A 72,089-nucleotide genomic window follows, 5' to 3' on the forward strand; every position below is an offset into this window, starting at 1 on the left:
TATTCTGCAGGCTACCAGTTTGGAAAAGAAAAATAATAACTTTTGGAGGAAAAAAAAAGAGAGGGAGACACTGGAAAAAATTGGAGCATACAATCGCTTTATTGAGAAATAGCATCATCCTTCCATTCCATCTCCCCAGTTTGAGCACTGGTTCAAGAAGTTTGTTCCCATTTCATGCTGTTTCATGTTAGAGTGTCACTGACAGTGGAGTGTTGTGAGCAGTTACTCATGGGAGCAGTTCCACTTATGTCAGTGAGTAGGTGATCACAAACATGAGTTAAGGGCTCCACAATCTGGCCCTTATTATCCAAACACATTCACTTGCATAGGGTCACATGTTCTTGATTTCTTCAACAGGTGTTCAGTTAAACAAACATCATTGCTCGGAAGAATCCCTTAGGATTGAGTAGATTAAACAAACTCCAACAAGTTTCCATTTTTGGATATAAAAAAGCTTCAGCTTTTCATACATTTCCACTTAGTAGAACAAAGAATTCTATAAGGCTTATTGAAGCAGAAACATGCTACATCTGAAGTGGGCAAGATTTAGAGGTGAAAGATGATAAATGATGCTCTATAATCTCAGAGATATGGATGTCCTGTTACGGCTCCTATGTTTGAAAATAATAATACATAGCATTTCTATGCATTTTCGAAGTACTCTCCAAACATTAAATGATTAATACTCATAATACCCCTGTCAGGTAGGTAAGTATTGGTATATTACAGGGAAAATGAGCCAGACAGAGGTTAAGGCCAACACTATGAGACTTGGGTGCCTAAAGACAGGCATCTACACCCATAATTAGGCAGCTAATGAGAGTTTAGAGTGGCCTCTGGCTGTGAGATGGTCAGCCAGCTGGTGAACAGGTCTCCTCTGATGGAGGGTGGATTGGTCATTTGGGGATTGAGATCCCATTTGGTTCTTGAGGTGTACATTTCTCCCCTGAATGTTGATGAGCTCCCTTAGCTTGGGGTGGGGGGGACCCAGGGGATGGGTCTCCCTGGCTAGGATGAGGGGACAAGGAGGAACGGGTTTCCCCTGTATTGTCATAGGGGTTTGGAATGCAAAGGGGCAAAGGGTTCTTCCAGGTTGTCTGCCATCAACAACAATTTAAGCTGCAAGTGGCACCAACAAGAGAGGGAGAAAGACTGCCAGACTCACATGCAGTGCTGAGGCAGTTTGGCCCCAGCATCTGTTCCTTTCCTCCTTATGCACTGCTGGAGTGGCCAGAAAGCATGTAGGAGTGACTGTCTGGTGCATTTAGGTTTGAACTCTTAGTGGCACTGGTAGGGGTCCCAGAAGTGGCATTCTTCTTGGAGAAGCAGCATGGCCATAACAGTGAACCTGTGGTGTGGTAGCTTCCTGAATGATTAGCAACTGTCTCTTTGGTAGTCTTAGGAAGAGCTAAAAATGTTAAGTGGTAGGGTTGGCCTTAGAATGCCTAGGAAACGAGTTTTTGCCACCACTCACTCCTGTCTGCCATTACCACAGCACTCTGCATCAAGCTGGCCTCGAAATTAGCAGGAGGACTAGCAAGATGGTTCTGGGATCCCCCCAAAACTTTAATGACTCCTTTTACATAAAAATGTGTGACCCAGGGACCTCTTTGTGCCAACTGGCAGAGGGCACAAAGATACACGGGAGTCCATTGGTCTGGTATCTACATACTAGTCCACCAAAGAATGTCAAGTCAGGTCTCTAAAGAAAGCCTGTGTCAGATCTTGGTGGTAGTAGCAAACATTCAAATGAGAACTTTGAAGACCGAAGTGGAGAAGGGTTCCATGTGAACAGCAGTTGAACATGGGGTCTGTTGGTCCTAAGAGATAGGCGAGCACCATTCCAAAGGCGGCAATGAAATCTGCAAGGGCTACGCCACGATGAGTAGGAGTGCTGCTGCGGAGCGCCTTGAAGCCTAGGGCACGAACCCGGGTGGAGCCGCCGCAGGTGCAGATCTTGGTCGTAGCAGCAAATGTGTCACATTGGTCACTATTTTCATTGTGATATGTATGTGCAGATAATATGTAAGGAGCTATGTATGTATGTCATGTCATGTCATGACATATATATATGGCCTTAAGAACTATAAGGCTTTAAAAACATAATTTCCTATATGTTTCAAGGCAGCTCACTCAAAGGCAGCACGCCCTGAAACAAACTTCTCCACTTATCTCCCTAGCTAATAGTTGTGTACTGTGTGTCTCCCAATGGAAGTCTATTAGCGTACTATGTAAAACACTAAAGAGCTTGCAGAGACGTCACAAGAAAAGGAGGTAAACAGTGATGGTGGGAGGGATCCTGTTCTCAGGTGAAGGATTTGGGGAAAGATACCCTGTTGGAGACGGGGAATGTCTTGTGATCTAGAAAGCAAGTTATGATTTTATTTTATATGTAACCATATATTTCCAATATTCTTATTCAGTATCATTTGAATCTCTGTTCTTTGATAACAAATTTATTCTTGTTTTCACAATAAATATATCTAACGGCTGTGTGTTAAGCAGGGTGGTGATCCTGAGGTAAAACTAGTAAGCAGGTATGCAGGTGGCAGGCCAGTCCTTTCACAGGCCTTGGGTGGCAGGCCAGTCCTCGCCCACAGACAACCTGCCAACCTGAAACATATTCTCACCAGTAACTGCACACCGCGCCATAGTAACTCTAGCTCAGGAACCAATCCATGCAACAAACCTCGATGCCAACTCTGCCCACATATCTACACCAGCGACACCATCACAGGATCTAACCAGATTAGCCACACCATCACCGGTTCATTCACCTGCATGTCCACCAATGTAATATACGCCATCATATGCCAGCAATGCCCCTCTGGTTTGTACATCGGCCAAACTGGACAGTCTCTACGGAAAAGCATAAATGGACACAAATCAGATATTAGGAATGGCAATATACAAAAACTTGTAGGAGAACACTTCAACCTCCCTGGCCACACAATAGCAGATCTTAAGGTGTCCATCCTGCAGCAAAAAAACTTCAGGACCAGACTTCAAAGAGAAACTGCTGAGCTTCAGTTCATCTGCAAATTAGACACTCTCAGCTCAGGATTAAACAAAGACTGTGAATGGCTTGCCAACTACAAAACCAGTTTCTCCTCCCTTGGTTTTCACACCTCAACTGCTAGAAGAGGGCCTCATCCTCCCTGATTGAACTAACCTCGTTATATCTAGCTTGCTTCTTGCTTGCATATATATACCTGCCCTTGGAAATTTCCACTACATGCATCCGACGAAATGGGTATTCACCCACGAAAGCGCATGCTGCAAAACGTCTGTTAGTCTATAAGGTGCCACAGGATTCTTTGCTGCTTTTACAGATCCAGACTAACACGGCTACCCCTCTGATACTATACTATACAAACTTCACAGAGGAGACCAGGGTTTCTCAAATTGGGGGTCCTGACCCAAAAGGGAATTCAAGGAGGGTCGCAAGATTATTTTTGGGGGGTTGTAGTATTGCCATCCTTATTTCTGCACTGCCTTCAGAGTTGGGTGGCCAGAGAGCGGTGGCTGTTGTCCGGGTGCCCAGCTCTGAAGGCAGCACCCCACAAGCAGCAGGGTAGCAGTAAGGATGGCATGGTGTAGTATTGCCACCCTTACTTCTGCGCTGCTGCCTTCAGAGCTGGGCAGCTGGAGAATGGCGGCTACTGACTGTGGGCCCAGCTCTGCAGGCAGCAGTGCAGAAGTAAGGGTGATAATACCCAGGGCAGGCTCCAGGGTTTTTGCCACCCGAAGTGGCAGGGGGGAAAAAAAAAAGCCATGATCCCGATTGGCGGCACTTCGGCGGCAGCTCCACCGTGCCGCTTCATTCTTCAGCGCAATTCGGCGGCAGGTCCTTCCCTCCGAGAAGGAATGAGGGACCAGCCACTGAAGAGCCAGATGTGCCGCCCCTCTCCGTTGGTTGCCCCAAGCACCTGCTTGTTGTGCTGGTGCCTGGAGTCGGCCCTGGCAATACCATACCATGCCACCTTACTTCTGTGCTGTTGCTGGTGGGGTGCCGCCTTCAGAGCTGAGCACCTGGCCAACAGCTGCCACTCTCCAGCTGCCAGCTCTGAATGCAGCGCTGCTACCAGCAGCAGTGCAGAAGCAAGGGTAGCTGTACCGCAACCCCCACACAATAACCTTGTGACCACCCCCACACAACTCCTTTTTAGATCAAGAAGCCTACAGTTACAACACCATGAAATTTCAGATTTAAATAGCTGAAATCATGAAATCTGTGATTTTTTAAAATCCCATGACCGTGAAATTGACCAAAATTAGCATGAATTTGGTAGGGCCCTAATTATGCTCCATGATGTTTAACAGTGGAGGCTGGTAGCCTCTGAAAATGGAAAGGCAAACGTGTCATGCCTCCTCTCAGATAGTCTAGTGGAAAGCTCCCATAGAAATATAGATGAAGTTTATCTCCCATCTGCTTTCAATAGTACTGTTTTCTCTTGGGGTGAGCCCCTCTCTTTGGCAATCCAATCAGATTAGATTCTGCCTAGCCAACTTGCCCTGTCCAAGATGCCTTTGTGGTTTATTTGTTTGTTTTTAGCTAGAACTGTGCAAAAGGTTCACAAGAAAATCTGAAACTTGCTTGATTTTGTCTTTCATTGGAACTTGCCAGGGAAAAGGTCATTAACATTTATGGACTTTTCAGGTGAACGTGGATCCAGCCAGAGTATTCCTTGGCTGGCTTATGGTTTTGCATAGTAATTTGCAATCAAAATACAGAGTTTCACATGACTTTGACTTGAGAATTTACAAAACTCAATGATCTGGCAAAATTTTGCTTTGAGATTTTGTGTTTATTTAAAATGTAGGGGTGCAGATGCAAAGCAACATTGAAAGAAATGTTGCTTGATGTCAGGAATAAAGCACTGTACCTGCACCTGCACAGTCTCCTATCAGCCTAATGAGCACAGCTGAGCTGCATCAACCAGATCCTGATGGAATGCCCCATCTCATTAGCTGACCAGGTTAGCAGGTTTGCTCTTAAACCCAGCACCAGTTTGTCCATAAATTATTTGTCCACTGATGTGATAGTGTCTGTATCTGCTCACTGAATCCCAGACCTTCTCCAGGTAATCTGGTTCTGATTCTGGGCTCTAATTCCTGATTTCTACTCAGCCTTGGCTGTGGTATCTGGCCTTTGACTCTGGTTCTGATGCTGGGTTTCTATTCCTGGCTACTGCTCTAATGACTAGGCATATCTATCCACTTATGAAATTGTTGACAACTCTAGTTTTATCCACTTAATTGCTGTTGAAGGGCCTGATCTCAAGTCTGTTGAAGCCACTGAAAAGATTCCTCCTGATTTCAGTAGATTTTTTTTATTCTTTTGGATCAGGCTGTATGATACAAAGTACATAGGGACAGCATTGCAGTGATGTTTTGCATTATGTAGTTGGTGTATTTCTGTTGATAATCATATTCCTATGCAATGTTGGTACTTTTTTAAAAAAAAACCCATTGTCATAGCTACAGTGGCAGAAGAGAAGCTCCAGTAGAACACAGAAATGTAGAGTGGAAACAAGAAAAAGTGAGCGTGGTCTGTGTCTGTCTGATATGAGCAACTGTGTGTAGATACAAACAATGCATTTATATATCCTAACAGTAAAGGAGAAACTTTGCCTCTCCTGCTGCATTCTCCCCCAGGAAGATCCTGGCTCCAACAGTACTAATGCAGATTCACTGTTTGGAGGGGGTTGGAGGAGAAGACTTTAGGATCCTGCAGAGGGGCTTTCTCTGTACTGGCTTGCAGTGTTGAGGGATAGCAGAGGAGCTGAGTTAAGGCTAGGGGATCTGTAATTATGCAGACCCCCATATGCACACACAAAGCAGGTGTACAGGAACTGTGGGTACAACTGTAGCCTCAAAACTGCAGTAGAAGGTGCAAAGCAGCTCCATGAGCTGGTGCAGAGGATTCTTTTCTTCTCAGACCCAAAGATCTCTCCTGATGCAGGCTGGCTGTTTGAGCTGTGCACTAGTGATCAGATTGGAATCTTATTCAATACAGTTGCTTTGTTCCAGAGAAAATGGACAAGGAATACATTATCAAGCTGTGATTATTATTTTTTTAGAGTGATACAGAAAGAAAAGCTAAAAGTCTAATTACAAACCAGCAGGGTTATCCTGCTTATCAGTTTCTTAGCTTGTTCTGGGGAAGTCACTAACAGGTGGCCCCTCGCTCAACATGCTGTCGGCTGGTGGCTCTTCCTTGATGATGTAAAACATGATCCTTATGAGACTTTTGTGAAGCATTAATTCTAAGCAGTTCACAATCACATCCTAGCTCCAGGAAAGCATCTTCATTGTATTACAGTTGTATCATTTGTGAAGCAAAAGAGCAGAAAGCCATATAGCTTGGAAATGTTTAATATCAGAGCGACTGGGATGGACAGCTATACTAAGAATTTGGATCCTAATTGGAGATTGCATCATCTCAGGCAAGGAGCGTGTCACAAAAGATTTTTGTCGTAATGCTCATGGCTGGTCTTTTGAGGCAGGTTTATATACAGACAGTACGTCTCATGTCTCCTTTGGTTAGTAAAAATGCAGACCTTTGATTCTAACTATCAATTAATTTGTATGTTTAGGAGATGATACTCTGCAAACATTTAGCCATTCCTTTCTCGGGTAGATATCATCTTCACCCAACACTGAAAATAAAAAATCTCCTCCATTTCTCAAAAGATGCTCCTGTTTATGCCATTGGATTCCTAATTCCCTGCTATACCACAGCAATATCTGATCATTTTCAGGGTCAAGTGACCCATCAACTCAGTCCAAGTTCTTTCTCCTTGTGTAGAAAAAGGGGAATAAAGACAACCCAGGGAATTATAGACCAGTCATCTTAACTCTGGTACCTGGAAAGATAATAGAGCAAATAAACTATCAATTTGTAAGTGCCTAGAAAATAAGGTGATAAGTAACAGCCAACATGGACGTTTTAAGAACAAATCATGTCAAAGCAATCTAATATCCCACTTTAACAGGGTCACAAGCCTTGTGGATAAGGAGGAAACAAATGTTATGTTTCTGTCTTCCGGTCTCATTGTGACAGTTACTAGGGACACATAGCGCATTCAAAGACTACTGTATCAACTTTATAAATGTTATATGTATTGTTATGGAATACAGATTGTATTCCTGACTCAATGGGGGAATTACAGGGTTTCCTGCAGGAACTAAAATGACTGGGGTGGAGGGAGGTAATTAATGCAAATCCCTAGGCAGTAACAAGTTTGGAGAAGTCCCATGGGAAACTGCATATCATGATTTGACCAGGTTCAAGAGGACTGACAAAACTGAAAACTATATAAAGTGATCTCCTAGACCAAGGGGGAAAGCGGGTATTTTCACCAGAACAAAAACTGACCTGAGACTGAGACAGGCCCTGTAGTACTCTGAAGCCAGCCTGGACTCCACGGTGATCCTTGGTAAGCCAGACATGCATAGAAGCTGTTTATTTTCAAGATACTGTCCTCTTTAATGTTTTTGTTTTGAATAAATAATACTTTGTTTTACGAAGGCTGGCTGGGCACTTATTAATCCTGTCACTACAGCATGTGGGTGCTGAACCAGACTTGCTGAGATAATCGCAGTGAACTGCAGGAATCTGCAGCCTAAATCCTCACTGTGCAGGAAATGAATTGTGGAATCCTCCCATCTGCTCCCCAAGAAAGGTGACAGCTACAGGCCTCAGACCTGAGGGTGGGGGGCTGTCCTTAAAGAGACTAGAAAGGGGTGAAAGGTGAAATTTCCTGAGGAACTTTGATAATATAATTTGTCCTGTCACCCCACAACACCCACACTTTGCCATGCAATCAGCTTTCCTCTACCACTTGTCTTCCATCTCTTTAAAGCGTAGTTTCATAACATAGAATCAGAATTACTAAGGTGAGATGACATTGTCCAAAAAGGGGAGTGCAAACTTTAATGAAGCTGGACCCATTAAACAGCAGCACCTACCTCTCCTAGAGCTGGCAACAAGTAGCACCACCTCTCCAAAGGACACTTTTTCACTTACCATTCTTCTGTTTTTTGTCAAACTAAACCTATCTGTAACCCAACTAGTGGGGGAGGGGGAGTCCATTACCATAGGCTTTGAACACTGTTATAGCACAGTGTGACCTTATCAATATACGATCTAGCCAAAACCAAGCATTCTGAAAGTGTGGCCTACAAAAACCATGACATTGGCTTAAAACAAATGATTTTCAAAAATAATATATTTGGGGTCTCTATCTGTTTTCTGGGTTTTGAGCCTTTAGAGTTTGTTTTCCAGCTTTTCTCTGGTACTATGAAGACTGGAAATTTTTTTTTCCACATGACATGACTCCAGGAACTGGGACTTTAAGAAGAAAACACTGCATTGATATCAGTCAGCTGAATTGTATTAGGAATCAGTCTGGCTGCAAACAATTGGTGTTTAAACACGATGGAAAAGCCAAAGGGCTTGTCTACAAAGGGAAATTGACCAGAATCTCTTTACTATAATTATATGACCCCATCACCTTAGTATCTGAGAACCTCACAATCTTTAGGGTTTATCTTCACAACATCCCTATGAGGTGAATTTACTGGCATTTTACAGGCGGGGCACAGAAAGGCTACATGACTTGCCCAAAAGCACAGGGATAGTCTATGGCAGAGTAGGGAATGGAATCTAGAGCTCTCTTATCCCAGACTAGTGCCCTAACCAATGGACCGCGTGCCTCAGGAATAAGCTATTCTGCAATAGCTATTCCATGGTATTTTGCCATGTGGATACTATTCTGGAATAAAAATCACTTTATTCTGGAATAATTAGTACATTGTCTGTCTGTGCAATAGAAAAACAATAGAAAGATAGCAAGTGCCATACTGGCTCAGATCCACGGTTCATTTCATCCAGTATCCTGTCCCTGACCAGATATTTCATAGGAAAGTGCAAGAAAGCTCCTAATCCCAGTTGGAGAGGGTTAAACCCTGAGGCATGTGGTCTAATATCCTTTGCAAAACTTTTGTTAGCATTAGCTATTTAACTGTGGATGTTAATGTTATCCACAAAAATGTCATCGCTTTTTGAATCTTGCTAGGTTTTTGGTTTCAACAACATCCTGTGACAGAGTTCTACATTTTAGTTAAACTTTATGTGAAAAAGTATTTCCTTGTATCAACTTTGAATTCACAGTCTTTTAATGTTATTGAATGTCCCTTTGTTCTGGTGTTTGTGAGAAAGAAGCTTCCAAACTACCCTCTCTTTTCTATTCACTATTTTACACACTTTTATCCTGTACCCAGAGATGAAAGTGGGCTGATACAGTGTACCGGTAAGAAAGTGGCTGCCACAGCAGCGCTTTAAGATCTGTACGGGCCAGGTTGCTGACCGAAGGGGAGGGGCAGCTACCCTAGAGCCTGGCAATTTAAAAAGCTCCGGGCTCCCAGCAGTGGCCCTTTAAATCGCCACCAGAACCCCAAGGGGCACAGGCCAGGCAGCACTGAAAAGCTGGCTGGGGAAGTCTAGCCCTAGCCCTAGCCCAGCCCAGCCCCTTCTGCCCAAGGGCCCCTACCCTTTTTGTGGGCCCAGAGCCGCCCCCTTCCCCTCTCATTGCCCAGGAGCCTACCTGCCCTGTGTACTGGTAAATCCTTTAAATTACTTTCACCCCTGCCTGTCCCATCTCATTCGTCTCTTACCTTAGATATGCTATCCCTAAAGTTTGACATTTTGTGAAACAATTTCATTTAAAAATTCACCACCTGTCTCTAGTGATGTCTAATCTAATTGATTTGTCTCATTCCTTTACTTCTATTTATTCCGTAATCTCCATCGGTTTTGCTGTTGAATTCAGTGTTGCCAGCTCTGATTTTATACAAATTGTGATTTTTAGTGTGTTAAAGCCACAGCTCCTCCAGTCATGTTATTGTGTGAGAATCTCTGCCTTCTCTGTGGAAAAAAGTAAATTCCCGGTCTACGTGGTTATGCAGAAATGTTAGTAACAGTGATCTCCGTGTAGCCCGAAGGTTCAAAACCCAGAAGATAAATTAAAAAGAAGCTAAAACGAATTAACAACTCCCGTTAATCAAAGCTCATGACTTTTTTGTGTCCTTTTTGTGAAGGCTGGGGCCTGGGGCTTGCCAACCAACCCTGCTCATCAGTCGCTTTTGGATCAGGGGATGCCAAGGCAGCCTGCACAGGAACTGCAGCAGCACGAGCGCGCCTTGCGAACGCAGCGCACGGCACTAACCACTTCCCTTCGCAGCAGCCCTCTTGTTTTGCCGTAACACAAGATGGCCGCTCCCTGTCCTAATCCAAGATGGCGCCCCGAAACATTCTGTACGGACAGTCTCAGTCGCCATCCCATATCTTGTCATCAACGGGAACGTCGAAACTGACGTAAAGGACCCCTAGTCCCTCATCTTGCTCCCTCCTCAAGACAGCACGGGCCCCTCCCTCTTACTCCAGCCATGTTTACAGATTCCGCCCCTTACCGGAAGTTATTGTTACCTCATAGGTCATCACAAGACTCCAATTCCCAGCAAGCCCCGCGCTTTGAGCTTCTATTGGCTGGGAGAGGCAGGAAGTGACGGATTAACGGAAGGTGAGAAATCAAAGGGGACGGCAGTCGCCAGTCGCCAGCAGGAGTTGAAGCGAAGGGGGTGCTGGCTGAAGTCTGATGGGGATGGGTATCCCGCTCCCTTCCTAAGGTGTGGGGCGGGGCTCCGGCCGTGTCTCTCACCCAGGGTCTCTGGGGATGCTCTCTTGGGGCGGGGAGACCTAGGCTTGGGGCGAGTGAGGGGGATGCTGAGCTGGGGTGAGTCGAGGGGGGGCGAGTGAACCTGGAGGTACTGAGGGGGCGAAGTGGGCGGTATGCTGATCTGGGGGTGTTTGGGGGATAGCATGTGGGGGAATGCTGAGCTGGGGGTACCTCGGGCTCGGGGTGGGCTAGTGGGAGGAATCCTGACCTGGTGGTGCCTGGGGTTTTGAGGAGGAAGATAAGTGTGGGGCTTTTGGACCAGTGGGTCTCTGGGACCGTATGATGGGGAAGATAGAGAAGCGAGACTGGGTGAGGGATGCTGTGTAAAATGGCACGGGAGAATGGGTGGGGAAACCTGGCTTCGGTGGAGCCGTATGTGGCGATGCTGTCTAGACTAGGGGCTTGGCAGGCGTCCAGGGAGATGGTGATGCTGTGAGAGAGGAGGGGTGAGTGACTCCTGCATGTTCAAGGGAGTTGTTGCAATGCAGCGATGAGCTAGGGCCCACTCTGTCAACGCTTTACCTGTGGGAGTAGTCATATAGAATCCAGTGGTGAGCACTCCTGTGAGTAAAGTTGTTCACATGTGTAAGTGCTCACAAGATTGAGTTGAACAAGTGAAAGTCACTTAAATACTGTGCTTCAGTTCCTTGTCTGTAAAATGGGATAACTGTTTACCTCAGAGATTGGCAATGTGAGGGTAAACTATAAAGTATATGAAGTACTTTGAAATCTTGTGACTGAAAGTGCTGTGTACTGTAAGTGCTGAGGATTATTATTTCTCCCTTATTTTCAAAAGCTTAACCCTTCAAGAGATCCCAGGATGGAAGAGACTGAAAAATCCAGTCCACCAGAAGAATTGCTCCGTGGCTTAAAGCTTTCTGATCAGAAGTCATCGGAGAGCACTGGTCCTTTGACAGCTGGTTCCAAAGATGCACATCATCCACGAAGCCTGGACCGGGGAGATCCTCATTCCTCTGCCCAAGAGCCTAGAGCAGCTGACGAATGTTTTCATGACTGTAATGACTCCTTTGAGGTAAAGGAACCAGGAATGGAACAGGAGAGAGACAACAGAGAGGATCCTGCAGGGAAGCAGACCGAATTAGATGAAGAATACTTATTAGAACTGGAAAAAAATATGCCAGAGGAAGAAAAACAGGTAACTTTTTATTGAGATTACATTAGAATTGTTTAACTTGTTAATATCTATTTTAAATATATTTGCTCTTTTTGAATTTTTTTTAAATACATTTAATCCAGTGAAGTTTATGGACACTACCTTTTAATGCTACTAAACTTTTTAAAAGAAACTAGCAAGTTTAAATTCACTTAACTTCTTTTTTAAATTTGGATTACTAAGAATACTCTAAAGGAATGATGTCAAACTCCCCCCTCCTCTTCTCTTCTCCCTGCCTTGCCCCGTCTCCCCCCCATCAGATGTCTTGTGTGCATTTTTTACCTACTTTTGGTATAAGTAACAACTTTAGATAATTCTAAGTGAAAGACTGCAGGCGGGAGAGGGGGAATCTGTTCTGGGGTTTTTGTTTTGTTTTTCATTTTACTTTGTTCATTTGACAGCACTTTCACTGTTTTCCCCTGTTTAGACAGTTACGTCCTGATCAGCGATAGGGTGGAGAAAAGCACAATGCGAAATAAAGCGTGGTTATAAAACTAAAATGTGGCATAGGGATTCAGGACAGTTTTAGTACCTTCTAGCAAATTTCCTAAAGCAAGTTGTCAGTTAGATTTAAAAATTGACTGTATCCCTTCAAATTATTAAAATTAGGTTGGGGGGTGGGGATGACAACGACACTCTACACCATTTATGCTGCTTGCTTACGTGCACTTTATTCAGCTTGGACAATGGAAATAGTACCTAGTACCATACAGCAGCAGATTGAATAGCTTTTTCGTCTGGGCAATTTTTAATTTAAAAATAAATAATCCAGTGAATACACTTCTATTAATATTAACTTGAAAAATCTTTGTTTTTAAAAGTTAGGGTTCAACTAACAATCTTCACTTCAGTAATGTGATGAGATTTTTGCTAAAAATGATGCTGCTGTAAGAGTTTTTTTAAATATTTTAAAAGGATTTAGGTGTCAGGTTACTTAATATATTTTAATAATTTCATGAGTCCATTTTTCCAAACAGCGAAAAAAGTAAGACTGAAAAAAATAAAAATCCGGGTTCCAAATCTTATAAAATTGCTTTATGAGCACTCTGGTTCTCTGGTTTTGATGTGTTAGGACATATAGCCTTTCTTTCTGTTAGCTTATTAGGTAGCCTGGTTTCACGATTCCAGAATTTGATGGATTCATAGGCCTACTGTAAAATAGCTCAAATGTCCTCAAAGTACTGATTTATGCTTTTCAAATCTGATTAGACTGTCCAGTTCAGAAACTAATTTTAATAGAGCTTCTCAGCAATGTCTCAGTTTTTCTGTACAGTAATCCGCTATTTAAAACTTGAGAAGGGCATGATTCTGATTCATTTTAACTTGTGTGAAAAGGCTCCTTCAGCAGACTTATTTTTACAACTTTCTAGGTATATGCAGCATTCTTACAGATGTAAGAAGACGCTGTTCTTTGTCCAAAGTTTGTTTACAATCTAAATTACAGTTAACATGCTGAATAACAGATCATGGTTAATGTCAGAGTTGCTCAATGAGGAGGCACAACAGACGACAATAGAAGGGACTATTGCTGTTGAGAGAGCATTATTTCACAGGGGAAGGAGGCTGTGTAACTTTTTTTTCATGGAGAGAGATCAATGTAAGTGATCGGGTACAAGAGTGGAGAAAAGAAATATGTAGGGTGGAACAGAAAACCAAAAGTAAAGTTTGAGAAGGGGTTTGAAGGAGGAGAATGAGATAGTTTGGCATGCAACAGGAAGGCGTGGAGTTGTGTGAAACTGCGAGGGAAGGATGTACATTAGTACTATGTTGTATAACAGCATCCACATCATAATCTAGACAACATTCAAAGTTGATCCTACAGATAAATATTGGAGGGTTTTTTAATGGAATATATATATATAAAATTTTTAGCAGCAAGCTGTTTCTTTCTTATTTGGCACCACAGGTTTTGATCTATGCCTGGCCCTATCTTCATTTCAGAACTAAATTGAATACCAATGTGTGCCCCCCAAAAAAACTGGTGGTGGGGCGAGGGAATGGTCTTGCTAGAATCTTTGTTTATTATAGTAAGTGGAAAATGATAGGGAGAAATATGTATAGTAAGTGGAAAATGATAGGGAGAAATACGTATAGTTGAGGGGAACTGAACACAGAGCTGAGTGAGCAGCCAAGTCGGTGTTAGTTCATTTTTTGGTGACATTTTACTGATATAATCAAAATATGGCAAAATGTAATAAATCCCCTTATTCTTAATTTGCCTTCATGTTGTACGTGTGTCACTACATGAGCTTCTTGGGGCAGGGAGACCTCTCTGGTGGATAGAACACTGTAATGAGACTCAGTAGACCTGGATTCTGTTTCCCACCTCTGCCACTGGCCTGCTGGATGACTTTGCACGAGTCTTCCATCAGTTTTCCAATTTGTAAAATGCGGATGACAATACCTGTCTTTTTTGTAAAACACTTTGAGATCTACTTGTGAGAAGTGCAAGATCTAGGCAGTGGTGGTACATTTTTATTAGGGCTGTCAAGTGATTAAAAAATGTATTGCTATAATCGCACTGTTAATAGAATAGCATTTATTTAAATATTTTGAATGTTTTCTATGTTTTCAAATATGTTGATTTCAATTACAAACAGAATACAAAGTGTACAGTGCTCACTTCATATTTATATTTTATTAGAAGGATTTGCACTGTATTAAAACAAAAGAAATAGTATTTTTCAATTCACCTCATACAAGTACTGTAGTTCAATCTCGATCATGAAAGTTGAACTTAAATGTAGAATTATGTACCAAAAAAACTGCATTCAAAAGCAAAACAATGTAAAATTTTAGAGCCAGCAAGTCCACTCAGTCCTACTTCTTATTCAGCCACTCGCTCAGACAAACAAGTTTGTTTACATTTGCAGAAGATTAATGCTGCCCACTTCTTGTTTAAAATGTCACCTGAAAGTGCTATGAGAACGCCTGTTCTCATTGTTGTAGCCAATGTCACAAGATATTTACGTGCCCCTTTATGCTTCAACCACCATTCTAGGGGACATGCGTCCATGCTAATGATGGGTTCTGCTCAATAAAAATCCAAAGCAGTGTGGACCAACACATGTTCAGTTTCATTATCTGAGTCAGATGTCAACAGCAGAAAGTTGATTTTCCTTTTTTGGTGGTTCAGGGTCTGTAGTTTCCACATCGAGGTGTTAGCTTTTTTTAAGACATCTGAAAGCATGTTCCACACCTCATCCCTCTCAGATTTTGGAAGGCACTTCAGAATCTTAAACCTTGGGTCGAGTGCAGTTTTTGGACAGAAGTATTACAAAATATGCTGTTGCTTTGGTCAAATGGGGAAAATATTGATCACAGAAGTCCACAACTCAAATAGACTTGCCCTATAGCTAGACAAAGAAACCCACTTGTCACTTTGTTTATTTGAGAGCACCTGTGCTGCTATTTCTCCAGAGAGCTGATCTTGGCACAGGGCTGGGTTTTCTAATTTAGGTGCCTAACTGCCATTTGTGCCTTAGAAAATCTACCCTTAAGTGTGGAAGAAATATAAATTGTATTAATACTATTTTGTCAGTGCTAAGTCATTACAATACAGCCCATATCAGGCTACTGTCATACTTTGTTGTTGTTGTTGTTGTTGTTTTTTCAGCATTCCTAGCTGACTTATTTAGTCTTACTTTTCAGTTTTTTTTTCACTTCTCTGGAAAGTACAGTTTCTACCTGCACACAAAAGTAAGAAACTTCGTCTATAACTCTTGTATGCTGATGTGAAGTGGCTACTGTGCTCCCATTTGAAAATCTACTTTACAGCTCTGTGATTTTGCTTCATCACCCCTGCATTTCACACTAACTGGCACTCCGATTGTCTCTGTCAACAGAGAAGCCAAGGATTTAATGGGCATGATGGAGACGGAGCTCATCCTCTCATGCTTGAATTGTGAGCAGCACATCCAGGAGATGACCAGTGATAGGGCTGTCAGAAGATACTTAATGTATCTGTTCTGTTAATAAACAGAGGGAACATGCCTCCAGAGTTGTCAGCGTAACAATTCTTATTGCTGATAACTGCAGTAAGTCTTGGGATTGACCTGAGTACCATACTCTTAAGGTGAAACTCAGATGCTTGGATTCATGATGTAGCAATGACTTTATAAGACTGCAGGAGGAAGCAGACAACTGCTGAATGCTGATTTACAATCAGGAAATGGAATTTGAGGCTGAGAAATTTGTTTCCTTAACGACATAAGTGACTTTGTTATGCACCCTTTGATGATAGAACCTCATTCAGTGTAAGCAGTTGCTACTTAGGGTACGTCTACACTACGGGATTATTCCGGTTTTATAAAACAGATTGTATAAAGTCGAGTGCACGTGGCCACACTAAGCACATTAATTAGGCGGTGTGCGTCCATGGTCCAAGGCTAATGTCTATTTCCGGAGTGTTGCACTGTAGGTAGCTATTCCATAGCTATCTCATAGTTCCCGCAGTCTCCCCTGCCCCTTAGAATTCTGGGTTGAGAGCCCAGTGGCTGATGGGGCAAAAATCATTGTTGCGGGTGGTTCTGGGTAAATGTCATCAGTCATTCCTTCCTCTGGGAAAGCAACAGCGGACAATCATTTTGCGCCCTTTTTCCCTGGATTGCCCTGGCAGACGCCATAGCATGGCAACCATGGAGCCCGTTCAGCTTCTTTTTTTTTTTACAGTCACCGTATGTGTACTGGATGCCGCGGACAGAGGCAATACTCCAGCGCTACACAGCAGCATTCATTTGCTTTTGCATGATAGCAGAGACGGTTATCAGTTGTTCTGTACCGTCTGCTGCCGGTGTAAATTGGCAATGAGATGACAGTTATCTGTCCTTCTGTACTGTCTGCTGCTATCATGGGTGCCCCTGCTGAGATTGGCCAGGGGCGCAAAGGCAAAACTGGGAATGACCCCCCGAGTCAATCCCTCCTTTACAGTTTCTAAAAATAGTCAGTCCTGCCTAGAATATGGGGCAAGTGTACTAGAGAACCAATGTATCAGAGAGCACAGCTGCTCCGTGTCAGATCCCGCAGAAATGATGAGCTACATGCCATTCACGGGGGGGTGCCCCTGCAACAACCCCACCCGTTGCTTCCACCCAGGGGCCCCCGGCCAGCCTCACCTGAAGCCAGTCAGGAGCACTCACGGGTTGATAACAAGGACGGCTGCCAGTCCTACTGCATAGTCTGCCACCGGGCAGGGGAGAGGAGTGGATACTGCTCTTCACTGCTGCAGCATCGTGTCTACCAGCAGCATTCAGTAGACATAGGATGACATTGAAAGAAGTCAAGAAACCATTTTTCCCTTTTCTTTCACGTGGGGGTGGGAGTAAATTGACAGGCTATTCCCTGAACCGCGCCGGACAATGTGTTTGAACCTACAGGCATTGGGAGCTCAGCCAAGAATGCAAATACTTTTCGGAGACTGCTGGGACTGTGGGATAGCTGGAGTCCTCAGTACCCCCTCTCTCCCTCCACGAGCGTCCATTTGAGTCTCTGGCTTCCCGTTATGTTTGTCACGCAGCACTGTGTAGCCTGTAGATTTTTTTTTTTCAAACGCTTTGCCATTTCGTCTTCTGTAACGGAGCTTTGATAGAACAGATTTGTCTCCCCATACAGCGATCAGATCCAGTATCTCCCGTACGGTCCATGCTGAAGCTCTTTTTGGATTTGGGACTGCATTGACACCCATGCTGATCAGAGCTCCACGCTGGGCAAACAGGAAATGAAAATCAAAATTTCGCGGGGCTTTTCCTGTTTACCTGGCCACTGCATCCAAGTTGAGATTGCTGTCCAGAGCGGTCACAGTGGTGCACTGTGGGATATCGCCTGGAGGCCAATACCGTCGATTTGTGGCCACACTAACCCTAATCCGATATGGTAATACCGATTCTAGCGCTATTCCTCTCGTCGGGGAGGAGTATAGAAACCGATTTAAAGAGCCCTTTATCGATATAAAGGGCCTCGTAGTGTGGACGGGTACAGCGTTAAATCGGTTTAAACGTGTAGTGTAGACCAGGCCTAAGTGACCTTACCAGAGAGTGTGTAAGACCCAGAGATGCATTTTCACATTGTACAAATAGCCTCAGAGAAGAAGAGGAAGAGCCTTTGGCAAAAATGGATCCAAGTAAAGTACACCATTAAGGCTAAATCAATCCATCAAATAAAATCTATAAGAGAAAGCCAGAGGAGTTTGTGGGGGTGAGGGAGGAGTGTTGCTGAATGGGGAGTATTGTAGGCTAGCAGTGCAGGTGTCTGTTTAACTGTGACAGCTGAAGGATGAATGTAGGGATTTAGCTTCTCATGCATTTTTATAAAGCTGATCACTTGCAGAATAAAGAGGAGTAAAGAAGCTTAAGTTGTTTTCTTTCAATAGCAAACGAGCTTACTTTGCCTTCACTTTTAACTTTTGATTTTTTTTTTCTTTGCAAAGTAGCTGAGTTCATATGATTGTACGTGATGGTTTTTCTCTTGGGCTTATACCCTATTGTCAGGAGGCCAAGATGACTTTTTTCCCCCATTACTCTGGGTTAGTCTTTAATCATCAGTCTGACTTGCTGATTGCCAGACCGATTTAACCCGTGATTCTAATTCCTTAATATTTTCACTAGGCTTTTTCTTTAAAATTTCAGTCAGTTCATGCATCCAAAAAGCAAAGTCCTGACACTGGTGTATTATTATTCTGGCACATAACTTCCCTCTTTCTAGGCTTTTACACTGCAGAAAATGGACCTTTGGATTTCTCTTATGAATAGCACCATATAATGAAGTGTAAGTCAGAACAGTTATACTTGATTCAGTGAACATATTAACAATGCCTAAGGGAAAACAAGGTGTCAAGATTAATTTCTCTCACCCTTCCCCCTTCCCAACAGAGCATTCTGAAAGTCCATTCTGACCCACTTCTGTCACTGATTGAAGAGCGGGCAATCTGCCCTGCAGCTACTTAAATCTCACTCTGAAAATAAGGCAGTGGGGTGACATTCTGCAAAATTTGTCCCAAGGACAAGTCACTTACAATTTTTTCCACTTATAATGGAAGTAAAATTGGTGGGTCACAAAACAGTTCTGATATAAGCACAGTGGAGTGATGACCCCAGTCGCTTTGCAGTTATTACTCATCTGAGCTGGAAGTACAGTGTAAAAAGCAGGAAGCTTACAGCTTCATGTTTTCCAGCAGGGTCATCGCCTCCGAACAGTGAGGTTTAGAGGCAAACACTGCTGGCTTGTTACATACTGGTACCTGAATATTTTGTTCACTGTTGTCAAATCTATTTGTTTTTGTTTTGTTTTTTTTCTCCTCAAGAAGCATGTACCAGTAGAGAATATACATTTCCCTTCTATGCAACATCCATACGTCAGGAAGTGACCTTGCAGGTGCTGCTGTTCCATTAGCATTCCCTTAAGACTGGGCTCAGCCTTCAAATGTAGCTGTCTAAATAGGCCAGCCAACCCCTGAATGTAGAAAAGGCATTTATACACTTATGTGCACCAACTTACTCACTTTATTTAAGTGCCCAAATGTTCTCTTTCCCTTCATGCTGGAGTGCTGCATAAGGCCTTATGTATAACTGGCTTTTCTCCATTATGGACCTTTGAAAGACAATAGAGTTGTTTGCTAATAATCCAATGCCTATAGTATCTCACCATTCGTGAGGTTTGTAAATGGTAGAGTAGCACGCTGTGGAGCACATTTCATCCAATGACGAGTGGATGAGTTGTGGCTTGGAGTTTTTTTTTTTTTTGTGGTATGGGAGCATGTATCCAAAGGATCAGAACAAGATCATTGAGTGTGAACTTATTTGTGATGTGAAAATTGGATGGTGTTCCCTGAAGTCTGCTCTGTGAAAACTATTGTGGTTTCTGGATTATCATTGTGGTGTGTCTGGTTGGGAGAACTATTTTCCCAGGGCAAAACAGACAGTAGAAAGAACCCTTCTCTTTGTATTGGGTTTAATTCTGCTTCTTGTCACAACTGTGAAACAATGCAGCTTTCCACACAAACTACTATATTTAGCTGTTTCCAAGGAGATATTCTGTGTAATATTGATAATTGCATTAATCCTTGATTTACACAATCTGCAGAGAAGGAAACTGCTCCTTTCCCCAGTGTTGGCTTTTTAATCGCTCAATGAGCTATAATTTATAAGCTTTAAATTTGAACACTCTGTGCGCGCGCACACATGAGTGAGAAATCAATGGTCAAAATGATCACTCGCCACAAAAATAAGGAGCTGCACTTTGTCTCTTGAATCTCAGGTCTCTTGTACTCTTACCCTGTGACATTTTGTTCTTATTTCTATGAGCTATATTTGTGTGCCAAGTATTCCTTAGTGATCATTTGGAGATGGCTTGATGACAGCCTTCTGTATTTGCAGTGTTAGCTAAAGGCATTCATGCCAACATCAGTTATGCCAGCAGTGCTGTTAAGATATCTGTGGTTGAAAACACACCCCTGCAATTTTCACTATCTAATGGAACCTTCTCCCAGCCTTTGGGTTTGATGGGTGGTTGTTTAGTCATCTGTGAGCAATGCTAAGAGATACAGCAAGGAGAAAATGTGTATTTCTTCCCTTAGTAAGCCCATTTATTTGTGCCAGTGACCCGTTTTTCAGCCTCTAGCTGCTTGTAGTGCCTGACATCTACATTAATTTCGCTGGAGAAAAAAGAATGTTCTGTTAACCAATCCTTCTGTATAATAAATCTATTCAAAGACGACAATGTCACGTGTGGACTAGTCCGTCTCTGCTGCATTGGAAGTACTTTTTGCATCCCATCAATATTAGAGCCTCCTCATCAGGGTTCACAGCCAGCTGATTATAAACTTCTTGGACAGGATGTCTCAAATAATAACTTGCAGAACTTCACTGACTAGACTGATCTTATGTAGCCAGTTTGAATGGCACTGGAAAGATACTATTGTCCCAAAAGAAGCAAACAGTAAATGCCAAAATGCAAACATTTAAAAAAAAAAAATAGTTTTTTTAAACATCCCTTTTATATATTTATAAATTGGAGCCCTTTATGCCCCTATCCAGTGTGATGATACATCCAATATGTATAATAGTAAATTAACTGTTTACAGACACCTTTGTAGCTAGCATTCTCCTGGTTACTTTTCATTCAGATTTTCTTTCATAGTAATGCAGAACTGTAGCTGACCTACTTGTTCATTTCAGTTAAATCCTGCCAGACACTGAAATTCTCTGTTCTCTTGCAGAAAAGAAGAAAGGAGAGCACAAAGTTAAAGGAGAAAGGAAACGAGCAGTTCAAGAAAGGAGGTGGGTTAATGTTCTTTCAACATAATAAATTCTGAAAATAGTTAATACTTAGATCAGCAATTAGATACTGTGGCAAACCTTAAGACAGATAGATATATTTTCCGTCACCCTTGGGTCTCTTTTCCCCTCCCACAAAACCATCAGCAACCAAAGGGGAAGAGGAGGATCTAATCGACAACAATAAATGCTAGAGACCAAGTGCTAAAAAGTATCATTAATATACTACTTAGAGTAATGATCCCACAGAAATGGATGCTTTCCAACAATTAGATGGTGGTTTGCTTCCAAGACGGCTCACTAGAGAGAGCTTTCTGTAATGGATGATTTGAAACTTTGATATAATGTGTAAGGAAAACTTATTGCTGGAATACACAGGATGGGGGGGAAAATCAACCTGCTGTGTCCTTTACTTTTTGAAAATCTGACAGTGATTAATAACGAGTATCTCCTTCCTTCGCTTGCCCTTTGCTGTATTAAGCTTGGATATGGGTGTATCTTCAAGGCAGGATCTAGAGGAAAAACTGTTCTTTAAAGAGATTTAGCATCTCTCATCATGTCAGGATTCCTCCCTAGGTTCTGAGAGGAGGTACTGATGTCATGTCATGATTTTTCAGATCAGTGATGGCCTGGCTTCAACTAAAGAAAAACATTTGTTTTTATTTTGAGACTTTGCTGCAGTTTTTAACTTCAAAGAAAGTGCAAAGTTTGGAAGTGAGGCATATGAATTAAGATCTGCACAGCAGTGGCTCAAGTCTGGAGACTGTAGTGCTGGGTCCAGGTCTTAGCATTTTAACATAGCTAGTATCCTAATAGAGGTGCTGGTTTAAAATGACAAAACTATTGTCGTTGGGATGTATGCTAATTCAGCAGGGCACTTTTTCTGAGAGCAGCTGACTGGATGTCTATACTACGAAATCAGGTTGAATTTATGGAAATTAATTTTATACAGTCGATTGTGTGTGTCCCCACTTAAGATCATTAACTCAGCGGAGTGCATCCACAGTACCGAGGCTAGCATCGACTTCCAGAGCGTTGCACTGTGGGTAGCTATCCCACAGTTCCCCCAGTCTCCGCCGCCCACTGGAATTCTGGGTTGAAATCCCAATGCCTGGTGGGTCAAAAACATTGTCGTGGATGGTTCTGGGTACATGTCATCATCCTCCCTACCCTGCTCCCCCGGTGAAACCAACGGCAAACAATCATTTCTCGCCTTTTTTCCCTGGGTTACCCGTGCAGACTCCATACAACGGTAAGCATGGAGCCCACTCAGCTCACCGTACATCTCCTGGTTGCTGGCAGACGTGGGACTGCATTGCTACACAGCAGAAGCTCATTGCCTTTTGGCAGCAGACAGTGCATTATGATTGGTAGCCGCCGTCGTTTTCTGGGTGCTCTTTTAGCCGACCTCGGTGAGGTCGGTCGGGGTGCCTGGGCAGACATGGGTGCTCCTGGCAGACCTCGGTGAGGTCTGTCGGGGCGCCTGGACATAAATGGGAGTGACTCCAGGTCATTCTCTTTTTAAGTTTCATCTCCTGAAGATTCAGTCCTGCCTGCAGTCATACTGCACTGTCTTCTGGCGAACAGCCAGGAGACGAGGATGGCTAGCAATCGTACTGCACCGTCTGCTGCCAGCCTAAGATGTATAAGTGAGATGGAGTGGATCAAAACAAGAAAGAGACCAGATTTGTTTTGTATTCATTTGCTCCCCCGTCTCTCTCTCCATGAAATTAGCGACAGTTGTTTCGGTGAGGTCTGTCGGTGGCACCTTGAAAAGTTTAATGGAGACTCAGTCCTGCCTGGAATAGTGTGGGGCGGGATAGCTCAGTGGTTTGAGCATTGGCCTGCTAAACCCAGGGTTTTGAGTTCTGTCCTTGAGGGGGCCATTCTGTGTGATAGTTGTGTGTGTTTCTCCTTGATGCAAACCCACCCCCTTTTGTTGATTTTAATTCCCTGTAAGCCAACCTTGTAAGCCATGTCATCAGTCAACACTCCCTCGGCACTGCTGCAGTTCCCTGTTATAGCTTCTATCCTTCATGCCCTTGGAGATATTTTTCAAATGTTTGGGCATTTTGTCTTTTGGAACGGAGTTCTGATAGCATGGATTTGTCTGCCCATACAGTGATCAGATCCCATACCTCCCATTTGGTCCATGCTGGAGCTCTTTTGCGATTCTGGAACTCTGCAATCATGGTCACCTCTGCTGATGAGATCTGCACTCACCTGCAGATTGCCACGCTGGCCAAACAGGAAATGAGATTCAAAAGTTCGCAGGCCTTTTCCTGTCTACCTGGCCAGTTCATCTTAGCTGAGAGTGCTGTCCAGAGTGGTCACAATGGAGCACTCTGGGATAGCTCCCAGAGGCCAATACCGTCAAAGTGCGACTGCACTACTCCACACTACCCCAGTTTGACCCGGCAAAGTCGATTTCAACGCTAATCTCCTCATCGGGGGAGGAGTACAGAAATTTTAAGAGCTCTTTAAGTTGAAAAAACGGCTTCGTCGTGTGGACCGGTGCAGGGTTAAATCGATGAAACGCTGCTAAATTCAACCTAAACTCGTAGTGTAGACCAGGGATGAGTCTTGCTTTTGGTATAAAACTGATGTTGCTTTAAATATTGAGGAATATGTTTCCAGAGAGTTTAAGCTATGTGGGTCTCACTAATTCGTCTGGCAAATGAAATGAATGATTTTTTTTTTTCCTCTTCAATCTTCAGAATATGGGGGAGCAGAAGACTCCTATACAAAAGCTGTAAAGGTTTGCCCAGCCTGCTACCAGAAAGACAGGTCTGTTCTGTTTTCAAACAGAGCTGCTGCAAGAATGAAACAGGTGAATGTACTTTCTGAGTATTGTGAATATACAAGAGTCAAAGAATGAGCTTGAAGGAATTAAGCCATAGTTTCCAGGTTTTATTATTAACTGACTTCTATTTTTTTATTGTTGTTCATCTCAATTGAAATACTAGTGGAGATTTAGGGCAGGTGTGGGGGCGGGGGGAGGAAACTGATTTGAAAAATGCAGTTGATCCCAGTGGTTGGAGCTGAGTCTTCTGTAGGCACTTCTGTCCATGCTAGAACTCTTAACTGAGTTCATAACCCGTTGTCGGCATGGCTGTCTCTACACATGGCTGGTGTCTCGACACCACCTGGTTAATTCTTGTTTAGTAACTTCGGCAGGTCAGTGTTTTGGTCCTGCTAGAGGCCTAAATTGTCATATGATTGTCTTCCAGTAACTAGTTCAGTGCATTATGACATGGGCAAGACTTCCTAACTATATATTTAGCAACCAGTCTGGCTGATCCTCTTTTGTCTCTGCTGTCTGTGTGGTAGGACAGACTAGAGCACATTGCCTCATATGCTACTGCTTCTGGTTTTTGTGTATGTCCTCTCTCCCAGTGGTTTTTAGCCAGGGGTACATGTATCCCTGGCTGTATGCAGAGGTATTCCAGGGGTAGGTACATCAACTCATTTAGATATTTGCCTGGTTTTACAACTAGCTACATAAAAAGGACTAAGGAAGTCAGTACAAACTAAAATTTTTCATACAGGCTATGACTTGTTTATACTGCTACATTTCAGCATATAGTACAGCGGTTCTCAACCTGCTGGCCACATGCAGCCCAATTAGCACACAGCTGTGGCGGGTGAGGGTCTAGGAGCTGCCCTGCCGGCAGCCCCCCACTCAGTCCTCCGCTCCTGGACCCACTCTGTGGAGGGGTCTCCGGGTGTGAGGCACTTGAGTTGGGGAGGGTGGGGCGAGAGCATGCTATGGTTCTCAACCTGCGGCCCAAGTAATACATTGCAAAGAGGTTGAGAACCACTGGTATAGTATATAGAAGTACAATATTTATATTGATTTATTTTATGATTATATGCTAGCTTTCTTATTTTTAGCAGTCTTTTTAGTAACGGTATGCTGTGACACTTGTGTATTTATATCTGATTTTTGTGAGCAAGTCCTTTTTAAGTGAGTCTAAACATGGGAGTACACAAGACAAATGAGACTCTTGAAAAGGGTACAGTAGTCTGGAAAGGTCGAGAGCCATTGCTCTGTCGCTTGCTTAGTCACTATGGGGTAGCTGTCCAGATATTACCAGAATACACTGATACACCGTTAAGCAGCTTGGTAGCTGTGGAGACACAAACATAGCTGTTGGCAGAAAATCAGTTGTGGGGAACCACATCAACTGTATAACTTGTAACCAGTCAAGGGAACTGTGCCTCTATCCAGGTGTTTTTTTTTTTTTTAAATCAGTTAAAAGTTGTGGTGGGGTATGATGGTCTTCATCACAATAAATGTGCCACCAAAATTGCTGCAGAACTGTGATGAAAAAGAGGTTAATGGAGATGAGTGAGGAGCCAGCCAGGACAACTTCTTAGTACCTTATCTGGATCCCATTTAGGCCTCAGAATTATGCCATTGACCTCAGTGGGAACTGGAGCTGAATGTAACAGTGAGCATTCAGCAGTACTTCCCTGCTTCACAGGGAAGTTGTGGATCTAAATTAATTGTCTAAGGCACTCGAATACCATGTGTCAAGCTTATACAATTTTCAACGCTGTTTTTATACAGGCCACATGTATGTCGATAAATAACCTCTGCCTACTTAAGAGGCAGAATCAAGAATTTAGGAGTAAGAAGCAATTTCTCCTTCTGTTGCTTTTAAATCTATTCTGAATAGACACACATTTTTCTCCCTCCTTCCTCTCCACCCCTTCATCAGTTATTTACAATACCTGAAGAAAACTTGCATGACTATCCAACGTGCAGGGATAGAAAACATTGTGACAGTCTCTAATACGTATTAGCGTACTCTGTCATATAGTTGATATTAAGTGCCGGAAAGTCAACTGAGCATTTTTGCTCAAGTAGAACTACCTAGACTTCTTCTATACTACCAGACTATTAGAGCAGAGAATAAAATGAGATTCTCTCTAGCAGCTGCTGCAATAGCATTCATGTTGGAGAAGCTATCTGAGCATATTTATAAACAGCAAAATATCCTCACAATCCAGATGTTAAAAATCTATGTCACTGGAGAACTAATCCAGTAATTGCCAAAGTGTACAATGGGAATAAATGAGTTGGAGATAAACCAATTAGTATGTCTCCTTATTAGGGTTGCCAACTTTCTAATGGCACCAAACACCCCTGCCCCACCCCTTCTCTGAGGCCTCGTCCCTGCTCGCTCCATTCCCCCCTTCTGTCGCTCACTTTTCCCCCAATCTCACCCACTTTAACTGGGCTGGGGCAGAGAGTTGGGGTGCGGAAGGGGGGGTGAAGGCGCTAGGGTAAGGCTGGGGATGAGAGGGTTGAGGTGCAGGAGGGGGCCCTGGGCTGGGGTAGGGGGTTGGGGTGCAGGGTCCCTGCAGCCCCTAGGCACATGGGTGGCCAGGGAGCCTCCACATGCCGCCCTCACGCCCGCAGACGCTACCCCCACAGCTCCATAAGTCGCAGTTCCCAGCCAATGGGCCCTGTGGAGCCAGCACTTGAGGCGACGGCAGCGCCTAGAGCCTCCCTGGCCGCCCATGCGCCTAGGGACCTCAGGGACTTGGCAGCTGCTTCCTGGAGCCATGCAGAGCTAGGACAGGCAGGGAGCCTGCCTTAGCCCTGGGCTTCTGCTGACTGGACTTTTAACAGTATGGTTGGCAGTGCTGCCCGGTGCCGCCAGGGTCCCTTTTCACCTGGGCATTCCGGTTGAAAACCAGATGCCTGGCAACTCTACTTCTAATAGAATAATGTTTTTTGGTTAGGCTAACACCATGTCCTTGTTTTAATGGGCTTCCACAATAACTTGTCAGTCTTTTTAATTTATGCCTGCTACAGATATGTTTACTCAGCACTACAATAGCTATTTTAATCAGACATTTCTTGAAAGACCAGCTGGCGCCTTATGGAAAAAACACTGGTTAGAAGCAGTCCTTCTCCTGCATTGTATATCTCTTTCTCAGACTTTGTTCTCTGTTACTCCAATTGTTTTGGATGAAAACAAAATGTTTATTTCTTAGACCTTTTATCTGCCTTCATTCCAATACAGCCAGAAACCCTCTCATCTTCCATTGCAGGTTAAGACAGAGCACATGTGCACTAAAATCAGGGGTGAAAGTAACTTAAAGGACTTACCGGAACTCCAGAGTCCTGCGGAGGGGGAGGGGCCTCAACCGGAAGAGGTGGGGGCTTTAAATCCTGGGACTTTTAAATCAGGATTTAAAGGGCTCAGGGATTCGGCTGAAGCTAGGAGCCAGGCCCTTTAAATTAACCCCGGAGCTACCAGCTGCAGAGGCTGCTGGGAACCCTGGGGTTTGGGCAGGGGTGAAAGTAATTTACATTTCTTACCCATATGGTCCAATTGCAAGTAACCCACCCACCTCTCCTACGTACTTCATGGATCCCTCCCATTGCATGACATAGATACTTCCAGTACTGTCTGTAATAAAACTTTACTATTGGAATAAGCCTGAAAAAGTGAAAACTCATTCACATTTTTCTCTGTCTTCCCTCCTCCTCCTCCAGCCAGGCTGCCGATGCTAGGCTCTGTGCTTTCTCCCTGCCTGGCACTCAGCAGCTGTTGCAGAGGCTTCCCTTTAGCTTTGCAGCAGGGAGACTGCCTCCTGCATAAGAACAGTTTAAACTCCGTTGTTCCCTGATGGTTCAGCCCCCACGGTTAAGAGAGGTTTCTGGCATCTTTGTTAATTTCACTTCCAGTTGTTGGGGGGGAGAGGGGGAAGCTGTGTGTGACCATGGCAGAGGCAGTTCTTTTCTGCTCCCTGGATGAGGGGATCTCCAATACTACTAAAATACAGTAGTAGGGGCCGGTTGCTGAGGTCAGGGCAGTCGGCAGCAGGCTGCAGCTGCATTGTTTGTGACACACACATTCATACATACACATCCATACTGTATGTGTGTGTATGAATGTGTCACAAACAATGCAGCTGCAGCATGCCACCGACCAGCAGCGACCCCAGCAACCGGCCCCTGTGGGCTGCTGCCTGCAGAGAGCCAGCAGGTGCTGCTGGGCTGGGTCTGCCAAGGAGTAAGTAACCAAGGCTAAAACCACAGCCAGGGAGGGAGCCAGGGGTGTAGGGGGAGGAGGAGAGGAAGGGAAATGCAGGGGTTAATGAAGGACAACTGGAATAGCCTTCATGAAATATACAAGATATTTAAAGAAAGTTTTATCAATTTCAGCCTCTGCAGGCAGGGCAAAACAAAGAGATCTGAGATTGCACCCGCTGTCCTAAGGACATTTCGGGTGTTTAAATCAATATAGAAAGAGGGTGGATTGGAATGAAAACTACTATTTCTTTCAAAGGAGGCACAATAATTTTGCTGAATATTCAGTTTTCCCCTCCAATCCCTTTGTGGTTTTGTCTATGGGGGCTTTCTTTCCCTTTAAATTTTTAGTTGCTTTAGCAAAATTGCTTTGCCCGAAATAAACCCTAATCATCATGACACATCTTTCCATCATGTTCTCCATGTTTTTTTGTGTTTTAAACAGTAACATTTCAAAGAGGATCTGCAAGCAGATTGGACATCACAACAATGATCCTCTGCTAGGGAGGGAATGGGATAGATTTGAACTTGAAAATAGTTCCTGATTTTGACTGTGTTTAGGAGGTCCCCTCATCCAGGGGGCAGAAAAAAACTGCCCCTGCCATGGTCACACACACCCAACAACAACTGGGAGTGAAATTAACAAGGATGCCAGAAACAGCTCCTAACTCTAGGCACTGAACTGCACAGGGAACAGCTGAGTTTTAAACTGTTCTTCTGCAGGCAGAAATAGCAGGCATCTCAGCCAGTCTACTGCAAGCTAGAGCCTAGAGGAAAACCCCTGCTGGGGGGAATGGGGAGGAGTTCAGAGCTTTGTCTGCAGCCTGGCTGGAGGAGGAGGGAGGAGACAAGAAACCAATGTGACAGTGAGTTTTCCCCTTCCACCTGCTTTTATTAGCTCAGGATTTAAGCTGTGCAGCCAAATGCTTGTATTGGTTGTGTATATTAGTAGGAGAGATCTCTTCATCCCTGAGGGCAGACAGGGACTGCCCCTGCCATGGTCAAACACACCATGCCCTCGACCCCCTTCCCCCAGCTACTGTGAGTGAACTTAACAAGAAGGCCAAAAACCTAGCCCTGGGGGCTGAACCACCAGGGAACAGCTGAGTTTAAACTATTCTTATGCAGGGAGCAGGCTTCTCTTTCCCTCCCTCAGTCAGTCTCCTTTTCTTACCGTTTACCTCTGACTAAAAACTAGTCCCTTCCACTGCAAGGTTTCTCCTGCATTGCTCTTTGTTAAAGACTGCAATCTGTTGTCAGGTGGATCAGCACACATGGACAGGGACTGAGTTGTGAGTATGGAGGAAGTTTTGGCCTATGGCTTCAGCACTAACCCCTCAAGCAACTGGACCAGATCCCAGTAGGTGGAGAGAAGTGCGGTAGACACTTCAGCGGAGTAGACGCTTGCATGAGTGACTCAGCCTTTTGCACACTGCCTTGTGTGAGCTGCTGATTGCAAATTAGATGTGTGTAGTCACATGACTCTGACACCAGCTGTTGTCATGGAAAGCTGGCCTCTTTCTGGCTTAGACATCTCTAGCATATTGCTAATGTAAGTTAAGGCTTTTAATAGGTCTCTGCAAATGTATTAGTTCCCAACTGGCACTTATAAGTATGTATTCAGTTATATCACTAGAAATGGGGTAAACAAACCTAACATTATTGATTTGGTTTTAGGACAAGACAGAAGCTGCGCTAAGTGACTGCAGCAAAGGTATGATCCTTTTTCCTGATTCTGAATGTGCTGCTGTTGCGCAATGTCATTGGTGCAGAAATCATGCCACTCAGTAGGGCTGCAATTTTTGGAAAGGCAAATTTATTTTCATTTTTATTTTTTTAGAACTCAAAGGGAAGTCATGGTTATAAGGGCACATATCTTGGATTAACTTTATAAAATGGCTGTCAGGCTTTTACTACCTGAAATATCTTATTTCTCCATTGCAAATAAGAATGGTGTTTGCAGTGTGATAGTAGCAAAATCTTTTACAGAAGCTGCCCTTTCTCCTGCACCTACTCTTGTAAACCCAACCCCAGCTCTCTAAATCTTAAGAGTTTTAACCTTGAGTGCAAGAAATTATGTGGTTCCTTGGAATGAAAGGCACTAAATCCCTTTGTCTGAGTCTTTTACGTTATTGCTGACCTCATGCTCTCTGATTCCCGTGCTGCCTAGTTTTTATCTCTGCGACTCTTGATGAAATCTGTTCAACTATGTACTGTTGCATCCACCAACTCACCCACATGAAAATCCCCAGATGTCTGGTCTTGGATGTCTGTTATACTCTTTGTCCCAGCTGTTATACTCTTTTTATAACAGCTGGACAAAAGTCCAGCCTACCAAATGGAGAACTAATTCAGTGGCTGAGTGCCATCACTGCTTATACAGTAAGCGTTTTTTGTAAGTGTTACTAGTATTCTTGCCTTTTTGAAAGTAGCAACATTTAACTGGCTTGTACCACTTTGCTTTCTTCTTCCTGTTTTTTGAAAATGCTTCTGCTAATTTTGTGCTAGCTGAAAGGAAATCAATCAGCTGTGCAGCGCTAGAAGATTTAAACTTTACCATCATTTGACAGTCTCTAAGGGCTTGGCTCACAAGCTGCAATGCAACACTTAGAGCACAGGAATGCAATTTACACCGACCTGCATCTTGCTGACTGCAGCATTGTCCTTGTCCCTCTAAAAAGAATAAACATGCTATGTTTGGCTAGAATATTTTGGGCTGCATTGCTTGCATTAAGAATTTTTTTAGTTTTTTGGGGGGTGGGTTGTGTGGTGGGTTTTTTGTTTTTTTTTTTTTTTAAAAGGTGCTTTTTCCTGTATTGAAAACTGAGTGGAGAAATGTCTTGAGAGCTTGTTTATTAGCAGGTTACTGTTGTACAGAAGCAAACTGTTTAGCATTCTGTTCCAGCTGCACCAGTAATCATGGTTGTGTCTGTCAAGAGAATAGGGAAATGAAAAAGCATACATTGAACCAACATGCTTCTTTCAGAGTGGTAGCTGTGTTAGTCTGTATCAGCAAAAACAACAAGGAGTCCTTGGGCACCTTAGAAACTAACAAATTGATTTGGGCCTAAGCTTTTGTGGGCTAGAACCCACTTCATAAGCTTTTGTGAGCTAGAATATCTAATGCCCAAGTAAATTTGTTAGTCTCTAAGGTGCCACAAGTGCTTTTTTCGTAATTTCTGGAAACAGTCTAACCATTCATATATGGGTACTGAACCAGATTTAATCTGTTATCAGTGTAGATTCAGAAGCACTTCTGTGGAGTTACTTTTGACTTACACCCTTAGATGAAGATAAATTCAATCTCTGCATCTGTCTGTCTAAAAGTGATATCCCTTTATTTTCTAGATCCTGTATTTGTACTATATTGGCTTTATGGCACTCTGCAAATTATATCTGAAGTGTCCAGAATAATTACTATGTGTAATATAAATAATACCTCAAGTCCTGGTCCCTTCTTCTGACTACTTCTGCTATGTGCAGTTAGAAAAGTTCCAGGATGCATGGAGCACAGCAGTGAGGCAAAGCATCATGGGATACCTGCCCAGAATTCTACACACTTACTTTGGATAAAGTTCATGAGGCCGTGTAGACACATTTAGTCTGTACTGAATCTGAAAACAGTTCGCCATATGTATGCAGTTATTGCATGCTATCCAGTACCAGTTAGTGTGCAAAAACTCTTGAATTAAACCACTTCCTCCATTAAGATATATCTTATATTAAACCGGTACGATGCTTGATTTTAATAAATAAATTAACTACAAGATATATGTATTCACTTAACCATTGATTTGAGGGGGTGTAGAAACATTCCATAAAAACATACCACTTTGTTTAATTTTCCAGCAATCGAACTAGATCCTAACTATATCAGGGCTTTGCTGAGGAGAGCAGAACTATATGAAAAAACAGAAAAACTAGACGAAGCTCTGGAGGATTATAAAACAGTCCTAGAAAAAGATCCATCGGTACATCACGCGAGAGAAGCCTGCATGGTAAGCATTTACACCATACTTAGGACTGACCATAAAATTTACATACGCAATGCATTGATACTGCTTATTCAAGCGGCTTCACTCATTGAGCCCACCTTAACTCTCACTAGTGATGCAAGCAGGCTTAAATATCAGATCATGTTATTCACGATAACCAGATATATATCCTTGTTCGCTCAGGGATCTCAACTGTTCAGTTGCCGAATGTTGGTATTAATAGTAAAGTTGCAACTAAATTTTGTCTTTGTGTCTCTGAAAATTGATTGAGTTGCTCTCATCCTGCCTTCTCACACCCTTCCTTCCCTTCTCCCATGACATTATATTAAACAAAAAAAAAAGTAATACAGAATTGTAACAATTTTATATCTATATAGTATGGAACTGTTTAACCTTTATAAATGGGTGAAAGTAAACATGGGTGTTCCTGCCTGCAGGTGCTTGGCCTATAATAATCACGTGTAAGTATGCTTTACTTGTTAAACAGCCACCCCACCCAGTTTATCACTCATACACTATAGTCCTTTATTATCTTTGTTCTGTTTGTTTGATGTTTATTCTTTCCCTGAAATGAGCAATAATTTATAATGTTCCTGTGAGGAACCATGGCAGAATAACATTGAGACTTATGTTAATTGTCAGAAATGAAGCTGAAAGTGAATGTTCATACATGCTTCTACAATCAGATTCCCGTCAACATATGCTCTGTAGAATATAATATTCAGATAAATAGCTAAAAAATCTTGATTCAAATTCTGACTTGTTGTTACACCTATATATGTGCCAAGCAAGTGTTCAGGGGTGGAGCATGTGTAGTATGCACCATGCACTTGAGCCCCTGGCCCTGGAATGGAAATCGCATCCCACAACACCTCTGCACTCTTGCAGAAGTAATGTGCAAAGGCATCTGGGATGGGACAAATTGGTAGATCAGAAAAAAGGCGCACAATAGCACTGCTTTTGCTAGTTCTTCAGTGGGCTGGAATTTATGAAAAGCACTATACTGTAAGACCTAGGTAGCATTATACTGTAAGACATCAGTATTATAATGCAATCATTCTTCTGAATAGTGACTCTGGACAAACATCTCTACAACACACTTTTCTTTTTTCTGAAGGAGCTGGACGTAAATAACTGAAATTCAAATAATTTCACTTTTGTCTTGATCATGTAATTTTTGAGGACACTAGAAAGTGGGCTTGTAGCTAAACTGATAACTCTGAGGCAGACCTAAAAGATCGTTCAAAATCTTGAGTGGTTTGTTTCTGAAAACTTTTGAGTTATTTTTGCTAGTAGCAGTTTAAGCTTGCTATTTACATCCAAGGATATATCCTCTCATTTTAGTGGAGTGTAATCTTGTGGTCATAAACAGAAGCACCTCCTGATCTAGCTGCTTTCTTCATTAGTGAGCAAAATGAGGTGTGCAGCTTAATACTAAATCCCATGTCCTCTTCAGTTAATGTTACAAATAGCTGTGGGATTTAAGGTACCTTGTAAGAATCTTTTGTCATATCCAAATATGTAAATAAGTACTCAGAATGTATTTTTGGTTTTTGGACAGTATGGCTTGGAAGAATAAAGGTAAACCCTTAAAACTCCCTGGAACCCAAATCTGGCCTGTATACAGTCCCTAGTCGATGGCGATTTAGTCACTGCCGTGGACTGTTGATTCCAGGTTTTAAGCAGCTATTTGTGTGAAATGCCAGCGGAATTGCTTTTCTGATGGTATTTGGCACTTTAATTCTTAGTCTGAAAAGTGGTGGTGGATTTGATAGATTAGAAAGAGTCCCTACAATGTCCAAGGAGGCAGGAAGGGATAGGTACTCTGACTGCTCCTCTCAGAGACTGCTTGTATTTTCCGCTGTGTAACATTCCCCAGAGCAGTCCAGACCAGTGAGGGGCTGTCACCCCTGCCGTGCAACGTTGGGGGGCCTTGCAATGCTTTGCTATTGTAGCTTCCAACTTGGGTTGCTCACAAACAGCCTGCCAGCATGCAGGTCACACCCAGTATGTCTGTGTACAGTTCCAGTCCTGGTCCAGCAGTTATGACCGCAGCAGCCTGTCAGCACAGCCTGCTGCTTCCACCAGCCTTGGTTATTGCTTGCAGGGTGACCCCAAAACGTTCCTAATCCTGAATATTTTCCACAAAAATGAGTGTTTTTGCACTGTCCAGCCCTCTCCTTGGCAGTCCAGATATTAGGTCTGTTGCCCTTGTAAAGGGATCAAGATACAATAGTTTGCCACTTTGAATGGAGTTACCCACACAGTTCACCACACTAGATTAGTTTTGATTAAAGAATAAAACAAATTTAACTACAAGGAGAGGTTTTAAGCAAGTACAAGTACTGAGGCATTGAAGCTGCAAGAGAAATGCAGATAAAATGCTTTCTAAACTTAACAAACTAGACTTGGTTCAAAGTGGAGCTCTGACCTCAAGTTTCCAGTAGCATTGCTGGCCAAGTTTCAGGTGAGGATCTGCTCCCAAGATCTAATGGCCTTTGTCCTTTTGTCCTCTGAGGTGAAAGAGATGGAGAGAGAACTTGGGGTGTTTTTACCCCCTCACTTTTCTAGGCCAGTCTCACTTTGAGATGCATTTTCCTGAAGGTTACCACTCAAAGCAAAGTGTATTAAAACAGTAAAGAAGACAACATGATGACTGGTAGTGAACAAAGTTCCATGATGTTTCTTATTACCAGTTTGCTGGAATACGGCTTATCTTTATCTCCTGCCTTCCCCCATCGCTGTCTGAGGATTCTGTTTACAACTTGTGTTTACCTCAATTTACATATACATTCCTTTTGAGACCTGCGTAAGCAGTTCTGCCTAATTGAGGCTATGTGAGTTTGAACATGTGCCACCAGCATCATTCAGGGAGAATTCATAACTTTACAGGTAATTTATACATTCCACCATTATATTATTAACCATTATTGTGAGGTATCAAATAATACCTTACAAGGCATATTTTGTACAAAGATTATAATAATAGTGTGTAGGGTGTGACTACAGGGGTGCATTCCATCGCACACTGGCTCTTCAGGTGAAAGTTAGTTCATGCTTCTGTCAAGGCTATGTGAAGGGACAGTAGAGCCCTTAAGGGAGCATGCTGCCAGGGGAAGGTAGCTCTCAAAAACCGCTCAGAGATGATTGCCCTCTACGCAATTGGGGCTGTTTTTGTTTTTGAATTCTGGGTTCTGGAGGCTCTTTGCTCATACTCAGAAGCAGCTGTCCATTTCTAAGAGGAGCACTGGGTGGTATTTTTAAAAGTACCTCTTCATCATTGCATAATTTTTTTCATTGCAGCATGTTATCTAGCCCTTGAGGTTGTGGTTTATGGGTTTAGGTTTTTGTGTAAGTGGGAATGCTGATTCATTTATATCGCTTCTGAGTTCTAGTATTGGTTTTGATCTGCTTATAAAATGATACGCACGTTCCTGTGACTGTTATGAACAGCATGGGTGTATGGGTTGAAACTACGTTTGATTACTGATTTAAGGAGAATGGACAAAATGCCTAAAATTGAACATCTAAAGCCCTATTTAGGTACCTAAATTTAAGTAACCATATTTTAAGTTGAGATGATCAGCTATAGCTTCAATTAATTGCAGTGGAAGCTGGCTGCAAGTGCTCTACCCCACTAAAAATTCAGCTACTTCAATACTTCAAATAAAACTGTGGTTAATATGGATGTAAACCAAAAAGAGCACCCAGTCTCTAGTCTGGCCTGAGGTATTTTCCATGGGCATTATCCATGTTCTCTTCAATATGCTTTTCTCTTATATAATACTTTTTTTTTAATGTTGGTTATTTGCACTTCTCAAACGTTCCTTCTTTTCCTCTTGCTGGATGTACTTGATTCTATTTCATATGCATTGTTTACTGAAGTTACCTTTTGATATGTTGTGGAGAATGTGGGACATTTCTGTAGTTTTATTAAAAAGTATGTGACTCAGTTTCCCCATACATATTGCTTGTTGTGAAGAGTAAAAGTGATTTGGGTGTGTCACATAGACAGACATATCGGGATTGGTATGAATGGACTATCAAGAACAGCTTCATTCACATGCTGGCAATCTTGGAGATACAGTGGAAGACCAACAACTGGACCATTAACTTTAATGACTACCAGCCAAGTGGACTGTCTGACAACAACCACGTCCCACCTGCAGCACAGAGCAGGGGAGAGGAAGGAGAGTACGTGTGAAAATAACATGACTGGAATCTACGACACAAGACTGAGGTGTTACGAGACATGGAAGAGAATAATGTTCCAGTGTGGTAGAACATAGGTTTTCAGTCCAGGATTGGTTCGGGAAGGCTAGGGACATTTTGCAGCAACCATGTAATTTGCTTTGCAGGCCTGGACAAAGCGGCACCCACCTAACTAAACAAGGGAAAGCTGGCAAGTTACGTGAGACACACGTTCTGGCTTTGATTTACCATTTGAATCCAATGGCCCTATTCCAGTTAACTATTAATGTTTGCTTTGAAAAGGTTGTCCTGTGTCACAGCAAACATCTGCTGATTGCATTAGCTCTCAAAAGGATAAATCTCCAGTAGGGGCCCAAGCTCAAGCTTATTGGGATCTACTGAAGAAGCCAGTGTGAGGGAAGAAAAGCATGCTGAAGCTGGGGACCCAGTCTTAGAGTACTGAAGTGGTAGGGCTCCCTAGGTAGCAAAGTGGAGGCGCTGAGTTAGGTCAAGACTTAAGAACTTAATTTTAGGGTCAGAGGTTTAAACTTTTGTTATTTATTTAAAAAAAAATGCACTTAACATTAATATTGGGGCTCAATCACACCTTCTCAGGGAAAAAGAAGAGTGTGAACTGAATCTTTTTTTGAGACTTTCAGTAATGACTGGCTTGAACTCCCTGCACCTACCCCAAATTTTGAACATGTAGATCTAGCAGTGAATTCAAAATGCTAACTCCCTGTTTATGGAGAAGATCACTTCATGTGAATTGGTGTAGCGCCATTGAAGCCCCTTTGTGTCCATCTTTAGTTCTTAAAATTGGGCAGTTTGATGTAGTGGATAAGACACTGGACTGGGAATGAGGAGACCTGAATTCTAGTGCCAGCCTTGTCACTGACCTGCCGTATTACCTCTCTGTGCCTGTTTCCTCTCCTACCCGTTTTGTGTCAATTACAGACTTCTTGGGGCATGTGTGTTTGTACGCATGTCTTTGTGTATTTGTCCAGCACTATTAATAACTTTAAGCTCCAAATTTGAACATTTTGATCATATAATTGAATGGCCTTACATTTTAAAACCTGCTGGTGGTTTAAAAACTGCTTAAACTTAGACTTCTGTATAGTTTGTAAAAACACTTTGGGCATCAATTTAAGTAATTTTAATGTTCTAAAACTTATAATAAATTTATTTTCCTTTTTTAAAAACATATTATGCTGGTACAGGAGTAGCACTGGAAACCAGAGAGAATCTTGGCCTGAAACCAGAACTGAAACTACATTTTCTGGACTGGATCATTAAGTAGGACTCTCTTCTGCCACTGATGTGTATATATAACTCCCATTAATGCTAATGTAAGTTGCATATGTCTAGATGAGGGCAGAATACCCTCCTAAGCACACAGCTCTTGGCAACAGCCTAATGAATCGACAAGCTTGTCACACATCATTATTTTCATATGTAACAGATGTGCTGGGGTTATTATGTTCTAGAAATACATGCTTAAATATGTTAATATTATCCTTGTTTATCATTTCATCTTCGCTGAAGCCATGACTTCTTAATCTAATAATTCAGTTAAAAATTCTGGTGACCTTCATCAAGAAAGCAGTGGCTCTCTTACTTTCTGTAGCTTCTAGCATATCCTGTATTTTAGCACCATATTCCTTAACCTCATTGTGTGTTCCTATAATAGACTCTCTTCTTTTCATCCCTTTTTCATTCTTGCTGTTGTTCTTTTTAACAGGGTCTTTCCTAGATATGTTCAGCCCTTCACTCTTCTTGCAATATATGGTATATTGGGGTATTTTACTTCTCTAAAGTGTCTGCATTTCACTAATTTAATGTCTGGTACATACTGCAGTTCTGGTTTCCTGGCTTATTATAAAACATCTGTGCAAAAACTTAATATGCTATAGCAACGTTTCTTAAACTCTGACATAGTGAACCATAGCTCTATAGAATGTTTCATGGATGCTTCTTCCATTCAAGACTCTGTAGACTACTTCCCCTTCAAAACTGTATAACCTCTCTGTGTGATACCTACTGCAGTAGGTATATATGGGAAAGTAATATTAAGAAAGCAGATAAGGTGCATCTAAATGCCTCTTAATGACAGAATCATAGAAATGTAGGGGTGGAAGAGACCTCAAGAAGTCATCAAGCCGAGTCCCCTGTGATGAGGCAGGACCAAGTAAACCTAAACCATCCCTGACAGGTGTTTGTCCAGCCTATCCATAAAAACTTCTAATTATGGTGATTTCACACAGTCTCTTGGCAGCTGCTTCCAGAGCTTAACTACACTTATTAGGAAAAACTTTCTAACATAAATCTTTCTTGCTGCAGATTTAAGCCCATTACTACTTGTCCAACGTTCAGTGGACATGGAGAACTGATCGCAGTCCTGGTCATAACAGACCTTAACCTGTTTGAGTCTGGGACCTAATAAGTCTCAGTCATCTTTTCTCCATACTAAACATGCCGAGCTTCATTAACTTTTCCTCGTGGGTTAGCTTCCCTAAACCTTTCATTGTTTTTGTTGCTCTTCTTGGGACTGTCTCCAATTTGTCCACATCTTTCCTAAAGTAAGTTCCCCAGAATTGGATACAGTACTCTAGGTGAGGCCTGACCAGTGCCAAGGAGAGCAGGACAGTTACCTCCTGTGTTTTACAGGGCCCACTCCTGTTAAATAAACTCCAGAATTATATTAGCCTTTTACAACTGCTTCACATTGCTGACTCGTATTCAATTTGTAATCCTCTATAAACCCCAGATCCTCTTCGGCAGTATTACTAACTACAAAATGGGGAATAACTGGCTAGGTGTGTATTTGGTTTTTCATTTGTCTATATTGACTTTCATGTTTATTTCATACCAATTCTCCACCTTGTCAAGGTTGTTTTGAATTCTAATCCATTCCTCCATAGTGCCTGCAACCTCTCCTGTCTTGGTTTTCATCTGGAAACGTTATTAGCACTCTCTCCACTCCATTATCCAAGTCATTAATGGCCTGGACCCAGGACTAATCATTATGGGACACCAGTAGACACACCCACACAGTTTGACAGCAAACCATTGATAAACTACTCTCAGTACAGTCTTTCAAGAAATTGTGAACCCACATTGATAGTAATTTTATCTAGGCTGCCTTTCCCTAGTTTGCTTATGTTTGTGTCATGTGGGACTGTCAAAAGCCATCCTAATGAATCAAGATGCAGTATCTCAGCTGAAAACAGAGAAGAGCCATATAACCAGCCAGGTAACAATAGACCAGCACACACGTTCCACAGACCAGCGTTGGTGAGCCACTGACCATCATTAATGCTCAATTTAACAGTATGTTACCAAAAAAAGAGAGAGCTTTTTGTCTGGTTGAAAATTCTTATTTAAATAGTCATAGGTCTTGCCTACACTAGAAAGGGTTTGCTGGTTTAGTAGCTAGTGGTGATGCAGTTTATACTAGCAAAAGAATTCTTTTGCTGGTATCGCTTAAACCAGTTCCCTGAATAAAATAAGCTATGCTGCCAAAAAGGACTGCCTCTTGTTGATATAGCTGCATCTACATTGGGGCTTTTGCTGGAATAGCTATGTCAGTTAGGGGGGGTGACTTGAGGAAAAAATAAAACTCCTAACCACCATAACTATGCCAGCAAAACTTTTAAGTGTAAACTAGGCCACAGAAATTGGTTCTCATTACTAATGTACTGCCTGCAAAACCAATCTAATGTGAGGTTTCAGAATCACAAAAGATCGTTTCCAGTGAAAATGTACCTAATTCTGATAGAGCCTGACAGCATGAGACACTCAACACCTTGTATCAGTCAGGCAGGGACACATGAGATACAACCTTGTACTGGTCAGGGATGGGCACAGTGCTCTCTTTGATGTGTAGCTTTCAAAAGGTCTTTAAATGCTAGATAATTAGCCTTTATTTTTTGTAGGAAGTAAAGAGAAGTTAAGTAATGCCTACATACCCTGTTCTGTCACCTATCTTACTTTAGTCCAATTTGCAGTACACCCCCTGTAAGATACTGAGGGCTTGTCTACACACCACTGCAGTGGCACACTTTAATGTTAACATGAGATCTTTCACTAACACTGCTACTCACTTCAGCAGAAATAACTGCAGGCAAGTCTCATCTTACACAAGGGTTCCGTTCCCCGGTTAGCATGTAAAGCAAAAACCGCGTATAGTGAAACACTCATTGAGTTGAACGGCGGGCAGAATCGCTCATACTACAGATGCAGTTTTTATATTGTTTTTCTTTCTTTTTTTTTTTCCTGTTTTTGCCGACCGCACAAAGCTGAATTTGTGCATGTTAAATGCGCCTAAGATGTGATTTGCCTGGTAGTTCAGTGGGGATCAATATCAGTGAGGCGAGGGAGGAGGGTTTAGGTTTTTGCATTCCTCTGTGGGAGCCACTCCCTAAAGGATATCTGTTGAAAAGCCTTTCTGGCTATTTTTTTTGGTGCATTATCCTGCACAACTGTCTGATCTAGCTGTAAATGAGCAATGGGGCTTCTAAAAAATGAGTCTATCACATACCCTAACAGACCTCTCTCTGCTGCAGTTTTTCTGATTTTTTTTTTTTTTAAGCCTGTTTTTTCTCATTAGTATTGAAGCTCTGGCATAGCAAGACACTCTTCCATGTGCGCAGTAATGGTGGAAACTCAAAGGGGCATCTTGGTCCCCCACATACCTGCCAAGCCTCTAATACAATAAAGGCAGCTAGAGTTTGCAAGGACATTCTTTTAAAAGCAAAACAAACAAAAAGAGAACAAACAACCCAATACTATTTGTAATCTCGTGTCTTTACCAGCCTGTAATGGTCTGCAAAGAAATCTTAAAAAGCGCCTCTCTCTCTACAGGCGCTTCTTTCTTTGTTATAAATAAATATTTATTTAGATAGAATATATGGAGTTATAAAAAGAATGTCAGGTTAGCAAACCTACATATAATGGCTCAGAAAGGCTTTAAATTACAGAATGTAACAAAGGAAGCAAACTTCAGTTCTAGTTCTTGATCCAACTTCAGAAGCAAACTGTTACAAGAAAAGAATAATTTAAAATCCAGCATTTTGAAACTGTAACCCTATTTTCAGAGTTTTTTATGGTTGTGGCGTATAGAAATAATCCAGACCAACAAAACACATAATTCTCCAACAGTTCAAATATGCTGTGCCAGGTTGTAACTGGAGGGGTCTGGATCTTTTAAAACATGTTCTGATAATTTTATAATAGCATATAAATAGCAACTTTTGTTACTGTAGATGATTCTGCAGCCACAGAGATGAGTGCACAAGAACATTATGTCATATGGATTCTTAATAAACTAAGTCAATGTCAAAGCTAGTATTAGGGATCTGCTATGCTTACCTAGGTGAGAGATTTGCTAATGACATATTACAGCTATGCATGAAACCCACTACCTAGAGTTAGGGGAATCTGGAACACTCTGTACCCTCCCTCCCTCCTACCTGGTATCTCCGCCCTTTGCTGAAACTGAGATTCCACTACCTCTGAATATGCCATTCACTCACTCCCAACTCCTGCTTATACTTGCAGGGAAGGGGCTGTTTTCACTTATCTCCCCTGAAAAGTGAATTCTGTGTATAAAGGTGATCTCTAGAGCTCCAGGAGCAGGTGTGAACTGAATTCCTCCCATGTTATCATAAGCAGTGATTGTTATTTATGCATCTGTGGAGGCTACTGCTGGAGCTCTTCTATCTCTGCTCCTTCACAGGTCTGTCTCCAGCAAGAAGAGCTGCTAGCATTAAGAGCTGTGATTGTAGTTCTTCAGTGCATAGAATTACTCCCTCAAATGTTCAGTTATAAGCTGATGAGCCCAACAAAAAATAAATAAATAAATAAATAAATAAATAAATAAATAAATATATATATAATTAATTTATATTTTAAAAAAAAGCCTTGGAATATATGTGTGATATACAATGAATGGATGTGTTCCATACTACATTGTTATAACAAAATTAAAATGCATCTAATAGTGGTGGTTCTATGAATCAATGTACATTAGACTGTTCCTTGTTTTCTTTACCAAAGTGGTGAATTGAATCCCTTAATTCTGTCTTGGTGAAGTACTGCATACACTTACAGTGCAACAAACTTCCCATTAATATTTTCATGGTATTCATCCAGCAAGAGCTCATTGCAGAATACGCTATAAGGGTGTGAGCTGACTTGATCGCTTAGCAACTGTTTTAGGCATAATTTTAAGAAATCAGTAACTTCTAGAAATGTAAGACTGTGTGTAAAATTGTCTAATACACGTGTTTTAGAATAAACTTGCAAGCTTTTTATTGTTGAGGATTGCACCAGTGGCAAGAAGAGTGTGTAACTAGGACCCAGATCCTGCACAGTGGGGCTTCACGTGGGTGTTGGAGTTCCCCTCCACCATGGAGGAACTTGCAGCATAGTGTCCTTGATCTCTAACATTCTGTCATCTCTCAGATTTGGTTGTGTCATGTCTTGCATAACAAGGTGCTTCTTCATTAAAACAAGAGATCCTGAGGTGTATAAATAGCAAATTTAAAGAACATTGGCAGAAGCAGCATCTGAAATTTTCTGATGTTTCATAAAATGGAAGTTCTCTACAATCTCATGCAAATATCCCAGTTTCCCAGCAATCTCCCCTCACACACACACACACATCCCTAATATATCTGTGTTCATAACTTAAACACCGTGCCTGATTGCAGTTGGCTTTTTACAGGCTCTTTTATTAAGACTAATAAACGCCACACTGGAGATGTAGGTAAAAATAGATTTTTATTCTGTCTTTTTGTTTTTTAAATTTGATTTGCTTTTCAATTAAAATACTAGAAAACAAATAGGCACCATCTGACCACCTTAACCTAGAAATGAAAAATGATTTATAAATGAACATTGCACTTTCCCTTATCTAATGGGGCAGACATTAGGTTTCTAAACAAGATGAAAGCGTCATTGTTTAACATCTGCATTTCTTTTAGACTATAAGTAGTGGGTCTATGTCCTGGTATGTGTATGTAAAATACAGTTTATATGTTTATCTGACAAGATTGCCAAAAGCATCCTTCTGAATCTGGTCTTCTCTTATACTCTTTCAGCGATTACCTAGACAGATTGAAGAGCGGAATGAAAGATTAAAGACAGAAATGTTAGGTAAGTAATTCATGCATATAATTTGTATGCATAGTAAAATTTATGAGAAGTTTTGTAGAAATAACAAAACTGCATGACTAAGTAAAATTCTTTGCAGACAAAAGTGGGCAAGTCTCCCAAAGCACTTGTTGAAATGGGAAAAAAAAAATCTTACTAGATGTCTGTTTTGGGGGGCGGGACTTGTTTTGGTTTTTTTGGTTCTCTCCTCTCCAGCCATGGAAAACTCTGCTGCTAGAAATTGCCTTGCTGAAACCATTATTGAGGAATTAAATAAGCAACTGTCCGAGACACTCAACAACAACAAAAAATTAAATTTTTAGTACCTGTGAAAAGTGAATCTCTTCCTGGCTTGTGCTACACGTAGCTCTGTCATGCAGTCTTTCACCTCATAGGGCTGCCAATGTGTCACACTTCTGACCTATCCTGCTAGAAAAGAACTCGGTCTGTTCTGCATAAAGAACATCAGTTTTCTTTTATACCAGACTCTGAAGATAAATGTGAACAAGGGACTATAAAAATACCAAATTTTCTTTCCCTTCAGACCTAACAGACTATTTCTACTAGTTTCTTAATGGGACGACATTTTTAAAATTACCCAAATCTTTTTGTAAAGTGCATATTCCAGCTGGTCAAAACATGTTAAGTATTTTCCACACAAAAAAATAAAATTGTTTGAAAATTTCAATCTTTTGCAGAAATTTTTCTATTTTTGTTAAACGAAAATTTCAAAAACAAATTTGGCAGAGACACTTTTTCTTAGAGGCAGTTTTGTGTCAATTTTTCAAACAAAGCTGTTTTGCCAGCTCTAGTGCCTATACATCTCTGAATCTGTTGTGCATAAAAGAGTGGCTGTGAGAAAGTACTTGGCTCTGTGACAGTTTCCATCCATAGATCTCAGAGAATCTCTAATAGGAGGGTAAATATCAATATCCTCATTTTACACATGAGGAAACTGAGGCACAAAGGTGCAGTGACTTACCCAAAGCATCACGGCAGGTCATTAAGCTCTCTGGAAATAGAACAGTCTCCTGACTTCCAACCCAATGCTCTATCCATTGGACAATACTGCCTCTCAGGCAAATCTGTGCCAAAAGGTACTGTTAATGAAATTGTTCAGGCAAAACAATCATCTCATTGATTTAATCAGTCCCTAAGTAATTATATGCACCTGTGATTGCAGTGTCTGAGCACCTGCATGCAATTCTCAGAAATAAGGAATTGGGGGGGAAAAAAGAACAGAATTATTATTTTAGTACACATTGGCCAAGTATGATTGGTTTTCAAATGTGGTATTCATGAGTGTAAGTAATCGTCTTGTATGAAGTCTAGTTCCCTGCTAAACGCAGATGAAAATTAGGTGCTTGGAATACTTTTTTAAAAAATAATAATTAGAATATTGGATGCAGTTTTCAGCAGCACAAATACTGCATTTTCTCTTGTATTTAAAGGATACTGTCAAATGAAATCTAGTCACTTTGAAAACGAGTTGGTAGCAGTTAGTAGGCACTATGCTGCTGAGTTGTCCAAACACTTTTGGTGCTTTTATTATTTTATTTTCCTTATTTTATTATTTTTATAAAAAATCCTCTCTCCTTTTATTATTAATGTTGTTTGGAAGATGCATAAATAAAAGGGCAAGTGGTCACACAGGGCACAAACTGAAACTGACTAGACAGTGCTGTTGAATGCACAAAACAGACTGAAAAATCTAGAAATAATTTTTTACTTATCTGGTTACTCAGCCTCAGATTGACAATAGTAGCTAAAAAGTTCTCATACATGTGTGATTTTTTTTGTTTGTTTTTTTTTTAAAGTGTCCCTTATCCTTTGACTAATCTAGTAAGAGCCAGGGTAAAAACATTCCATCTGTCTTGTGCTCTGTGAGGCTGTGTAATCCCTGAAAAAATTAGGAAGGAAGGATTGTTTCAAGAGCTGCTGCTGAAGTCAGTGTTTTCTTAAATTGAACTCTTCTCTGTAGAGCAGTGAGGCTGAAAGCTGAGTCCTCAAGTTACTCCTGCTCTGTACTTGTCTGTTCCCAGTAGGCTTAAGTGAAGTTGCACATAATAAGGATTTCTAGAGCTGCTGCACATCGCAAGTTTCATCAGTCATATTTGTAAGAGGCTGAAAACGTTTATCAATAAAATATAAAGTGTGCTGATCAAAATAAATTACAATGGTGGAGAATTCGAAAAGGAAAGTATTTGCTTTCAGGATTTGGGGTTAGTTTGAGTATAGTGAGTTAGAGATCTGTCTATGTGAAAAAGGTCTCTGGAGCTTTTGGAGACTTGTTTTTCTGTCAGAATTAGTGCTAATGGTACTGACGGCGGAAAGATTTCATTGCTAATCATCTGAGGCTGTGTTAAAACAATAGACTTAGCAACGTAAGCCATCATTACAAGCCCTGTCCTGTGCAGAGAGTAGACTTCGGGCCACATCTGATCTCACTAAATCCAGTGAAGTGTCTGGCTTTTGGATTTAAACTGGTGTAACCAAGATCAGACTCTGCTCTTTTGTTGGGAGTTTTACCTCCAAATGAGGAATATAGTCCCTAGTCTCAGAGCTGAGCAATGACTTAAGTCCATCAGCAGTCATATATGGCAGCATGGACGTACGCAGCCAAGCACTGACTCGATTTCTGGGAGATGTAGTGAGGCATCCAACCTTACATGCAGTAAATTTACTTGTGCAAGAGATGCTGATTTGATATAGTAGTCTTAGGGCTTGACATAAACTGTCAGCTTGACATGGTGTCTTGTGTCACTAATAGTACTCTGTAACACAGAAGTATTATTTTATTTGTTCCATTTACAATCACTATTGCAGCAGGCATGTTTGGAGAATCCTTGTAATACGTAGGCACCATAGGAGAGTTTAAAAACTAATTTGGAATACTGATTTTTGATCAGGCTAGTCCCTTGAACTTCCCACTTCACAGTAAAGTTCCTTGTACCCCAGCTGGGAATAGGAGTCTGGAGTGAGTGTGAAATTAGAAAGCTCCTGTATGTGCTTTCTAGGCTCAAGCTCTTTCGCTTCTTGCAAGGCAGTCCCATTCTTGAGTGCAGTAGACTTAGCTACATCAAATCTCATCTGTCTGAAACATAAAAATTAGTTTTCATGACTCTTTGCTCTGCCTATCAAACATGCACTATACATCAATGAAAGAGCTTTGGTCTTTTTTTTTAAAATAACTTTTTTAATTTAAGCTTTTAATTATTTTAGAGAGTGAAAATTTCTAATATTTGTAGCTACTTTGACAACTGTTTTCTTCACCACCTTTCTTAGGGCACTTACACAGTGAGTACGTGGTAGATCACCTTGGGTGCTAATAATGAGACTGCCCCTGCCCAGTCCTCTTCTCAAGGGCTGTCAAAGACAGAGCAATATATTTAGTGCATCTCTTCAAAGCTCTGGCAGCTTAGCCCCTTTTCCTGTAAAAACTAAATATGCACTTAAGTCTCTGCAAGATGAGGGTACAGCTAACAACATTCTTTGGTAGGGATTCACCATGTGATTTTACAGATTAAATTCTGTCCACCACAGTGAATTCTCACTTTAGATGGATAAAGCCACCAGTAACATCAATTACCTAGGTTTTTATTCTTCTAGTTAGAAATATACTCTGTCCCCAAGGATAGATTTAAATCAGCAAACTAACACCTTGTCTTGAAAGCTACATGTAGGTATAAACAAACCTCAACATTTTAATATGTAGAGTTAGTTGCTCCTTTCCCAAGTGTTGCGTAGAGTGCTTATTCTTATTCCACTGCTACAACTTGTTACAGCACAATGTGCCAGGAGTGCCAAACCACAGCATCTTAATCAGTTGTGGGTAAATAAGTCAGTGAACACATTCTTCCCTGCATTTTTCTTATGGATTGTCTGGCTGGGAATTTTTGCATGTGAACGTGTTGGTGCATGTGGCAATAAACAACTGACAGAATAAAGATGGGAACATAAAAACCACTTGGGTGTCAGACAATGCCTGTTTCTCCTTAAAGCTTTGAACTACCGTAGAACTACTTAAAGACTCGCATTCACATTAAATGATTATCATGCTTCCAGCCAACCTCTGCAGATGACTGCTGCCTCTTGCCTGTTTGGAATAATCACTTGAAACTAACTTCTGCTTATTTTTCAATTTCACAAACATGGCAGAAGCTTAACTTATGCAAAGCTTTGTAGATATACAATATATTTGCATGACTTTTTTAATTTCCATTTGACTTCTTCAGTGTGAACACCTTATGCCTAACTTACATTGCCAGGACACGAACATTAGAGAGACAAGGTGGGTGAGGTAATATCTTTTATTGGACTAGCTTTTGTTGATGAGAGAGAGACAAGCTTTCGCTCTCCCCAACAGAAGTTGGTCCAGTAAAAGATATTACCTCACCTCTGGGACAGACATAGTTACAGCTGTACTGCATAGGACATGAACATGCAATAACCTATCTCAGTTTGTTTTTATTTGCTGCTTCTCTTTTGATTGATTCATTGTTGAGAACCATAACCTACCTATTTACAGGAAGTTTAAGAGCTGAATGCTGTTTTTTGAGCAGTTTGCGGTTTGTGGTAGCAGTACAGGTTTTGTGCATAGTACCACAAAAAGAAAAGAGAAGCATCAAACTGCCAAAACTATCTATACAATCTGTAGGCAGTGTGCCACTTGCACTGTTGGCCAATCTCTTTGACCCAGCTCCTCCTGTTCATTAAATTTGTCAAATCGTATAAAAAGTAATGGATACCTCTGTGTAAAGGGCATAAATGAGAGCCATCAGAAAACTGCAAAGTGTGCTTAGTGCATAATCACATTATTAACCAGTAGGAAAGCCTATCAAAACAGAGCACCTGACCTCCTTTCTCACCAGCTTTCCTCAGCACCTCTTCTTTTGCCAGTTATATGAGATCAGCAAACGTTCATTAGATTTAGTGCCTAAGAGAACGAAAATTGCTCCTTTCTGCTAGAAGGCAAACTCAGATGAAGTTCTGACTAGTCTGCTAAGCCCTGATATTACAGGTATGGAGAATGTGAGATCATGTGAAATGGTCGGCAACTAAATCTACATCATGAGCTTGCTTTTTGCTTTATTTTGAATGCGTGATTGGGGGAAGGGAGCAGACTTGCTCTGCTCTTTTTAACTTGTTCACTGATGTTGTTAGAAATGCAGTAGTTTGCTCATGGAGGAAAACTCATCATGCAAATTAATATGCCTTGTTTTTTTTAATTGATTAATATTATGTTTGTAGAACAGGAGACATTTCAAAGCACTATTCTGCTTATCTTTGGATTTCCAAACAAAACAGGCAGATTCATATTAGAAGAATTACAAGACTCAATAGTGATGAAGATCAGATCTGTTCATAAACAAACTAACAAAGTATACTCCTGTGTATCTGTCTAGTGATCCTGACTTTCAGGGGGAGTTAAATTTCATCTAGCTGAATGATAATAGATTACACACATTTCTACACCTCATTTGTTGATTTCAGCAGTATTTGAGAGGTTAATGGAGAATCTGTAAATAACTATAATGTATTGTCTAATAAATGCTTATGGTGAAACTCCAAGTAGAGTGTGGACACAGTAGATTATGTGTGAATGATGCTTTTTAAAATGTCAAGACTGATGTCCATCGAAATGACCTTGTTGTGAGCAAACACTGACTCTCAGAAAGGAGAGCACCTGACATTGCTCCAGGACAAATAAGCACTTGACTGCTGAGAGATAAGAACACTTTGGGCTTGGCTACACTTGAGAGTTACAGCGCAATAAAGGAGCTCCAGGCACCCTGGCTCACTGCCAGTCCACATTGGCAAGGCAAGTAGAGCGCTCTGACTCCACAGCTACAGCGCTGCTGGTACTCCACCTTGGCGAGAGGAATAACGTTTGTTGCGCCTTGGCTACAGCGCCCGGGCAGCCGTGTGAATGAGGTGTTGTTGTGTTACTGAGCTCTGCTCGGCCTCTGGAAACATCCCATAATCCCCTTAAGTCAAGTGGCCACTCCTGTCATTGTTTTGAACTTGCTTACGAATTCGACTATGGCAGCGGTCCCCAACCTTTTTCGTCTGGCGGGTGCCAGATAACAAGCCATGGAGGACTGTGGTGGTGGACGAGCATCTGCCAAAATTCTGCTGACAAGCGGCAACGTTAATAGGCATCGCTGCTGACAAGCTGCGTCATCCAGAGGTGTTGCTGCCCAAATGCTACCGATTTTCAACGGCATTTCAGCAGGAATGCTTCTGGATGATGCTGCTTGTTGGCAGCATTTCGGCGGATGCTTGTCCGCTGGTCAGTATGTGGGCGCACTTGGACGCCCCGGCGGGCACCACGTTGGGGACCCCTGGGCTATGGCCTTTGAAAGCTCTATTTCTGACAGCCGGCTCCGAGACAAAGCAACCATTACTGTGGAATGCTGTGTGTGTGAGAGAGAGGCAGGCAGGGTGGGGTCTGCTGCTGTCTGAGCTTACAAGACAGCATGCTGACATGCTCTCAGCCCCCGAAAAACCCACTCTCTCTCCCCCCACATACACACAACACACTCCCTGTCACACTCCCCCCACCCCTCCCATTTTAAAAGCACGTTGCAGTCACTTGCATGCTGGGATAGCTGCCCATAATGCACCACTCCTAATGCTGCTGCAAATGTGGCCACGCCAGTGCACTTGAAGTGTCAATGTGGACAGATTGCACCGCTTTCCCTATTGTGCTCTACAAAGGCTCGTTTAACTCAAAGCATTCTACATCTGCAAGTGTAGCCATGCCCTTTGTTGCTGGGTCACTTGTGTGTCCAAGCACAGTTATGTTTTAAGAGATTGTGTGTGTGCGCGCATATGTGAGAGACAGATACTTACATACAAACCTTAATCCAGTAGTGGCGGGGAGGGAGAGGAATGTCCTGCTACAATGATGGGTTTATGTGCTGTAAGCAGAAGGAATTGTGTTTGGGCCAGAGTTCCTGGAAAAAGTAAGTCTGTCTTTCACTTCATTTTAGACTTAAATTGGTAGCAACAAAAGAAGCCACTATGGAGTCCCAAAAAGACTAAATCAGAAGGTGGACTGTGACCCAACTACTGCTTAAATGATTGAGCAGATTTCTAGAGAGAGAGGGCTTGAAATATCAGATATATCACACAGCATCTGGCTTCCAAAACAAATGGCTTAGCTTGCAAGTAAGAATACCAGGAGAGTTATTTTCTGTTTGTTGGCTTCAGTTTGACCGGAAAAGGGCCAGCACACTAACTCTAATTAGAAAAGGCCCTTCACTGTTTCCTGACACAGGACTTATCTGCATGCTCCTGAGCCAGCTGCAGTGCTTGGGTGATTCGTAAATTGTTTACAACTGGCTCCAAGAATGTGCCAGAGATCCAAACTATGCCAAGATTCTTCCACTGTTAGACAAAGACACTGCTCACCCCAAAGATTGAAGCTAAGTAATGACCAGTTCTTTGTTTTCAAATACAATAGTAGCTATTTATCCTGATGACATAGACACTATGAAGAACTTCCAAGTTCTATGACCAAAAAGCTTTCAGGATGCAGTGTAAATTATAAACTACTTGTCTTAATACTTCATTAGTGAGTTTAAAGAGTTTAAAGCAAAGGCCCTGGTACCAGGAAGCTAATCTAGCTGAGCCTCTCACTGAGTGACCTTAGCCAATTCACTTGACCTCCTTGTCTCAATTAACCCAGATGGAAAATTGAATTAAAAGGGAAGATTGACCTGAAAACCAGCTACTCTGGTATAGACTAGGTCTTTCTGGATAAAATAAGCTGAAAGCCTGATAACACTGGCATCGTTTCTGTGTAAGTATAGTTATCCTAGGACTGCAGAATTTTGATGTTGATCTCCAAAGACCAACCTAAATTCACTGACTCTTTAAGGAATATCCACTAGTGAATTAGCCCTTTGAACTGAGATCTGAATTATATAGAAAATAGGAGTATAGATGTTGAAGTAATGATTATTTTCATCAGTTATACTTCTGAAAGACCAGCCACTGCATGGAATGGAGATGTGCTCAAGCAACTGACTTTCTTTACCTTTTCTTTCTGTTCCCCATCACCCCTCAAAACCCTAAATCCTCTGAGATTGATTAAATTACAGTGGAAACAGTGCTGCATTTTTGGTTTATTGCAGATGGAATTTAGTTTGATCTGAAATAGTATCATAGCATACAGCAGTCCTTGTAGTGCCACTTGATTGGAACTCAGGAGATAGGAGTCCTATTCCCACCTCTGTCATAGTCTTGCTGCGTCATCTCTTTCAACCAGCTTCCCCATCTTTAAAATAGAGATAATACTTCCCTTCTTTGTAAAGCATTTTGAGATCTAATGTACTATACATGAGCTACTTTGTACTATCAGGTGTTTGTACAGTGCCTAGCACAATGGGACCCTGATCCTGCCTAGATCTGTGTGCTGCTACATTGCAGATGCATCATTTTCATTGTGTACAGTGCAAAATATGAGACTGTTGTCCTTCAGAAGTGGTGAAGTCATTTAACAAAAGAGCTAATGTGATCACTGGATGTTATAAACGGGAATCTTGAGTAGGAGTAGGGAGGTTATGGTACCTCTGTATTTGGCACTGATGAGACCACTACTGTGTCCAATCTTCGTGTCCACAATTCAGGAAGGATATTGATAAATTGGTGAGCATTCAGAGAAGAGCCATGAGATTGATTAAAGGATTGGAAGCTTGCCTTATAGTGATGGACTCCAGCTTAGTTTAAGGAAGAGAAAGTTATGGGCGACTTGTTCATAGTCTTTAAATACCTACATGAAGAACCGAAATTTGCTGTTCGTTCTAGCAGACGTAGATACAATAAAGAGAGATATTCTAGTTCAAACAGGAATTAATTCAGGGAAGTTCCATGGCCTGTGTTATACAGGAAGCCAGGCTACATGATCACAATGGTCCCTTCTGGGTTCATAATCTATGAATTTGTACAATAGTTCTTAAGTCATAGTGAGAGAATAATTTTGGTGTCTGTGTATGTTCTTATTTTGGCTCCCCTCGTAAAATCTGTGCCTGATCCCTTGACTTGCAGCATGCTAAACAAACTGTATCTAGAAGAGTGTCTGCTTATTTATGTAAACCTGCTTCAACAGACTGTGATAAACAGACAGGAATAAACAAACCATTGTGGTTGCTGACAGATATTGTTAGTGGGGTAGTGTGACAAGACCAGTGGTGGTAACTTTCAGTTTCATTGAAACTGAAAGAAGATCTGAAGAGTTTCCAGAAATTACTCTGGGTACTCTCCTGCAGAGCTCCATATCCACCGGCAATTTACATTAGTGACCTTTGTAGTTTATTGCTACTGATGTCTTGAAACGATGTGCAGGAGTTGTACTCAAACGGAGAACTCTGACTGAAAGTGCTATCAAATTTCTCTTTGCTGCTTATTAGCAATGTGTAGCATAAGGTTTCAGACTAGCTTGCACATCCTCAATGCAAGAGGTATATTTAAGTATGTTTAAGAAATGCCCCACCACCCCACACACTCACCTGTGTGATGAGGAAGTTAAGGTTGCCGGTGCATATTTGTGGAGCATGCGTGTTACCTTCCAAGAATGGGAGTTAAAGTTTAGAACCCAGGAAATTCAAAGATAAAGTAACATTTCTCAGACAAGGCCCTGTTCTCTATCATGGGCTCCTTTAATGTGATGATTTGACAAATGCTCAATGCATTAGGTGCCAGATTCTGCACTCTGTGAAGTTATTGCTTCACAGTAACAATCAAGCTCAATAGTAAAGCCCTAACTATTGTTACTAGGCCAGTATTGGGTATTGTTCCCTTTTGTCTGTTTAATTTCATCCTTTTTTTTTTTTTTTTGCCTGATTTTACCTGTTGTCCATAAAGAAAACTTTCAGGAGATACTATCAAAGCCCTTAAACACATTCACCATCTTTCTGAGGTGCCAATTATACTAATACTTTCAGGAATCTGAAGTCAAGAGATATTAATTCTTGAAAAATTAGTACTAAATCAATAGGAGAAACCCCTAGCTTGTATTAACTTTGGTACCAAGTATAATACCTGTTACACCTCTGTTATAGTACCTGCACTGCAGTTACTGTAGCTGGTGATTTTAGTTTTGTCTGTCTGTCTGTGTCTGTTTGTTTGTTTTTAAAGTTGGCTACAGAGGGCCTTATTTTCAACAGTGGGAATGCAATTACGTGTCCTTACGTACATGCCCAAAGACCAGGCTTTTACAGACAAAATGATCAGTAAGCGGTTATACACTGAAACTTAAATTCTCAGTCTGCATGTGCAAATGCATTTGTATGTACAGACCAGGTTCCCTTTTCTTCATTCGTTCTTTACACATGGCTATACTCCTCTGGAACATGTACATTTTTATCATAGTTCACAAATAGGGAGTAAATATGAGTTTGAAGGATGTGGCTGTTCCTTTTGAAAATCTAAGGATCCTTAAGTCTTCTGAGCTTTATTACACCTTCCATTGCCCTATTGGCCTCTGATTTTGGCCATTTTCTTTGTTAGAATAGGACTGGATTGAACTCTCTTCAAAATCCTTCAATGCTGCTCCTTAATTGGCCAGAGGGATAATTTAACTATAGTAACACTGTGTAACATAATCCAGTCAAGGGAATTACACTGTTTGCCTGCTAATGAGAGAACTGTCAAAACCTGTTTTTGAGAAGGGGATATTTACACAGTTTTACTGATTTACGTGCACTCTGAGGTTAGTTAGAAAATTAAATGAATGTTTATGTAGCCTATTTGTAAACTGAAGATGCTTCAATTGACAGCCAGGTGGGAACTGAGAATTTTCAGAATGATCAGAAATGGAACAACAAATGGTGCAGTTATCAGAGTTAAATCCACATAGAAGTGCCGGGGAGAGAGCAGCACTTCGCTGTGGCTGTCTTAGGGCATGGCTACACTTGCAGATGTAAAGCGCTGGGAGTTAAACCAGCCTTCGGAGACCGCAGCAGGGAGAACGCTGCCATGTGTTTACGCTGTCAGCTGCAAGTGCACTGGCGTGGCCACATTAGCAGTTCTTGCAATGCCACAAAGAACAGTGCATTATGGTAGCTATCCCAGTGTGCAAGTGGCTGCAATGTGCTTTTCAATGGGGGAGGGGGTGGAGTGTGACAGGGAGTGCGTTGTGTGTATGTGGGGGGAGAGACAGTGTGTTTTGGGGAGATGAGAGTGTGTCAGCATGCTGTCTAGTATGTTCAGACAGCAGCAGACCCCTCCCCCCGACACCCACAACAGTAGCATTCCACACTAATGGTTTGCTTTGTCTCGGAGCAGATAAGCATGCAGGCTATCAGAAATTGAGCTTTGAAAGGGGATATCCGCATGCCTGCAGCCGATTTCAAAACAATGAGAATCATGGGATCTTTCCAATCACAGCGCAGTAATGCAACACCTATCCACACTGACAGCTGGGTGTTTCAGGCTGGGGAAAGCAAGCTTTATGCTTCTTGTGGAGGTGGATTACCAGGAGCGCTCCAGCTGCAGACTCCAGGCACTTTACATGCCTTGCCAGTGTGGACATGTCAGGGAGTTAGGGCACCCGGGGCTGCTTTAATGTACTCTAACTTGCAAGTGTAACCAAGCCCTAAAGTAATGTCTTGCCTTGAGGATTGGTAAGGGAAAACAGAGCCACTTCTAGGCAGCCAGTTAAAATATAATCACCATGTCTCTATTGTCTGAGAATCAGGCTCCTTGGGGCACAATATGCAATTGGCTTGCTGGTCTGTTTTTAGTTCCTAGTGGACAAGTGACTACATCTCAATAATTGGAAAAAATATTGGTCTCAAAGGCTAAGGATTGAATGGGCTGTGGAGATTTCTGCTACATCTGTCTCAGACAGTATAACCAGCCTGTGGAGATATGGATAATTCAGTACAGACACTCTCTGACTTACACAAGCGTTCTGTTCTAGAATGCCTTGCGTAACTCGAATTTTGCGTAAGTTGGAAACGTGTCTCTGACCATTACGCAAAAAAAAAAAAACCCTCCTATTTCTAGCTTACGGAACTTTTTCCGTAAGCTCAGATTTGCATACATCAGGTTTGCGTAATCGTGGAGCGTCTGTATCTTTCAACCCACCTATACATACAGGCTGGAGTTATATGGTTAATAATTTTTTTAATTTTGCATTTCAGGTAAGCTGAAAGATCTTGGGAACTTGGTTCTTCGACCCTTTGGCCTGTCGACAGAAAATTTCCAGGTCAAACAGGATTCCTCAACTGGCTCATACTCCATCAACTTTGTTCAAAATCCAAACAATAACAACAGATAGCATGAGCTAGGCCTGCTCCTATTAAAAAGCTGGCTTTCAAGCTTTGTGACACCATGCTTGCAACTACCAGTCAAAGGGTTCAGCAATCATTTAACATGTAAAATCACTTTATCCAATTGAAAATAGATTTGAGGGTATTCGTTTCCACTTTGGTGAAATGTTTAAAATGTGGATGGAAAAAAAATAAGTCATTTGATTTCCTTTTTGCAGCGACAGCTTTATGCCCAGAGTAGTTTTTTTTTCCAAGTTCATTATTTGTCTTCCCTAATAAGGAAGTTGGTTACCCTGGCCCATTCACTCTCATGCGAACAACATCAGTCTAGCAAGCAATTCAGTTGGATCAAAATGCTCATATGCCTGTAAAACAAATTACAGGTGTGTCCAATGGGTGTCTTGTGGTGGTAGTAAATCTATCAGAAGTGCATCTCTCCACTCAGCCAGTGAGTGTGACAGGTAGTGGCCATGGAAGCAAGCTGACCTCTGTGGTATAATTTATCTTCATTGTAATAAAGGCTTAATGTTTCTGTTGGGCTGATTTGTGACTTTTGTCCTGTATTTTGGCCTCTCACCAGAGGTAACTTTCGAATGATAGCATTTTTAAATGAATATAGACATAAGTAACCTACAAGTAAGAAAGCAGATTTGCAAGAGACTGGCTTAAAAAAAATTGCAAGGCTTTTAACCTTAACATTGTCTTATTATAGAGTTTATATCATTAATTTTTTCTTGGGCACCCTGGCACCAGAGGTTCTCTACTTTATCTTGATACCCTTGGGAGACAGGTTGGAATCTACTTGCAAACTGCCTTAATATTTTTGGTGTGTTAACTTTTACTATGAGGTCAGTAAAATTCACCTGCCTGGTTCAGTACATGTTGTGGGTTTCACAAAGTAGCTTTCTGGTGCTAGGATAATGAGATGCAAATATCTGTGACGTTAAAGTAGGGTTACCAGGTAGCAACTGTGGAAAAAATGGGACAAGGGCTGGGAGGTAATAGGTGCCTGTATAAGAAAAAGTCCCAAAAACCGGGACTGTCCCTTTAAAAATGGGACATCTGGTCACCTTATGTTAAAGTGATTGCAGAAAGGTCTTCAAGCTGTACTAGAGTCTCAGAACCTGGGAAAGGTTTAAAATATCTCTGCAGATGTACTGTTCAAATATTATGGGCTTTGAATTGGGATGGGGTTGTGGCATTTTTGCTAGCTTGTAGCTAAGCATGTTTTTTTTCTGTTTTGGCCCAGTTTTATAATAGTAAGGCCAAAACCTGGATGCCGCTTTTGAATTACCATTGATTTGAAAATATCACTTATTTAAAATATTAAATTAAAATTGAGCAATAGCTATTTACTTATTTTCAGTTCTCTCCTTTAACTTATTCCTGAAACTTGTTAGCTGCGTGCGCTTGACTTCAGCTTCCTGTCACCATAGATTTCTTTAGTACTCGCATATCTTGAGCCCCATTTCCAGTGACATGTGGGAAGGGGGCAGTCCCTCAAGCTATTTCCTACCTTTTATTGTTGGGTTTTTAAGTGCTGCTGATTTCCTTGTGTTTGAGAAGATTTGCATTTTGCTTAGCTATTTATAAAAGTTGTCCTGCTGCCATGCAAGGTTCAGGGGCTAGTTTTGACTCTGGCTACCTAGTACATGCTGTCCATATAGCACCTGTTGCAAACTACCTCAGATCTGCAGCGAATGTGTATGAAGTCCATGGGGACTAAGCTGGCCATAGAAAAGGCCCTGGTTCGCATTGAGGCCTGTGCAGACTTTAAGTTCTTGTGCATAATTAAAATGTCACTTAACTAAACAACAGGAAACAGCTGCTCGGATTTCCATGTGTTTAGACATTAGTCAAGAATTGCACTAGTGGAATGGGGGTTTATTTCTCACAGCAGGCTCAGTCCTCTGCCTGGTCTCTGTTAGGTGCAGCAGAGGTGGAGGAGCTCTGAAGGGGCTGGTTGATCCTGGTGTAATTGAGAGCAGCCATAGGGCTGCTTTTAACTATAACTTGGCTACAACCGCCCCAGAGAGCTGTTTGCCAGGGTTTCAGGGGGATGTCAGAACCTGCTATGCTGGTTTTGTCACCTGGAGATTCCTCTGTTAGTTGTGTAAACAAGATTGACAGCATCTTTGCACTAGCAGAGCAATGCAAAGAGGATGGGATGGGATTGAGGTTTGCACCCCGAGGCTTAAGTCTGCTACCACTGTAGAGGGAAAAATAACAAACCTTTTGTAAATATAAAGTAGACTTTTAAACTGGAGCATCCCAAACTGATTCTGGACATTTGAAATTTTACTTTTTTCTTGACCGGCTGATTAATCAACAAATAACACACTGGTGCTCACAAATGTACATCAGATGTTTAAAGGCACAGTCAGTGATTTCACAGCCTGATGCCTTGTCTTACAAACTATTTAAGGGGTAGATTTCTTTCTGCATTATATTCCTGCTTCAGATTTTTGCAGCGTGGCAAATATTTTACATGCATGAGGGGAAATTATTTACTTTACAGAACAAAGGTAAAAAACAAAACTTGAACGACTACCTGATACTACTGGTTTTGTTTTCTTGCAAGTGCACAGTCGTCATGAACGTGTGGAACATGGAATGAGCTTAAAAATGTAAGTTGCAGTATGTAGGTATTTAAATAACTTCCACAAAGGACTGGAAATGTGAAGCATGAAAGAATGAAATCAGGTTTGTTGGACAAGACCTATTTTCCATAAAACCATTAATTATATTCCTGTCCTTTAATGCTATATTGATGGAATCCCCTATCAGCTTTTCCATTATTTTAGCCTGGCATCAATCCCAGACAACTGGCCTATACTTATTGGGGTCATCCCATTTGTTCTTTTTGAATATTGGCACAGCATTAGCGCTCTTCCAATCTTCTGAAATTTCGCTGGTATGCAAAGATCTATTAAAAATTTACATCTGCGGGCCAGAAATCTCCTCAGCCAACTCTTTTAAGACTCCTGCTTGCAAGTTATCAGGCCTGCTCATTTTAAAAATGTTTAGCCCTAGTAGATGATGATTTTATCCACCTGAGTACCAATGGACTGGAAAGTACTTAATCATCCTTATGGGATATAAAAACATCGTCCTATTCTTTCTAAATACAGAACAGAAATTTATTGAATACTTCTGCCTTTTTAATTTTAACATCCCTTGCTATACCTGGGCGTCTACCATTTATAGAATTTCTTTTGTCCCTAACATACTTCTTGTCCTTAACCCTGCCAGCTATGGATTTTTTTTCCCCAGAGATCTTTAGCTTCTCACCTTATCAGTTTTCTATAGTTTGCAACTTCTCATTTACATTTCTCTCTATTCTCCCCCTTGCTTTCATTTCTTATATATTGCTTTTTTATTTCTAATTGCTGCTGTTACCACTGGAGCAGGATGGGCTTTTAGCCCAAGTTACCCTCTTTCTTGATTGTGAATTTATAGCTTTTTGGTCATCTAATAAAGAAAATTTCAATTTTTTAAAGAACTCTCAATTTTCAGCCACATTTTTCTGTTTCAATTTACTCTTTCCAATCAATTTTGTTCATAATTTTTGAAAAAAAATTCCCTTTTGAAGCAGTGGGTGGGCCGGGTCCGCTGGTTGCTGATATTGAATATAATGAGGATCACTGGTGTTTAGATGCATTAATCACTGGACTGGAAGTTGGTAGCTGCCCTTTTTCTATCATAACGAGGTCTAAAATAGTTACCTGCAGTTTCACTCAGGTGCAATATTTTGTGTTAGAAAATTATTTAAAGTGTGAGGAAGTTGGGCATTTTACTACTGCCTGCATGACACCTCCTCATGCATCTGCCAAAATTGAAGTTCCCCCATAACACAATTTTTCTCCTCACCCATTAGAGAAATGTTTCAATAGTAATTCGTCCTGGTCGTTGGTTTTATTCTATGGTCTGTAACAGGTCACAGCCACTACTTCTTCTGGATCTTTGTCATCACATGTTGCTACACCTACAATCAAGATGCTGTGGCTCAAGTTATTGATAACTAAATAAAATTAACTGTATTAATGTAGTGCCACCCTCCCCTTCTAACCTAGAACAAGCTCTATAACTAGTGATTTTAATATTCCAGTCATGTGACTTGTCCATCCAAGTTTGAGTGATGCCAATTATATTAACTTCCTTCTCATCAGTAAGAATTTCCATTTCCTCTTGCTTGTTATCAGGCTCTTAGCATAGGTATATAAGAAACTAAAAAATTTTTGTCACTTCACATTTCTTTCCCACGTCAGTTGAGTTTGTTTACAATATGCTGAGTTTGAGCTTAATTTGTCGTCTTAGCTCCCTTCCCTTGTAGGGCTAGTTAATGGCTGCCTGGCTGCTACAGCTAGTCTCCAACTGAGATGATTAACTCCCCTTCACCCATCTCCAAGATGCAAGCCGTCCCATTCATACACCCTCCCCTCCCACTGTAATATGTCCCCATGTTCCTCAAAACCTTCAGCTTCACAGCAGTTGCACAGTCAGTGGTTCCCCTCCAGTATATTCTGCCTTTCATAGGCAAGAAGAATCTCCCAGATCACTTGGACTTTCCTCCTCTTAAATTCTCTTTCAAGACAACATCAGTAATCTATCATTTGTGTGCTTCTATGTGATGATGCGTCATTAGTTCTAATATGTATCATCACCCGTGGAGACTTGCCAGATGAGTGCATGATCCTGCCCAACCTTGCATTTACATCTCAAATTTTTGCTCCGTGAAGACAGCACACCATTCTGTGGGGGGCTGATGATTGATACTGTACTGAAAGGCACATGGGGCATTCTAAATTAATGTGATAGTTAATCTTTGGAGGGGCTTTAAGCTCTATGTGAGTTCTTTTGAGAAATACTCTGCAATCCCATTTAGCCATGGGAAAAGGCACCATTTGACAAGCCTTCTGTACACTCTGGAGACAACTGTGCAAAAAGCTCTATCGCAGGCTGTACAGCACTTTAAATTGGAATGAACACATTTTGATAAAGAGCACCCTCCATTGTAGTTTAATGTAGAAAACCAGAGGGCCTCTCAGTACCTTCAACAGTTCCCTCTCCTAATCCCTCATCCTGTAGCACCAGGTTGTGCAGCCCAAGGTGGGAGAGAATTCCAACCTAGTAAACCATATCTCCCAGCCAACCCCGGCACAAAATGATTGTCTATTTATCATGCTGAGATTAACAGTCTGACTGCTTGCTCACTTTGTCTCCTTCAGGCTGCAAGCATGGGGGCCTGGCTCAGTCCTCTTCTCCACTTCTGGTTCCTTCATGCCTCCCAGAGTCTTGACAAAGGTATAGAGGGAGGAGATGCATTTAACTGGGTCCTTCTCACTTATGAACAGTTCTAGTAAACAAGAGAACAGTGGTGCTGCCCCCCTCTCTTCCATTCCATATTCTTACCTCCTTTCTCTCCCCTGATGGAGTGGGACTGCCCTATTCAGACTCCTCCTGTCTTGCTGAGGCTCCAATGCAAGATGAGGTACATTTACAGGCTGCAGACAGTGTGACTGTCTCCAGCTGTCTGAGTGCTGCAGTATTTCCCCTCACACAAAAGGTAAGTACTGAGCCCTGAATCTTTACACCAACACTCCCATCTGACTGCCCTAATGCAGGGCACCCCTTAGTGTTTCAAAGCCCAGCTTGTGAAACAGCTTTCCACCAGCCTCCCCCCCCCCGTCCCTTGCCCTTTTTACCCTACTACCCACTGCCCCTTCAGCAGTGGTTCTCAACTTATTAATATGCAGCCCACAATTTGTTACCTGGGCCACAGGTTGAGAACCACAGCAGGCCCCCAACTCCATACCACTATGCCCAGTGCCCCCAGCCTGGAGACTCCTCCATAGAGTGGAGCCAGGAGCAGAGCCCTGGTGGCAGAGAACCCGGACCCTGTTGTGCAGAGCCAGCCAGCAGCCCAGATCCCAGACCGTGAGGTGTGGGGGCTGGGCGGCAGCCCCAAAGCCAGACCCTGTTGCGTGGGGCCAGGTGGCAGACCTGGCCCGGCCCAACCCAACCCTGACCTTGCTGTCTGGGGTGGGCAGCGGCCCCGATTCTGGATGCTGCTGTGCAGGGCCGGGTAGTAGTCCAGATGCTGCAGAGTCGCAGCCCTAGCCCTGATCACTGCTGTGTGGGGCCAGCAGGTAACCCTGATCCTAGTGTGTGGGTCCAGGTGGCAGTTCAGGCCCTGGACCCCGCTGCCATTTAGCACGCTGCTGGGCTGCTTTGTGAGCACCTGTGTGCCACAGGGCCCAGCCTGCATCACAGGCTGTACCACCCTGTCCTGATGAAATGGCTCAGGCAGCACTCCACTAAAGCCAATCCTCAGCTGCTGTAAATCAGCAGAGATCTACTGACCAATGAAACGGAATTTGCACCATCTGAGGGTCTGGCTATTAGACTCTGGACACTGTGCTAAGGGATAGGCAGCTTAGCTGTACTTCCATCATACACCGGTGGCTGTATGTGAAGCACCACTGCATGAAGCAGGTGCTAGAAGCAGCATCCACATTTCAAAGGTAAGGAAACAGAGGCACAAAGGCTTAGAGCCTTAAAAATACTTCCATGCCTATCTGCCTGTTAGGTGACAAGTCTGCCATTAAGGTACTTGAAAGGTTCCGTCTCTTGCTGGATAGCTCTCCCCATGTTGAGTTGTGCAGCTGGTGTGCGGGTGTTCTGCTCCCCCTCTACCTCCAGCCCTCCTGCTAATTGGGCTGGCAAGTAACAGATGCTAGGCATGCTCAGAGCACACCTCTGGAAATGGGCCCAGTGGATGGTGAGATTGTCAAACCACGTGAGGGGGAATGCCTGGCTGCTGCGGTGCCTTGGAGGGTTTGACTGGAGCTGTGGCTCTGAGCAGTTTGTTAGCTGTGAGCTTGGCCTCAACGTTTAACCAGAATTGCAAATACCAACTCATGGGGCCATTGGTGCCAACCAAGTTAGACAGCAATTGAGCAACAGCTTTGAAAATGTGAGCTCTGAGGGTTTAGATGCCCAACTCCAGGCAAGGGTTCATGCCTAAGATTAAGTGGAGGGAGGTGCCTGCCTCTGCCCTGTCAGCCAGGTCTACCAGGTCAGCTGTTTAAGTGCCCACACCCATCTGCTCTTGCTGTGGCATTTCATTCCTGGCTAGTTTAGGCTGCCCCACCATCTGAAAATCCTTTTTTAGGTGCTTAATTATCCCCATACAATGTACGGGGAGCCTGGTCATTTAGCTTGGGGCTGGAAATTCCACTGAGTGACAGACAACCTAACTAGTTATATGTTGCAACAGTGAGTGGCGCAACACCTCACCACCTTTAAAGATCTAGGCCTATGAGATTAAGGGCCTGATTCTCCTCTCACAGGATAGTAAATCGGGAGTAACTATTCCCATCAAATTTACATCAGTTTTTCACTGGTTGAGGTGAGCTCTGGGTCCAAAGCATTCTGCCTAGACTGCATGGCATGATCAGACAGAATAGAACTTCAATGAGGCTTTTCTAATTAGCTCTAACATAACAATACAGGAAGGAAAAACTGCTAGCGTACACATTCCCAAGCTCTTAATTAGCTACACCAGCCTTAAGAGATTGTTCTGATAACTGAGTTTGATTGCTGGCTTCTGCAGCTGAGAACCAATTACATTAAAGTGCTAACTTTTGAACAGTAGGTGAAATTAGCACAGGTTTATTTAATGTGCAGCATTAAAACATGGGTCATTCAATTGCTTTGCATCGGTTTTGGAATAAGCCCAACACTGACTTCCTTGTTCATGTTTAATTATTTTTTATGTGTGCAGCCCTCTACTCCAAAGGGTATGATTGCTAGGGAGTATCTTTTTCAGTCCTACTATGACCAGCTGTGGGTTTGTCAAGGAAACAGCTTGGAAAGCAAGGAAATTGTCAGGCTCTAGGCTTGTGGGGCTTTAAGCCATCAGAGTTTTTATAGCCTATCTTGACAAAGCAAAACCTGTGTATTAAACATTTTAAAACAGCTGAAAATTATTACTCTCACTTCTAATTGTGTGGGGTTGGTGGGTAATCTTTCCAACTGACCATTTTCAATGGAGACTCAACACTGGAAATCCGTACTTCAGTTTTCTTTCACTCTAGCAGTCAGCTTTCTAAATTCTCCAAGTAGCCGACATGTAGCTTGAAATGGGTTTACCTTTTTCAGCTCCACTATTAATCCAGTCTGTTCCTGGGCAGGGCTAGAAAACCGGATTTCATTTTGTACCACTTGCTATCTGCATCATGGTGAGTCCTTCAGCCCTTCTTTAGGGGACTGGATTGACTAACAGTCTCATATAAATGGGATTCGCAGACTACAGCAGACTAAGACTGTGGCCATGGCTACACTAGAGAGTTGCAGCGCTGGTGAGAGGGTTACAGCGCTGCAACTTAGGATGTGGCCACACTTGCAAAGCACGGACAGTGCTGCAACTCTCTGGTTGCAGCGCTGGCTGTACACCCGGTCGAGCCTCAGGTGTAGCGATTCCAGCGCTGGTGATCCAGCGCTGGTCAGCAAGTGTGGACCCCACCAGCGCTTTTATTGACCTCCGGGGTATAAGGAGGTATCCCAGCATACCTTTTAAGCCTCTCTGGTAATCCCGCACACTCCACTGCCCTGGGCTCAGCTGACCCCACCAGCAGGTCTCCCCCCTCCCACCAGCAGGTAGCCAGCACCACGGTGCGTTCCGGTCTCCCCCCACCCCCCGCCAGCAGGTAGCCAGCACCGCGGTGCGTTCCAGTCTCCCCCCCGCCAGCAGGTCGCCAGCACCACAGTGCATTCCAGTCTCCCCCCCGCCAGCAGGTAGCCAGCACCGCGGTGCGTTCCGGTCTCCCCCCCCGCCAGCAGGTAGCCAGCACCACGGTGCGTTCCGGTCTCCCCCCCCCGCCCCCTGCCAGCAGGTCGCCAGCAGCACGGTGCGTTCCGGTCCCCCCCACCCCCCGCCAGCAGGTCGCCAGCAGCACGGTGCGTTCCGGTCTCCCCCCCGCCAGCAGGTCGCCAGCACCGTGGTGCGTTCCGGTCTCCCCGCCGCTAGCAGGTAGCCAGCACTGCGGTGCATTCCGGTCTCCCCCGCCCCCCCGCCAGCAGGTCGCCAGCACCGCCGTGCGTTCCGGTCTCCCCCCCCCCCCTTTCCAGCAGGTCACCAGCACTGCTGTGCATTTCCCCACCACCACCAGCAGGCCGGCAGTTCCGCGGACCGCCCCCCCCCCCCGCCAGCAGCTCGACAGCTTCATGTTCCCTACTGTCCCCTGTGCAGGCCACCAGCTACCTCCTCTACCCAGTGCAGATAAACCCCAGTGAGCCATCAGTCAGTTCCCCGTCCCAGGTGAAGTCGGGGCAGAAACACTCACCCCATTGCTCGCCATGCCTTCGCTTCCCTGGCCTCTCTGTGTTATGTTAGGTATGTGGGAAGGATGCTACAAAAAGTCTACAAACTCCTTCACTGTGTGATAATAAACAATGTAGCCTCTGTGTATTACATGTTTCTATTTATGTTTTTTTTAGTGACCTTGACGAATGTAGCCGGATCACCGGCCTCACGTCGCTTGCAGAACTTGAGAAAAAATCCGTGAAAATCAAAAGAAGAATTGATCAAAGCAGTTATGAATCACTACAACAGAGAAAGTAGGAAGACGCAGGAATGGAGAGAGAAAATGTATGAGTGGAGGCAAACACAAAGCAGGAGAAAGGAATTGGCTACCAAAAAAACCTCAAAGCACATGATAAGCCTCCTGGCTCGCCAAACTGACTCTTTCGAGTCTCTCGTAGTCATGCAGGCAGATCTGTACCGTGGTAACCCACAACCCTCCCAAAGCTCTCTTTCTTGTTCCCCAGTATTTGCACAAAACACCTTTCTCCAGCAACCAGTTTCTTATTACCCCCAGCTGCCCCCAACACCTGTACGATGACCTACCAGCCCTGATAACTACAATCCTTACCCTGTGCACTCCACCCCCATTACTCTGCAGCATAGTAATCCTGAAGTGCAGCAGACATTGAACAGCAATCCAAACAGGACATATTCAAAACTCTGAATGTACAGTCCCCCACCCTAACCCCCCTGGCCTGTTATGTACTGTACTTTGAATAAAGGATTTTATGGCTTTTACAATAGTTTTTATTATTGCAGAAAGTGGTAAATACTGTACCCCAAGGTAGAAAGGAGCACAGCAAAGGCACCAAACATTACTGTTGGCTCTCAGCATCAAATTGCTCCCTTAAGGCATCCCTAATCCTTGAAGCCCTTTCCTGGGCCTCTCTAGTAGCCCTGCTCTCTGGCTGTGCAAATTCATCCTCTAGGTGTCAAACCTCGGAGGTCCATTCCTCACTGAATCTTTCACCCTTTCCTTCACAAATATTATGGAGGGTACAACATGCGGATATAACAGCGGAGATGCTGCTTTCCCCCAAATCTAGCTTCCCATAAAGACACCTGCAGTGGGCTTTCAAACAGCCAAAAGCACACTCCACAGTCATTCTGCAGCGGCTCAGCCTGTAGTTGAACCAGTCCTTGCTCCTGTCAAGCTTCCCTGTATACGGTTTCATGAGCCAAGGCATTAAGGGGTAAGCGGGGTCTCCAAGGATCACAGTGGGCATTTCAACGTCCCTTACTGTGATCTTGCGGTCTGGGAAAAAAGTCCCGGCCCTCAGCTTCCTGAACAGGGCATTGTTCCGAAAGATGCGTGCAACATGCACCTTTCCAGGCCATCCTGAGTAAATGTCAGTGAAACGCCCACGGTGATCCACAAGCGCTTGCAGAACCACGGAGAAATACCCCTTGCGATTAACGTACTCTGATGCCAGGTGGGGTGGTGACAGAATAGGAATATGCGTCCCATCTATTGCCCCTCCACAGTTAGGGAAACCCATTTGTGCAAAGCCATCCACAATGTCCTGCACGTTCCCCAGAGTCACAGTTCTTCTTAGCAGGGTGCGATTAATGGCTGTGCAAACTTGCATCAGCCCCATTCCAATGGTGGACTTTCCCACTCCAAACTGGTTCGCCACCGATCGGTAGCTGTCTGGAGTTGCCAGCTTCCAGATTGCAATAGCCACTCGCTTCTCCACTGGCAGGGCAGCTCTCAATCTCGTGTCCCTGCGCCGCAGGGTAGGGGCGAGCTCAGCACACAGTCCCATGAAAGTGGCTTTTCTCATCCGAAAGTTCTGCAGCCCCTGCTCGTCATCCCAGGCTTGCAGGATGATGTGATCCCACCACTCAGTGCTGGTTTCCCGAGCCCAAAGGCGCCGTTCCACGGTGCTGAGCATGTCTGTTACTGCCACAAGCAATTGAGTGTCTTGAGCGTCAGGCGTTTCAATATCATCGTCTGACTCCTCACTGTCATTTTGCAGCTGAAGAAATAGCTCCACTGCCATGCGTGATGTGCTGGCAACATTCATCAGCAAGGTCCTCAGCAGCTCAGGCTCCATTTGTAACAGAAATCTCAGAAATCGCACTGCAGACTCACAATGCCGCCAAACTGCTCAGAATGTGTAGCAAAGCATCACGGGGCGTTGGAACAGGAAGCGGAAAGACCCGCACACTTCCTTCCCCTTCCCATAAGCCACAGCACCAAAATGGGACGAGGTGCTCTGTGGGATAGTTGCCCACAATGCACCACTCCCAACAGCGCTACAAGTGCTGCAAATGTGGCCACACTGCAGCGCTGGTAGCTGTCGGCGTGGCCACACTGCAGCGCTGGCCCTACACAGCTGCACGAACACAGCTGTAACTACTAGCGCTGCAGAACTGTAAGTGTAGCCATGGCCTGTGACTCATTAGCAGCCCGCTGCAGTACAAGAAGCCTTTTCAGCTCCTCAGCATTAACCATGGTGGCTGATCCGATATAAATATTTACACATTGTTCAAGGACTTTTGTGCTAAGCAGTTTCTGGTATTAGAATGTAAAATGCCACGTGTCCTTTAGCTAGAGCCTTGGATGGAGGAATATGTGTTGCATCCTGCTGTAGCACTAGTAGTATAACACAGTAGCTTCAGACTGACTCATCAATCAACTGAGAGGGCAGCAAAGGTGGGATTCTAGTCAATTCAGGGGCCTGTGGCCTGGTCGCTGCTTTGTGGTTAGCTGCTAGAAAAGCTTTCTGAATGTACAGCATCTAGGCCTATTTCATTCCCAGACTTCTGCTGGCCACTACCCCGTGTCAAAAAGTCCACCAAAAGCAGAGAGAGAGAGAGAGAGAGTGTGCACGTGTACGTACGCACAGGGAGGGTGGGGGTGGGGAGGTTTGCATTCTATTTATCTAAATGCTTTCTCAGTGTAGCTTTTTCCAGTGCATCATCTTTTAGACCTGGGGCATGGGTTACAAATGTCCAACCAGTCTCATTTCAGTGTGGGGATTTTAGATTCTGGCATTTCTCTCCACATGGGTTCAGTTAGCTGTAGAAGAGAGGTTGCAAGTTCCCAGTGACCGCTATACACAATACAAATGTATCCTTCTATCCCAAAACACTTACCACAAGCAGCATCCCCTTTCCTTTCCCACTGCAACTCACAGATCAGAACTTGTCCCTGGGGTAGTAGCACAGTCCCTGAGCCAAGACACTGCTGGTAACGGATGGTTTCTGATGTGATCTTACATTTCCAGTGAAACTGCATCATTTTGAGATCAAAGCACAGTGGCCCAATATATGGTCCTTTAGTCTGTGCCATTCCTCCTTCCTATGTGAACCCATGAGTAACAGCACCAGCTGAGCTATGTTGGTATTGCTAATGTCTTGCATTCACCTTAATTGTGTGTGGATTCTTCCCTGCTTGTTTCCCTGCTCATTGCTTGGGGCCCAGAGCCCTGGCATTTACCAAAAAGTGGGCACAGCTGCAGCTAGGTATCAGTAAGTAGTTAGACAGCTGCATTTTGAAAATCAAGTTCCTGAACCCTTGCCTGGAGTCAGAGGCCTTAGCTGAAGGGTAGAATTTCAGAACGGCCACCATTAATCCTTGGCTTTGAAAATTCATCCTAATTTCAGAATCACTAAAACCTAAAAAGCATATATGGTCCCTGTTACAAATTCAAATTGCTCCCTTTGCAAATTCCACTGCCTGTGTTTCAAGATAGGCTGTGAGTCTGCAGCATAAGCAAAGACAAAGGGCACTGAAACACCAGGGCATGGGATAGAGGCGTGCAGAAAGGAGTTATAAACTGGGCTGCAGACACCACTTATGATATTATAGCTGTCAGTGCTCTGACTAAAAGAGGAAATGAGTTTGTTCCTTTCTCTTGTGACACACAACATGCTGTATCTCTACGTCCACTTCCTTTCAAGAGTCATTATTACACAGTCTTCCTGCATGAAGAGATAAGTGAAGTGACTGACAAGTCCATTTGAAAACAACTTTAGGGAGGACAAGCAAGCAAGAAAAAATAACAGAGGGAGTGGCAGTTAATATGAAAATTCACATTGGCCTGTTGATATTCCAGCAGCTGCTTGCAGAGCTGCTATCACTGCTATGTAATTCTGTTGACATTCTCAGTTTCCTTGCACGCACACACACACACTTAGCATTTGTCAGTGTGTGTATTTCTCTGCCACCCAACTGAGGATGAAGAGAGAAAAGATGGTTTGTGGAAAAAATGGCCCAAATTCTCCTCTGCAATAGGACTGCTCTATGCAAAGCAGCCCTAAAGCTGCCATAACCAACAATGGGCTATTCACCTCAATCAGGGGAAAACATGGTCCTCCAAAACTAAAGAACAGGCATAATAGCTGCTATCCCTTGCAGCAGGAGAGGAGGGCATGGCTGAGGGAAAGCAGGCATGGAAATGGCTTTAATGTATCTCAGCAATCACCAGGCTGACCACTCCATCGGGTCATCAGGAGCCAGACTCTTTGCCTATGCTGGGGAACTAACCAGAGTTGGTATGTCTGCACTTGGAGATAGGGATGCAATTCCCAGGTTGAGAAGACAAACTTGCACTAGTTCTGATAAGCTAGTACACTGAAAAATAGCGTAGCTGTGGTGGTTGGAGGGGCTAGCTGCCCTGACTCTGTACTCGTCCAAGACACTGCGCACACATGCAGATGGCTAGCAGTGCTGGAACTAACCCAGCCCAGATCACAGAGCACAAAGGTAATGTAAAGCCACCTTTGTACTTCCTCCGAGTTTCTTGGAGGCATCTCAGGGTACAGATGAAGATTTCTAGAATGCAATTCTGGTACTGCAGTGTTTACTAGATGATCTCTAATTTGAGTGTATGGAGGTCATCCAATATTCTCTTGACTTTTACCATAGTCCCTCTCTTTCTATAACTCCTCCTGCATGACTGAAGGCTGGCCTTGATGGAATCCATTTCCCTCTTTCCCTCAGAGGAAATTGTACCCCTTTATACCTGCTTCCCACTATTTACCTGGCAAGTGCTTATAAAAACTTCCTGCATCATGAAGGAGCTGTGACACATGTTTAATGAGGGCAGAGTAGTATCACCTAGTTGATGCTTCCAGGGAGCAATAAAGAAGAGTCTACATGACATCATCATTGGTAGGGATGGTGTTACTTTTATACCTTCATTATAGTGCTACCATAGTGAGGCTTAATCAGTATCATATCTATAGAACTCTGCAAAATATAGTTAATTACTCTCATGGGTTCCATGGCCATGTCCCCAAAGTGAGGAGCTACAGAGCCAATGTCATGAAGTTATTAGTGACCAATTACATTTTAGCATGATTTCGTCTCTCCACCTATAAGCCTAATTAGAGAAAACCACGACAGGAGAGCCTGCTGCAAGAATGAATGACTAATGGAAGAAGGAAGATGGGAGTTCCTATAATCAAAACAGGAGTAGAAAATGGAACATTTATAAAACGTACAGAAAAAGCACATGCCCTATTTCTGCTCCACACAAGAGGCTCGAGAAGAGATATGATGCACTTCACAGTTATACTGGACCAAAAATGTCTGAATAGCATGGAAGATAGATCAAAGGTAGTTGTCACAACAGACTCGGTGCATCTGCACAATCATTTAACTCCAGCAAATTAGTTTTAATACTTCGGAAAGGTATTTGGCTGACTAAGATCAACTGTGCAATACAGTTGATAAGTCACTTTAGACAAATTGTACACCATTGAAAGAGGAAAATGCTTAGTCAGTAACATGCTCAATAAATGTTTCCAAATAGCTTTCTTATCTACTTTACATTTGATTAACCTAGACACAAATAAAAGACGTGCTAGTTTTTCCTAAGTATGGAAGATTTCATTTGCAGGAATTGAGAGCATTTTTTTCTTTTACCAGATAGTGCAGCTTTATAGATTCTGGAATTTGAGGAGATATGCAACAATTTGACCCTGCTTTGACCCAATGCTACAAATGCTGTGCTTTTTTAAAAACGAATTACCCATCATGGCATAACCAGTTTACCTCTTTCAGGGAAAATTATGAGATAATGCAACTCAATGTGGGGAGTTTCCTATCTAAATGGAGAAAGATTCCATAACCCTTACTGCAACAGATGGATTTGCCTGAAGCTGTTAATATCACAAGAAACCAGTGATTGAATAGCATACAGAGCTTGTTCTTCAAAGGCCTCAGTTCTTTCCTGTGTTCCAGCTGCTTTGTGCAACACCATCAGAACAAAGAAGTACCAAAGACAGCATTAGCTGGTCACCAGACAATTGCCCACTCCACAGGGGGATTCGTGGGTGGCACAGAGCTCTTATGCCACTCCCTATTGCTATGGCCAATGCAGGCGGTATAGCCACTGTGTCCTTCAGCTGCAGCAATCCCCACCTGCCATGGTGTGCCTCCATCGTGAGCTGTATCCAGTGCTCCTTGACTGCAGCCGTGGATTACAGTCATGTTTTCTTTGTCTCTGCCTCTTCATGGTGCACAGTAGCTTTTGTCATTGTCTATGTGGGGGCTTTTGCTATTTCTTGTGGAAAACATCCAACCGGTCAAGGAAGATTTAACATGAACCAGCCACCATGGGCCAACCTCACGGTTGGACAGCGTTAGTCAAGTAGGAATTTAGGCTGGAGGATGCAGATCAGCATCCTCACTTTAATTCAGAAAATGTAACAGACGTAAGATGTAATCAAAACTTGCTGGTTTCAGAAAGGAAAAGGAAATGTAAAGAAAAGTATAGCATAGAAATGTTGTTCCACATCATTTCCCTTCAATAAGTGCTGAAAAAAAAAATCAAGGCTTTATTTGAATAAATGTTACACAACATTCTTTAACATTTACCTCTGAGCAAACCTTAAAAGTGAATAATT

General features: G+C 42.8%; 1 protein-coding gene across 1 annotated transcript; it reads left to right on the top strand.

Moving 5' to 3' along the window:
* Positions 1-10,614: 10,614 nt before the first annotated feature.
* TTC1 (tetratricopeptide repeat domain 1) lies at positions 10,615-56,393 on the top strand. The gene is made up of 8 exons (XM_050962811.1): positions 10,615-10,692; positions 11,539-11,898; positions 21,128-21,188; positions 23,903-24,015; positions 29,914-29,950; positions 32,086-32,234; positions 43,529-43,583; positions 55,733-56,393. Exons 2-8 carry the CDS (start codon positions 11,563-11,565, stop codon positions 55,867-55,869), a joined length of 888 nt encoding a protein of 295 aa, XP_050818768.1. The 5' UTR covers positions 10,615-10,692; positions 11,539-11,562; the 3' UTR covers positions 55,870-56,393.
* The last annotated feature ends 15,696 nt before the right edge of the window (positions 56,394-72,089 follow it).

The sequence above is a fragment of the Gopherus flavomarginatus genome, chromosome 7, assembly GCF_025201925.1.
Source record: "Gopherus flavomarginatus isolate rGopFla2 chromosome 7, rGopFla2.mat.asm, whole genome shotgun sequence".
NCBI classification, from domain to species: domain Eukaryota; kingdom Metazoa; phylum Chordata; order Testudines; family Testudinidae; genus Gopherus; species Gopherus flavomarginatus.

Excerpts from the sequence above, each read along its gene's own strand:
- TTC1 (XM_050962811.1), top strand. The coding sequence starts at position 11,563 with ATGGAAGAGACTGAAAAATCCAGTCCACCAGAAGAATTGCTCCGTGGC. Across the intron at positions 11,899-21,127 it reads TGCCAGAGGAAGAAAAACAG|AAAAGAAGAAAGGAGAGCAC; the intron begins GTAACTTTTTAT and ends GTTCTCTTGCAG. Across the intron at positions 43,584-55,732 it reads ATTAAAGACAGAAATGTTAG|GTAAGCTGAAAGATCTTGGG; the intron begins GTAAGTAATTCA and ends TTTGCATTTCAG.